The 52,014-nt window shown below is 44.6% G+C and overlaps 1 protein-coding gene across 1 annotated transcript; it reads left to right on the top strand.

Annotated features, from left to right (window-relative positions):
- Window positions 1-12,901: 12,901 nt before the first annotated feature.
- On the top strand, window positions 12,902-43,967 carry LOC103773379 (AP-2 complex subunit alpha-2; the record flags this gene model as incomplete). The annotated part of the gene is made up of 22 exons (XM_008940744.1): window positions 12,902-12,970; window positions 21,064-21,206; window positions 21,813-22,006; window positions 24,432-24,561; window positions 25,728-25,829; window positions 27,454-27,562; window positions 28,058-28,208; window positions 28,632-28,800; window positions 29,720-29,857; window positions 31,124-31,306; window positions 32,541-32,638; window positions 32,812-33,043; window positions 33,907-34,077; window positions 35,950-36,110; window positions 37,824-37,901; window positions 38,799-38,881; window positions 39,666-39,779; window positions 40,558-40,681; window positions 41,488-41,604; window positions 41,807-41,876; window positions 42,503-42,637; window positions 43,418-43,967. Coding segments are annotated over 22 exons (2,849 nt in total), but the record flags the coding sequence as incomplete, so codon positions are not given.
- Between the last annotated feature and the right edge of the window lie 8,047 nt (window positions 43,968-52,014).

Here is a 52,014-nt window from a genome sequence, read left to right as displayed (position 1 = left end):
CCCGGACGGCTTTCAATTCAAAACGTCACTGATGGAAAGCAGGCCTCTGTAAGGGTGTCTGCTTGCGAGCAGGGCCTTCCGCGGGCATGCCGGTTTCCATTGGCTTCAAAATCCTGCTTTGAGAGGATCTGTGCCTTAAAAAATGGGATGGAAGGGGTGAGAGGGGGGGTGTCCCCCGGAGGGGAGAGGGGGGAGCGTGTCTATGAGTGTGCAATGCAGAGAGGAGGAGCACGAATCTGCTGCCTGGGCCGGGGCGGGGGGGAAGATGTATGTCTAGGGACACACCTCAGGGCTCAGCTTTCCTTTTTGACCCAGAATTGCATGGGGTAGCAGTTTAATATTAATCTGACTGCGAGATCTGAGTGCATGATGTGGCAGGAGTTGCCTGGGGAAGGGCTAAGGTCACTGTGGTTGGTGTGATGAAACAGCTCTATTTTGTCCACCTGTCTGTGTCTGCAGATTACTTGAGGCTACGTGAAAAACAGTGGCAGTAAGGTTTCCTCTCTAACAGATGAAAGTGGATTTGGAGAATTTTTTAATGCCACTAATGATGATCTAACTGATTGTACTGGCATAACCACACGGGCTTGGAAAACGCCTCATGTTGCTGACATCCAACAGAAAAAGCTGAGGAGAAAATTACACTGCACTTAAACAGTCTCGTTTTATCAGTTTCCTTAAATTCAGGTGATTTGGACTTCTAGCCCTATAAACAGCACTTTGTGTTTAAAATGCAAGGTTCTTAATCTTCCTTGCAGCAGAAGCTGTATTAATGATTTTTTTCTGAGCAGAGTTATAGGTCCTTAGATTTCTTCATACTTCACTCTTGTATGTGTAGAGGAAGACTTAGAAAATGTGTTGTGTGTCAGCTCAAGGTTATGGTTGAGGGTTCAAGGTTGTGAATGTTCTTGTGCTTTGTCTGGCTGCTCCAGCTATTTGCTGAAAATGTTCCAGTGCCCTGCTGTCAAGGTTTAGAGGCTGGGCTGGCCACTAGCACAGCCACAGATGCTCTCTGCTAACCCCTCTCCTGTCCAAAGGGGAAGAGAAAAGGAATAAGGGAGAGAGACTTATTGGCTGAAACAGCTTTACCACGAATAATAACAATGAAACGAAATAGATACAAATATACACAAACCCACTGACAATTCCATCACAGTCACCACTGCTGCTGTGCAGCAGGCCTTGGGGGAGTCCCAGCCTGGACTCAGCAGCAGATGGGAACAGGATTCAGGAGCTGGGCTCTGGAACTGGGTTCAAGAACATGGATTGGGATCAAAGGCAGAACAAATTCCTCCTCAGACACTGGGCACTGAAGCAGAGGCCTGGCCCTGGTGCTCCCTCAGCTCTGCACTGAACACACCATCCATGGGGTGGGATCCCTGGCTGGGCAGTTTGGGGTCCCCTGTCCTGGCTGCTCCTCCCCACAGGTGCCACCTCTTCCTCCCTCACCCCAGGGTGGGCAGGAGCTGGAGCAGTGCCCTTGCTCTGCCCAGGAGCAGGTCCAGCAGGAGCCTTTCTGCGCAGCGCAGCCGGTGGTGGTGACTCTGAAGCTGCAGCGTGGTCACTGCCAGAAGCAGAGACTGGCTGTGAGAATCTGCTGCCAGCTGCAGCCAGGGCAGGGGCTGGGAACTGAAACCACAGAATTGGTTCTGTTCTGACTCAGACCAGGACTCCTGGGTTCTCTGCAAGCTGCATGTGCAGCATAGTTTCACCTGGTATCACAGCATTTAGGACTTGCTGCTGTACCTGCCTGCTGGTTTTTTAATGATTGTTTTCATCCATTTAGCTAAAGCAGTGCAGTTTTATTCTTCAATGTCTCGTGTGTTGCTTTGGTTAACACATTTGCCCACTCTTGCTTTGAAATACAAAAGAAACATTCAAGCTCTTAGGTTCTTAACCTGTGTTTAGAGGTGTGGGACAACAAAATTTAAGGTTGTAGGATAGAACAGATTAACTCCAGATTTCCCCCCACGCTCGTCAGTGCTTAGTCAGCACGGGAACTCTGATGGAACAAGCACCTCTCTGTCCAACAAACCCCTGGTGTTCTCAGCCTGTGCAAGAGTGACAAAGATGTAACTCTCTGGTGCAACACAAAATGGTAACACTTTCACTGTGTAAGCAAATTCTGCTATTTCCCAAATGTTTTGTTCCTGTCTAGACGGCTGTTTGGGAGCTGCCGTTACTTTTGTATCTTTCTCATCTTCATAATGAAGACAGTAACTATGTTCCAAATGGCTTGGGCAGAGCTGATAGTTCCCACTTTGCAGGTGATCCATGCAGCTCCTAAATAGCTCTCTAATGGCATTTGGATCTTTTTCCTTTAAGGGAGCTCAGTGTTGCCAGCTAACCATGGGCTGATGTATGCTGACTAAGACTCCCAAAAATACTTGAGAGCACTCTCTAGAGACTCTCTGCTTTGCAGGCACTGGTATTGGCTTGAGTTCCATCTTTCCTCTTCAGAGTGGGGAGCTAGATCTTTGTCAAGACGAAAAAGTAGCAGCTGTTTAGGTGGGCAGAGTCTTTTGGCTTGTAAATCTGAAGAGAATGTTCCTGTTCAGAGGTGGGAGGGGAGCTAGCCACCAAGTGCAGCCCTCAGCCTCTCTTCCTAGCCTTAAAGTGGGACCCAGTTTCTGACATTGCACTGATGTGTGAGATTCCTGCTGGACTTCTACATTTCAGTCTTAATTTTGCCTTTGGACTAATTTATCTTGTCAGAATACTACCATAAGGGCTCGATGTCTTTAGTTTGCCTACAGTCCTTCTAGATTATTTGTAGTGCTGGAACATGTTGTGTGGGCTTTTTATTTTCTGATAGATTTTTGCAGAGATGCATTGTAGATGGTGCTGAAAAATGAGAACACAGTTGTCCTGTGCTGAGCTCAGGTGGATGAACGTGTGATTTCAAGGTAATAAAGTGAACTTCAGGGGGCTAATATGTAAATGTAGACTGCCTACCTTTGGAAAGGCTTAATCTTCTTAAATCAAGTCTTCTTGCTTGGGCATTTGTACCCACACTGTCTGCAGCACTAAATAATGCAGCCTTCTCTTACAGGTTTATTATATTACTGATTTGGAGTGACTCTGGTCTTGCCTGGCTGCTTTTGCCAGTCTGTTAAGAGCCTAAAAAAAGCCCTTATTAATAGCAATGCTCAGTGTGTACAACTCTAGATGATTGTGGGTGGATGAACAGCTCACACTGGCAAAGACAAACTGCCTGTGGTGGTTAAAAGGTTGATTGTCACCTCTGTTGGTTAGGTGTATTTTTGGTACTTGGGTATCTATTAAACTTCTTGATCTGTGTGTCAAGTACTTCTGTGCCACATATGACTTTAAGAATTACTTTCTATGTGGCTTTAAAAATTCTGCTTAAAATATGCTGGTTTCTCAGAAGTCTATAAAGCTTCTAATTAAAAAAAAACCCATGCTACTTGTAGCAGCAATTAAAATACTTTAGGGAGAAAAGTGCCTCTTCACACTTTGCTCTAGTCTGTGTGAAACTAATATTGAGTTAATTTTTCAAAGTGAAATATTCTTTATTCTTAGAAATATCAAGTGAATTTTCAGAATCTGATGGTGTAAGAAAATGAATTATCCTGCACTTCCTGAGAGCTCTCCAGAATTCTGTTTCAGGGCAACTTCTTGTGGTAGGCTCTGTATTTTGCATATGGAAGTCCTAGTAGGGATAGCATGGGGGAAATAAAAAGGAATTTTAAATAAAATAACCTTTTGAGATGCATGACAACTTGCCAGTAGATGTATGGGCTTGTCTAGGAACCTGCTCAGTTGGATTGTTTTATAACATGTATGAAATAATCCAGCAAATGGCTTTTTAGCTTGGCTTTCATAGATGCCAGAGACAAGAAGACTGTAGACTGAAGGCTGCATTACTTGCACAAGGCAGCCCAGATAATTAGCAGCATTTATTGTGCCCCCCAGAGAACACAGGCAGGTGTGGAGGTGCTGTAACCTGGCTGGTGGTGGTGGTGAGCTGGAGAGCTCCAGCTCCCCTGCTCTGGGAAGTGCCACCCAGAGCTGGGAGCTCAGGTTGGAAGAGTCCCTGTCAGTGCCTGGATGAGGTGCTGGCTGGACTCAGACCCAACAGGATCTGTGTGTGGTATAAGCAGATGGACACCTGCAAGAAATACTTGGGTGGTACATTAAATCTCTTTGTGTGTGTACAGCAGCTCTTGCATGAGCCAAATCACTCCTGCTGTACACAGCTCTCTAGCTGTCTTAGCTGACAGATACATCATCAAGAGTCTGTTTTCATTTTTATTTTGAGAACAGCTTTATGCTTCTCTGGTACTGAAGTACTTGTAAATCATTTGACACTCAACCTGTTCCATTGCAACAACAGCATTTCTCCTGAAAATGAGGGAAGTTTGCTTCTCTTTCTCTTGGAGGTGGTGGGGTAGAAATAGTTTCTATTACAATATTAAGTGTACTACTGGTAGCCCCCTCCACTGTAAAATCAGGAAGTTATCTACTCCTGGGTTGCTGAAATGGGTCTAAACAGAGGCAAAAGCTTCTGTAGACAGTCAATGACTTCCCTTTATTTGTGTTCTTACATAATTTATATCTTTGAAGAAATTTGAAGACAGGGCACCTTGATTTGCTCTCCTGTTTGTCTGGCGAGGTCATGGCCACTCATCTAAGAGGGAGAGCTCCTGGCCTGGGAGAGCCCTGGGAGCCTGTGCTTAGGGCTATAATCAGCACTGATCTTGCATCACTTGCTGCTATTTGCAGGCCAGTGCTTTAAGGAAAACATAATTAGCATGAGATTAATTTGAGGAGGATGTGCAAAATGAAAGTAGTGTTCTGCCTGTGGTTTTTGTCCTGGCTTTCTGCTGGTCATTTCATGGAACTCTGAGGAGATGGGGGGGTTTTGTGGTTTAATTTTTTATTTGTTTGGGGTTTTTTTACACTTGTTGTGTGCTTGGCTGAGAGAAGAGGGGTCTAGGCAAAAGTGATCATTAATAGAGGAGATGTAGTGAAGAGCTAAAAGCCTCAGACTGTTCTATTATTTGCATGTGAGCTGAGGTAGAAGAGAGTCCACAGAGACTTGTACCAACCCAGTGCAAACAGTGCCTCACCCTGTGGAAGGGAGTGTAACTGTACCCTGGGATGATACTGCTCAAGGAAACAGCTCCTTCAATGCTGCTCTGTCAGGGAAGGAGGAAGAGCTGCTCCATGGAGCAGCCTAACCTTGCACTTCTGGTTTTGCAGATTTTCTTAGCTTAAAGCTTCTCTTCTGACAGGAGTTTTGTCAACCTAGCTGCCAAGCAGATGTTTTATTTCTCATAAAGTTGCTGCAGGATGAAATTCCAGTACACTGCCAGTTCAGGTGAGGAAAGATTTGGTCTTAAGATAGGCCCTATTACCTAGTTACTGCTCACTTTTTCAGATTTTGAGCTGGAGAGTTTGTTTTAATTCATGGTGCCTAGTTGGGAAAAAAAGAAAATCCATGGTAGGCATGTAAAATGATTAAACTTGTAGTACATTGCAGCAATGTAGCACATTTGAATTGTGACAGGATTTGAAAGCCACTGTGTGCTCTTTTGCATGTATTTTCCTTCCCTGAGGAGGAGTTAGTGGATTACTGGATTACTGTAAAGCCTGTGACTCCCTGCTGCTCCACGAGAGGTGGTGTTACAGGGGCAAACCTGTGGCAGCATACTGGAGGAAGGAGCCACTTCTCTGCCTGGGACTTGGTGCAGAATATAGAAAATGTGCTCTCTGGAGTTCTTCAGTGTGATCAGTAGGTCACTGATCTCTTTGTCTCTAGTAATGGATATCTAATCACAACAGGATGTCCCAGGGCTCAGCTGCCTTTGTGCCATTCCTGATCTCCAACAGGCCAGACAGGCCCCTCTTTCCTCTGATCAAACCTGCACTCCTGTTTGCCTTCCCAACAGGAAAAGCTTCTGGTTCTGCAGCCTTGAACTGGCCCATTTCTGAACAGCACTGAAGCCCCATCAACATCTTGTGGATGAGCTGCACAGCGAGTGCATCCACAGCAGCCCCAGCATCCTCCTGCTCAGGCTGGAGCTCACCTGGGGGGTTTTGCCACCCAAAGGAGTTTCTGCAGATGGACTCACACGGAGTGAGGGCAGACAGCCCACTCCCATGGGCTGCTGTGTCACTTGCCTCCTGCCTGGCTCTCTTCCCCCTGTGCTAGATAGCCAGCTGGGAGATTAGGGAGAGGTGGAGGGTGCAGTTGGGGTTTGACTTCATGAAGCTACTGAGCTGCATAGCACATGGCTGGTCTGTAGGCTCCAGCTGTAATGTGAGTACCTGTCCTGCTGGCAGGTAAAAGTAGTGGTTTGATTTTCTGGTAGGAGGTAGAAGGACTAGAAAAGCTCTTTGGCAATAGCAAGAATGGATGCACTGGTTAGTTTTATGTGACTGTTTTTCTAGGTGTATTTGCACCATTTTTACTGCAGAGATGCTAGTGTTTGTTTTGATTTGGGCCCTCTCTTTCAGGCAGTTTCTGTCCCCTGACGGCAGGGGGTAAGAACACAGTGTGGTCCTTACAGGCCTGTAAGCTGGTTTAGCAGTGGGAAAGGCAGGTGGGAAATTTGGTGTATGCCAACTAAAGCCTTTGGGTGGTGAGCTTGCTCCCTGCCTGATGGAGTACTCTGCCACCTTCTGCTGGCATTCTCACCTGTGGTACAGCTGGCATGACTTGCCCTTTGGCTGTGAAATAACCCAGGCGTGGCTCCCTGACTGACCTGCAGCAGTACAAGACAGCAGCAAGAATGTGCATGCCAGGGAGAGAGCAGTGCTCAGGCACAGCCTGGAGTTGTTGTTTAGGGAGTATAGCCTTGAATCAAACTGATTGTGGAACTGCATCAGCTTATTTTGCTGCAGGGCAGCTAGCAGTAGTTTCACTGTGGTTCATCTCCCACCTCTTTCACCAATCAGAGGCTAATGAAAACAGAACAGAAAAATTCTGATGTTTGGGAAACCATGACTCAACAACTAACAGTATCTTTGAAATGGAGAGTTTATCCTTTGTGTAGAAGCACGTTCTTCCCAAGCAGACATTCTACCCACTGCAGAGCTCAGAGACTGCTGCTCTTGGCCTTGGCAGTGTTGACAGTGCTGCTCTCCAAACAGGAGACCAGAGTTGTGTATCTTCAAGGCCTGTTTGGTAATTGGAGATGAAGAGAGAGGCATGTTCTCTGAGGCATGGATAGTAACTGATACTACTGCTCGCCTTGGAGGAGCATGACAGAATGCTGGCAGGCTTGTCCTCATGCTAACAGGGCCTCCTCTCCAACATGCTGCATAGCTCTTCACGCTGATAATGGCACCTCTATCACTGCAGGACTGTCAGATGGCCACGGGGCAAGTAGGGCCAAGGGACAGCACAATGGAACTGCTCTGGCCAGTGCAGAAATTCAAAATAAATGAATTACTGAGTGGGCTCAACTGCACTGGCTGCTGGCCAGAAGCAGATTGGAGCCAGATGGGTACTGGGAACATCTAAACTTTTGTGAAGCAATTTTTTATTTTTTTGCTTTAAATGTTGTCAAAACACCTGTCTGTCAAGGGCTTGCCTGCAGAAATCTTCTCTGCTGAGTGTTTGTGTAGGCACTGGGGGAGAAAAGTGCTTCTCTGTTGCTTTGGGAAAGAAATGTGATGAGAAGCATGCTGGACTCTAAATGGTTTGAAGGGAAGCTCAGCACCTGGAGCAGTCCTGGTCAGTCAGCACGGGTGCCCTTGGTGCCTCCAGCTTGGCTTAGGCTCTCCACAGCACCAAGTTAATCCTGGTGGAGCAGGTCACAGTCTGAGCGAGCCACAGGCAGCCCACTAATCCCAGCCCTGAAGCTCTAGTCTGGCAGCCCTGCTGCTGAGTGAGTGCTTAGGGTATGTCAAAGGAACAGGCTCAACAAATCCCTTTCCTGTAACTGGTTTCCTCATTCCTCTGTAGATTACAATGCAAAACTCCAGACTGGGAGCTGGAGGTGTTACAGAGTACTGACACTCCAGCTGTAGCCTGGATTACGAGGAGATTTAAGAATAGTAATTGGTTTTCTGAAGAGCTGGATGACTTTTGATGTTCTCTCATCTACCTTCGTTAAACAAGATAATAATTAGAGATAATAGTGTGCTGCAGACTGAGTTGACGTTTGCCTTGCCTAATGAAGGCTGCAGGCAGCACAGGGGAGTCTGAGGCCTGACAAACAGCCAGATGTGGAGTAACCCCTGGAAGTGCCTTGGCCAGTGTTGTGGCTGGGTGTCTGTTTGCTCAGGTTCTCCTCTTGGAGCCCTGCTGGGGCTGCAAGCTGTAAACTGTGATGCTCTTCCCTGCAGAGCAGCCAGCCCAAACTTCCTGCCCCACAATCACCTCTCCTAACGACTCGTGGTGGATGTTTAATTGCAGTCTTGCTAAACTGCAAAAAGCCTGAACAAGTGAAAGTGAGGAGGCTGTGGCCTGAACTCGTGTTCATGAACCTGGGCTCTGCCTCAGACACTGTCCTGCCCATCCGTCTGTGTGTGGGGCATGACCTTTATTCAGCCTCTCCAAGCTGAATGGCTCCATGGCCACAGCCTGTTCTCTTGGAACACAGCTGGGGTAACTTGTTGAAACTGGGAGGTGTGTGACAGCCTGGGAGTGAGGTGGAGCAGTTACCTCTGCAGGCTTTGAAGTGTCAGCCTGCAGCTCTGCACACAGTGCTCCTTCAGCTCTCAGCAGCAGTGGTGGGCTGCTCCTCTTTAGTCCTCCTTAAGGTTACTGAAGAGTTTCTGGTGATGGTAAAACTAAAAGATACATGGAGAAATTTGTCAGTGATACCACAGCTGAGTAATGAGAGGAAAACTTCTCAGTTAGTCAAACACATTTTCTTCAACAGCCCCTGCCCACCTCCCTGCTTAGTGGGACAGAAGATGTGGCTACAAATGGGCCCTTGGTTTTTGGTACTTTTCCCCTGTATACAGCACAAACTGATCTACCTGCCCCTGTGAGGTTTTGTTTTCCTTTGTCATCCTCTAATATAAACCATAAATTAGGATTTAATGAAGTTAACATACAGTATAGCTGCTGGAGTTCAGAAAAATTTGGTTTAGGTATTTCAGCCTGCTTTTAACTCCTGAATGATCCTCAGCATTGCTGTGGGAGTTCCTCAGGGACACTGAACACCCCGTGTGCTGTGCTGCTCTCTAATGCTGCCATTCCAGGCACTGACAGACTGTCCTCAGTAACAAAGAGACAACCAACCACTCAACCATTCAACTCGATTTCCAGTCTGTGGAGTTAAACTGCATCACTAGCTAGGTGCTGTGTTATTTCTGTTTGGTCAGGGTCTAGATGAGGTTATATACTGGATTCAAAACAAAACAGCCTCAAGGGTTTCTTGAAAACAGTTTTTAACTTGGAGAGAGCAAACCTTCAGATGTGAATTTGCTGTTTAATATGGGTGTTCTTGTCAACTCACTGCTCCAGCTCCATGCACACGGGGTGGGATTTTGACTTTTGCATTGCTGAGGCTGCAATCCATTTCTGCAAAAGGTGCTGACTTCACAAATTCCTCAAGTATTTTAGTCAGGCTTCCCTTAATGCTCTGCTGCTTGCTTGGGACACAAAGAACCCAGCTTCTAGCAGTGACTGGTAATCTGCAAGTATAAAGGGTAGATAATGCTGCTTGAAAGGTTTGCTGAGAGGTTTTGGTGAATTAAAAGATAAAAGGTGGCCTTGGTTTTGTCTTGGGTTAAGAGGAACTGGGTGACATGTACTTACTCTTGTCCTCCCTCTCTCCCCACATTTTTAATGTCAGTGATTACTGCCATGCTTGTTGAGGTTAGAGAAACAATTGCTAATAATTCAAAGTAAATACTGGAACATGTTTTCCTTACAAGCAGAGCCTAAAGACAGAGTGCAAGGCCCTAGCTGCCAAACTGAGGTAACCAGTAGCCACTCAGGTGAGCAGCATCCCAGACTGAGGGGAGAGTTCTGCCTTCTTAGTCTAAATGAAGTACAGTATCTCCAGCCTCAGTGGTAATGCTGTAAGGAGATGTGCTCTCACTTGTTAAAAGGAAGGAATAGTTTTAGAAATTAAAATTCTCATCTGAGAAACAATTGCTAATAATTCAAAGTAAATACTGGAACATGTTTTCCTTACAAGCAGAGCCTAAAGACAGAGTGCAAGGCCCTAGCTGCCAAACTGAGGTAACCAGTAGCCACTCAGGTGAGCAGCATCCCAGACTGAGGGGAGAGTTCTGCCTTCTTAGTCTAAATGAAGTACAGTATCTCCAGCCTCAGTGGTAATGTTGTAGGAGATGTGCTCTTCACTTGTTAAAAGGGAAAAGGAATGAATAGTTTTAGAAATTAAAGTTCTCATCTGGAGCAGATGAATTGCTGAAAATAAGGGAAATCATAGAAGCATGGAGTGGCTTGGCTTGGAAGGGACCCTTAAAGGTCACCTAGTCCCTCCCCTCCCCATCAGTCAGCAGGGACAGCCCCAGCTGGAGCAGGGTGCTCAGAGCCCCAGACAACCTGTTCTGGAGCATTTCCAGGGAGGGGGCAGTGACCACCTCTCTGGGCAGCCTGGGCCTGGGGCTCAGCACCCTCAAGAGCTGTGGGGGTTTTGCCACGTGGAGTGTGCCTGCCGAGCTAGCCTGTGCTCCAGTGCCTGGAGCAGTGCCCCTGGGAGCAGTGTTCTCCAGTGGAGCAGCTCCATTTTAAGCCAGTCTGTAGGAATTTGGTTAAAATGACAAGGCAAAGTGAAGCAGTTGCCTCTATTTTGGGCCTAACTCGTTCCAGTTGTACAGTGTGCTGGTGTTGCTCCACGTCCATACTCCTGTGGCTGCTGTTAGAGGCATGTTGATATAAGCCATCGTTCTGCATCTTACACAAGAGTTGGCTTTGGAAGTGCATAACTTCACTTTCTTCCTTTTTGACTCTAAATCAAGATATTACAAAGCCTGGATTAATTTGTATTTGGCGTGGGATTCCCTTATACTTGAAATGCTTTGCTATTAACCTATTGAGGCCCTTGTTGCCTTGAGTTACTTAGTCCCCTTTTGTCTAGCCTGCTCTCAGGTCCTCTTTGGAATGGTGAAGGGTTGATTCACAGTCACTGGGTGACACAGGAGGTTTGGACAGGCAAATGCAGTGGGATGTCATCCAGAGGGACCTGGGCAGGCTGGAGGAGTGGGCCCACATGAACCTCATGAGGTTCAACAAGGCCATGGGCAAGGTCCTGCAACTGTGTAGGGGCAGTCCTTGTTATCAGCACAGTGAAGGGCTGGAGAGCAGCCCTGTGGAGAAGGAGCTGGGGGTGCTGGGGGTGAGGAACTGGCCTGGAGCCAGCCCTGGCTGCTCCCAGCCCAGAAGCCCCCAGCAGCCTGGGCTGCATCAAAAGAAGCATGGCCAGCAGCTGGAGAGAGGTGATCCTGCCCCTCTGCTCTGCTGAGACCTCACCTGGAGTCCTCTGTCCAGCTCTGGGGTGCTCAACACAGGAGGGACATGGGCCCTTGAGCAGGGCCAAAGGAGGCCACTAAAATGCTCCAAGGGCTGGAGCACATCTCCTACAAGCCCAGGCTGAGAGCTGGGTTTGTTCAGCCTGGGGAAGAGAAGACTCCAGAGAGAACTTCTGGTGGCCTTCTAGTACCTGCAGGGCCCTGCAGGAGAGCTGGGGCAGGGCTGGTCACAAGGGTGTGCAGTGACAGGATGAGGGGTGATGGTTTTAAACTCAGCAGGGGAGATTTGTTACAGAGTAGGAGGAAGTTCTTCACTCTGAGGATGGTGAAACACTGTCCCAGGCTGCCCAGAGAGCTGGTGGAGGCTCCATCCCTAGAGACATTCAGGGTCAGGCTGGATGGTGCTCTGAGCAGCCTGATCTAGTTGGGAATGTCCCTGCTCCCTGCAGGGGGTTGGACCAGATGAGGTCCCTTCCCACCCAAAGCACTCTGTGATTGTCTGTTTAAAAGCTCTGAGTTGCTGCTTCGCTTCTCCTTGTGCTGAAGGTAATGCCCAAGGAGATGTTAGTTGGCTGTTTTACCCTACTGTGCTCACTCCTGGAGGAGAGAACAGACCCAGATCTCTCTGGAATCTCAGCCACCAAAACCAAAGTGGTACAAAGCAGTGAGCTGCTTGGGTGGACAGTGCACGTGTGTCTCCAGAACTTAACCTGGAGCTTATTCCTCTGAATATCTAACTAGAATGGGCATGAGAAATCCTGATACGTATTCTTGGAGTCAAAAATTGGTGTGAAATACAGACTGTGCAGAGAAGCTTAAGGTGGTAAAGTCACCTAATAAAATGTGGATTTTGAATATTTCTGTTTTTTCAAGTAACTTCCATGGGGCATATTTGAAGCCTGAACTTAAGCACGCATCCTGGATGTATGAGGTCTGAGTTTTTGGGCTACTGGAAGCCTTTTGCTGGTTTTCCTCTTTGTCTGTTAAGAATGTTTTAAAGCTGTAGAACTGAATCATCAGTCACTAGGGAAACAGTAAATTGGCTTGTCCTTGAGGTGAGGAATAACACCAGCTGCTTGTTGGTGTGTTGTGCTTAGGAGACTTTCCTTCAGAGCCCTGTCAGCACAGTCATCACCCTGGACGTGAAATTCACTTTTCTCTTGCCAGTTTAAGGAGCAGAGAACCTGAAGTGTTTGTGAAAGTCACTAATAAAGGCACCTCAGATTCATGGCATGTGATGTGTTGTCTGCAGTCTTCAAAGCTTCTTGAAACGGGGCTGTTCACCCTCTCATCACCCCTGGGAAGTGATGCTGAAGTTCCCTCTGTGGAGTTTGCCTTCATCCAGTTCTGATACTGGAAAGGGAGAGGAGTAATTCCTCCTGCTGTTTGTGTGGGGCATGGGTGGGTGGAGAGCAGCTCGGGGTGGCACAGGACCATCCAAAGCACCGTGTCCTGATGTGTGTCCTTTTGATTTCAGGCAAAAGTAAAGAAGCAGAGATAAAGAGGATAAATAAAGAACTAGCAAACATTCGCTCCAAATTTAAAGGTAAGTGACTGGATCTGTTAAACTAGACATATTTCCTCATTGCATTCTTCTCTGGGGTTTTGTTTTGGTTTTAAATGTTTAGGCTTTTTTGTCAGCTGCTGACACAAGCAAACTGCTAGAGCAGGCTCTTAGAATAACTATTGAAAATGTTCTTTTAACTACAGAGCTTCCTGACAGGCCTGTGATTCTTGGCCATAACAGAAGAAAACTCCCTCTCATATCAAAGAATTGAGCTACTGTTCACAACCTTTTTCTAATACTTTGCCTCCTAACCATGTGACTGCTCAGCCTGTTCTCTTCCAGAAGGCCATGAACTAGTTTGAAGCAACATGGGTGGATGTAATTATTTCCAGTAAAACAAAATCTGTTTAAACTTCTCCCTTCCCCCTCTCCCCAAGCCCTTAAGGAAGTGTGGGTTAGGCTGTCTGCTAGCAGAATGAAGATAAAACTGGGTAGTTGATGAAGCCATACATCTTGACCACTCCCATAAGTGACAGCAGTACAAATTACTCTCACAAACCAGAGGCTGTGCAGTGACTAATTCCATCCTCCTGCATTCCAAGAGGCAGCAATTCACTTTTAAACACCACAGGGTAAAACTAGGGCTGTAACTGTGCTCAGCTTGTGTGTGTGGCTTCAAGTTTTAAAGGTTCTGAGAGGTAGCTGAGATGCTTTTGAATGGAGTTCTACTGGTGGTGGCTGTGACAGACATTCTGTTTAAGTAGATATGGGGCTGTGTGTGCAGCTAGATAAAGCCCTGCAGTGTGGAGGTCCTTTATGTGCCTTCAGAGTTTGCTGTATTCAGACTAAACCTGTTTACCTTCATTATTTCTCCTGCCTTAGACTAGTGTATCTATTTGGAATACTGAATGCATTAAGAAAGCCTGAAATAGCTTTCCTGAACTTCACAGGTCTCTGGTGCTAATTTTGAAGTGATGTGTCTCTTAAAGGTGTTTGAAGACCTGCAAAAACTTGAGTGTCAACAACAGCTTAGAAGGGAACAGTTGACCACAGTGCAAGACACATGAGAAAAGTGAAGAAGTTGTTCTAAATCAGAAGCCATCACATGCCTCTGTGCTAACGTTTTTCTCTTAGAAATTTCAGCACTCTTCATCCAGATGGGTAGCTTTAGTCACAGAGTAACTGAGGAAATTTTAATGGCTCTTTTTCTAGGGTAAATAGTAAAAGGAACTTTCATTTAATCACCTTCCTGTGCTATCACATTGTTTTATCATTTCATTTTCATTGCAAAGCTTCCATTGAACACTGATATTGGTCAAAACACTGATTTTGCCAAAGTAGCAGGTTTTGCACAGCCTGTTCTACAGACTGTTCTCCATCACCCAATTCAAATCCAAAACTCATGTCCATTTTCCAGACAGTGCCCAGCAGATATTGTGTTCCTGGGCTAAGGGCACGTGCACCCTGGGCTACCAGCACAAGTTCAAGGGTCCATCAGAAACCTGCAAACGAGTAACAGCCATTTCTCTTGGTTCCTGCTCTGTGGTCAAACTGGATCATCCTACTGCCTAGTAAATTTAAGCATAAAACTGTAACTTTGTAAAGCAGCTTAACCTCCAGGAAAGATATACTCTAGCCAAATTAAATACCTCTTTCAGACAAAGAGACTGAGTTTAATTAAAAACTGTTTAAGAAGTTTTTGTATACATAAGAAGCTGAAGTTTCATGTTACTTGTTCTTTTGACTGAAATCATGAGGCTGGTTAATCTGGTGTTTGCAGCCACAAAGACTGCTTGTGTTCCCTTGCCTGTTTGTGGAACTACCTGCTGTCCCATAGCAGCATCACAGGTGATCAGCTGTTGCTGAAGTTCATTTCAGCACCCAAATTCTATACTTAATTGTTTAGCCAGGACAGGTTTTTCTAGAAAGCAGCATGTCTCTTTCCTTGTAGATGTATTAACAGTTACTCCACCTATGCCCTTCTGTCATCAACAACATCTAGAGGTTAATGCCTGGCTGGAAACCTTGCTGCAGTCACACTGACACAGAAATCTAGTTCTGTCAGCAACTTGACTTCAGGCTACCCCACCTTTTATTTTACCTTGATTTGGCTGATGGGCAAGCTTTAGGTTGTTTGCAAAACCTAATCAGTTTTTCACTAAGGGAACTGGAAGCTTTCATCAGACCAAATCTTCAGTGAAGGTCTGAAAACTCCAAAAGGCATAACAAAATGAAATGTTTTGAGTAACAGAAACTAAATTCCATTTGGGTCCATCTGCACCCACTAACCTGCACACTTCTGTGACCATAGGTAGTTGGGTGGCTGGGTTGTATCCCTGAGTAGCTGCAGGCTGAAGAGCTGCTGATGGCACAGTTCATAGAACCCATTTGTGCTCCTCAGTTCTGCAAGGTATCTCCTGGCTTAAGTGCAAAAATAGTTAAAGGTACATGCACAGTAAATTCTTCACTGGTTAATGATGATGTGGGGGAGAAATGTGGATGTGGTACTGAAGGGCAGTGTCGTGCTCATGGGTTGGGTTGATGGTTGGCCTTGATGGTCCTGGAGATCTTTTCCAACCTTAATGATTCTGTGATCCTGTACATGATGCCTGATGGATGGCTCTGCAAAGCCAATGATCAGGGGACAGAAGTGCTTCCAGCAAAGCAGTGAGATAACTTCAGCCTGTGCATGTTGTGTAGCATCCCTTAAGCACAGATTAAATAGTTTTGAATGAGTGTTCATGCTCATGCAGCAGCTTGAGTGAAAGACGACTAAACCTTCTCAGTAGCTAATCTTCATTATGGCTAATTTATTACTGAATTTGTAAGGATTTTAGGTGAAAATCTGACTTAACTGAAAACAATAGCTTGATGTAGCCTGAATGAAAACTAGATGTAAATGTCACAGTTTGGAAGACACTGAGTTTGGGCATCTTGTTGTGGAAGTGCTTGAGGAGACAGCTGCCTATCTTTGTGCCACACACGTGCTGCCTGGGCTCTGCTGCAGGGTTCCTCCTGCCAGGAGGGCTGCTTGGAAATAAACAGGCCTCCATAATATATTTTATTCTTGGTTTAAGTTTAACTCATTCAGTTTAACTCAGTTTCTTCTTATGTAGCTCAGAGTGTTAAAAAATGTGTTTAAACAGTTTGGATTAAGGTGTGTGTGACTGTGAACTTAAGCTGGAATCCCTTGCTCCAAAATGTGTTTAAACAGTTTGGATTAAGATGTGACTATGAACTTAAGCTGGAGTCCCTTGCTCAGTAGCTATGGGGACTGCTGATGCCCTGGGCTGGTCAGCTGGCTGGAGGAGCTGCTGCTGGACTGACTGGTTTGCTGTGAGCAGGAAAGGTCTCACAGCAAGAAGCAGGGCTGGCAGCAGTGCCTCCTGGCACAGATGTGTTCTGACTTGAGACCAGAATAAGAGACAGGTCTGCCACGAGTATCCTACCCTCTTCAGCATACTCTGTGGCATTATCTAGACCCCCACACCAAGTAACTTGCATGATAGTCTTACACTGTTGCAGACAGAGATATTTCTACTTTTGTTCTAGCATGCAAGTAGCTGGCAAGGCTGTTACCTGCCTCATGTTGGGGTAACCTGCTGTTTAAAATACTCTGTACTTAGCAGACCAGGATGAGGCTGCACGTCCCTGGAAAATAACATTTTTATTGCACTGATGCCATGGCTCTGGGTGCTCATCTGGCTTCTGTGACTTCTGTGCTACAAGCCCAGAAGGAATGTAGGATCTCTGTACTTAAGGTGACTTTGCCTCTTGTTTCAGCATGAGGAATCCCTCTTGCTGAGGTCACTGTGTCCTTGACAGTTGCTTTAAATGCTTCTGCATTAACTGAGATAAGATGCATGTAGTAGAGAGAAACTACAGAAGGTGTAATAAAGCAGAAGTTGCAAGAGCTGTGTGAAGTGGAGAAATACTATTCCTTCTGTTTGTGTTCAGACTGTAACCTGATTTTGCTCCCGTGCTTGAGCCAAACTGGAAGTCTGGCTGTCAGAGCAGTAATTGCTTTTAAATGAGTGGAAAAAAATGTCTGGTTTATTAATTTGTTGCATCGTTTTGATCATTTGCGTGCTAATGAAACTCCCCACAATCTATAACTGTTTCTGCAGGCAAAGGGACTTTGTCCTCTGTTGATTCAGGCTTGTTCTTTTTTCCTGGTCTGGCACTGGATTGAGTTTTGTTGTGGTTACTTAACAGGGTTTGTGTTACAAGAGTGGCTGCTGGATCCCAGACATGCTGGTGGATCTTAGTTTGGGCTTGTGCAGAAGTGCCCCAATGTCAGTTGATAACCCCTGGGTTTTGGTGGGGTTTGTTTGTTCTTTTATTTAACTCGGCTCACTTGTTTTCCCAAATCCAAGCAAGTCTTCTCTGTTGTCCCAGAGTACACAGTACTCTTCATATTTAAGAAGGGTCTGGTTAGCCACAGTGCCTTCTGATCCTCTAGGAGATGCACGAAGGCAGTCCTTGGGTAAAACAACCCAGTGCTGTCAGGCTTCCCTACCCTCCACCCCCAGCTAACATCCCACCAGCCTAAACTGTCACCTTGTCCCCTCTGGCTGGTGGCAGGCTCTAACTGCAGCAGCCTGGGGTGTGGGTATGCTGAGCTAAAAACCAGCACCTGCTTTGGACCAACTCCTGGTCTGGCTGGTGGCAGGCTCTAACTGCAGCAGCCTGGGGGGTCGGTATGCTGAGCTAAAAACCAGCACCTGCTTTTGAGTCTAACTCCTGGTCCAAATGAGAGACAGAAGGTGCTGCCTAGGAACCAGCAGGTCTCCTAATGCTTCTGTGCCTTATTTCTTACTTTTGGAAAGCTGTATGGGAGAGATCTGTGAGCAATGGAACCCAAAACTTCTCTCTTGAAATGGCAGAGAGGCAGTGTACAGAGCTGTGTGCCTTATTTCTTACTTTTGGAAAGCTGTATGGGAGAGATCTGTGAGCAATGGAACCCAAAACTCTTGAAATGGTAGAGAGGCAGTGCACAGAGCTGTGAAAGTAGTAATTCTTTCCTAATACTAGTACTATTTGCTGATCAGCTGTTAATAATTTCTTTCACAGAAAAATGACTAAAAGTCTTTCCAGGGAAAGCAAGTAGCCTTTGAAATGCCCACTGTGCTCAAAACCTGCTGACGTGTGTTCTGAATCCTTCCTGTTTCTGCTGACTTGAATTGCAGTACTAGCAAATGTTCCCAAAAGCATTTAAAAATGAGCTGAGTTAAAGAAATGATTGTGTATTGCAACGAAGATAACCCCACATGTGAAACTTCCCCCTGCTCTGGCTCGGATGTTTGCCTGAGCCTGGGGGAAGCTGGACTATTTTAGCACATACTTAGGCAATGAGCCTTGTTAGTAATGTTTAAAATAGCACCTTTATTACTCTTCCTGGATGCTGCAGGGGAAGGAGAGGAATGGAATGGTTAAAGTTGGAATTTCAGTAAGAATATGAATCAAAGACTTCTTCAAGACACAGCTGGCCTTAGACAACTGCAGTGACACCTTTGACTGCAATGTTTCTTTTTATTCAAATTGCTAAATCATTTTTTTTAAAAAGACAATGATGTTCTATTATTGCTGGGGCTAATAAGGCTTTAAAGATTTCTAGTAACTCTTCCTTGGCTTAGTTTATAAGCTTGCTTGTTATTGAGAACTTTCACATTGCCTTCAGTTCTGCCCACAAGGGACAGAAGCTTTTGCAAGCAGTCAGTTTAGTTTTCCTGTCTTAAGAAAAAGTTCCAGGTACTGATTTTACAATATTTACAATATTTATCATACAGTGTTTGATATTTACAATAATCAAATACCTAAGCACTTGGAGAAACTTTTTTTTAAGCAGTTGAAAAATGTTTAAAAACTAAAGCCATCCCTCTGACTTCTGTAGGTTTTTTTGCCTTGCCTCTCTCTCCTAAGGAAGGAGGGTACCTTTGATCCTCATCTCCTTACCTCGATGGGATGGGAGGAAGCTTTGGGTCTTGAGTACCATTTTCCTGGGAAAACAGTATAACAGGAGGCTTTTATTTCCTCTGTTCATAAATATAGAAGACTTTATTCCTTTGCTGTTCAAGCCATAGTTTGAAGGCCACAGCAGATAGACATGACTGAAAGTCAGCTTTTCCCCTTGGCCTTATTCCTCCCAAAGAAGGGGAGAAAAAACCCAAGAACTTTCTCTCTTCAATTCCAGTCTGAAAGTTTTCTGGTTCTTCTAATGTGAATTCAGATGTCTAGTAAAGCAAACTGGGCTGGATATTTTGCTGACTCAGCAGGGAAATAGCCTTATGGCAGCAAACTGTAAATGTGACTTGAAGAAAACATGGTTTGGGGCAGCTTTCTGCAGAGCTGGCTGTTGACAGGATAGTGGAGTGTCACTGTTGTGAGTGTCTTCAGGCACACTGCTTCATGTCCCAGAGTAAAAGGTGAGGTACCTGCCAGCAACTTTTTACTTGTGCAGCAGAAAATTAGCTTTGAGGTGAAGCTTCTTTTTGTTGGCAACTGATGTGCTGTCAGTGCCAGTTAAAAATTAAAGTCAATGGGTGTCTAAAGACTCAGGTTTGAACCCCCCAAAATGCACAGTTGCAGCCCACAGACAGAACCCTGCAGCACTGTCTCCTTGGGGTGCCCCTGAACGTTCTCTGGGGTCACCAGCACTCCACAGCTCCACACAGCAGCCCCCAGTGCACGAGAAGGAAGAAGGAGGAACTTCTACACTATTAAGATTCTTTATTATATGTTTAGCTGCCTATTGCATAAACCTGAAAGGTAGGTTTGGTTTTATTAAAAAAAAAGTGCAGCTTGAAGCCTTCTTGGCCAGGGCAGTGAGTTAGGGGTGGGTTATTTAGGGCTTCCTTCATGCAGGGCTACTCTGGCTGAACACAGGAATACACACTGTTGTTGTTCTGACTGAACTCTCCAGCATTCAGGGTGCCCTGATTTAATGGCTACTCTTTTAGTTGTTGATTTGGTATAGAAGGGGAGTGTTCTGGAAAAAATATAGGTGTATCTGTAGCCCTTTTCTTTGGGAAAAGAAGCTGTCTGCCTGGTGAGCTGTAAGCTGCTGTCCTCTTCCCTGTAGCTTTTAAGACCTTCTAAAATGCAGCAATACTGCAACATAAGGCCAAACCTTTTAGGGTCCCATTTTAATTCTAAAACTGAAGCACTTGTGAATGATTTCATTTTACACACACTTTAAAGCTCTCATGGTAATCTCCTTTCACATGTTTTTTCAAGGCTTTGGAATACACTTCTATGTTTCTGTCTAGCTGAAAAGACTTGCTGATTTTATTTTGTTACTACCAAGCTCTTTCCTGTGGTGCTCTTTGGGAAGCATGTGAAGCAGTTATTTTACTGTGGTAAAGGTCTGATGATTGGTTTAACATGAGAGGACATATAGCTGCTCTCAAGAGAAACAGGAAGATCAAAAGTATGGACATGCTGCCTCTTAGCAAGAAAATACTTAGAGGTATTAGCAGGATTTTTTATTAAGTTATCAGGATAATTCAGGGACAAGTTGATGGCATTATTTCATGAGTGTCCTTTAGGATATGGATAATGGTACATGGGGTTAACAACAAAATCTTCAGGGTTTGGGGGTTATTTTTACCTATAAATTTCAGTTTCAGGTAAGTATTTAAAAGTAGTGCCATGTGCATGTCTTGTTGATTCAGTGAGAGCTCAGTGTTTTCAGAGGGATGCAGATGATGAGAGAGGTTCTGTCTTGAACCATTAGAAAGAACTACAAGCTACCTGTGTTCTGGACTGGGAATAACTCTAAAATCCCAAAAGCTGTGTGTTTGACTTGTGTTTGATGATGACTTGTGATAACTTCTGTATGTTTAGCACAAAATAATGTAAATACTTATCCATTTATCTCTGACTTTTTGCTCATTATACAGTGAATAAAACAAAACATTTCAGATCTGTGAAGTTCAGGTACTGCAGTAGCTGAACCCTCAGTTTGTCCCTCTTCTGTAGGGTGATATATAGTGAACCAACTGTCAGTCTTTGGTGGTAGGTACAGCTGCAAGTCTTGTTACTGATATGAGGTACCTCAGTGGGGCTGGGCAGGGGCACACAGATAAAGGAACAGTGTGGGCTTAACTGTTCTTTGTTTCCTTGCTTTCCAGGTGATAAGGCTCTGGATGGTTACAGTAAGAAAAAGTATGTCTGCAAACTGCTTTTCATCTTTCTCCTGGGGCATGACATTGACTTTGGTCACATGGAGGCTGTAAACCTGCTCAGTTCCAATAGATACACAGAGAAACAAATTGTGAGTAACTCTGTCTCTGTAGAAGATAAGCTGTTCTGTCTGATGTCCTGCCTCAGCTGTGTGGTCAGTAAAGGACTTGGCTTCATTTCCTCTTCCATGTCTTAAAACTATTTTGGATCTAGTAGCGATTCTGAACTGTAAACACCTTTGTGCACAGAGCATCTTGTACTGAGTGTGAGCCCTAAAATGTGCACTCTGCATCACTTTATTCCTTGAGTTAAGAAACTGCCTCGAGTTTTGCATTAAAAGGCTAATAACCTTTTAATTTTCAGAATATCTCTTTAAATCTTCTTAGTTATGGGTGCATTTACCAGGTGCATGTGACTTACCAGTGTCTGGATAATAAGCCAAACTCCTTGCTTCCATCCATACATGCTGAAGTAGATTGACAAAATACTTAAAAAGTAATAAATTGGGGTAACACTAAACTTACTCCAATTTACTTCACTTAATCTTTCTAGCCTTCACTCTGCTCTCTAAATATTTGTTTCTGCCCATGTTTGGCATTGGAGGAGAACTGCCTGTCCCAAAGACCCCCTTGTGCCATCAACAGCAGAGAGAACCGGAGTGAGCTGAACTAAATTCTCCCTCTCCTTTGGGCCCCAGGGCTATCTCTTCATCTCCGTGCTGGTGAACTCCAACAGCGAGCTGATCCGCCTCATCAACAACGCCATCAAGAACGACCTGGCCAGCAGGAACCCCACCTTCATGGGGCTGGCCCTGCACTGCATCGCCAACGTGGGCAGCCGGGAGATGGCCGAGGCCTTCGCGGGGGAGATCCCCAAAATCCTCGTGGCTGGGTAGGTAGGGCAGCCCCCCTGCACACACAGCCCCCCTGCACACACAGCCCCAGGCTGGCAGTGTGAGTGGTGTCAGTTCCCAGGAGCTGTGGGTGCTCTGATACACCCCAGTGTGGAGTTGTTGAAGTGTGCAAGTACAGCGTGGGAATTAGGACTGTGTCAGTGCCCTGAGTGGGCTCTCACAGCTCTGCTCTGGTCCAGTTTTGGTTCTGTATAAATGTGTGGCAGTGAACGCCCCTAAAGGGTCTATTTTCTCCTGTTAAAAACAAGGAAAAAATGAACCTGGATAGATATTTCCACTACAAATTCTGTTAGGAAATAAAGGTTTGATTTAAGTGGTCCTGACTTCCTAAGGAATATGACAAGCTTCTGTTGTGTGAGCTTTCTTGCTTCCTTTACTAGCCACGTAAACAGCAGTTCCTCTAAGTGGCAAATAGTCACCACCAGCTTTCTGACTTTCCCTTTGGATATCTGGAAGTCTCTAAACAGCTGGCAAATATTTGAAACTGTACTTGAGTAAATTTATAATGAAACTTGTGATTGCAGGGCTAATTTATTTTGAAATGTGCAAGTGCAAACAGTTCTTTTAAACTCTCTTATGGATACAAAATGCTTTGGAATATGCATGGATCTTGGTTTATAAGAGACTGATGTCTTTCATTAATATAAGAAGGTACCATGTTGCACAAGAACTGTATTAACACTCTAAATGTCAGATGCCAGCACTTGCAAATGTTGCTTATGCAACACTAATTCTGACTGTCTATTATGTGCCCTGAGTTGGCAGCAAGAGGAAGGATATAACATGTGATATGTAGTTGTGGCAAAAGTCTTAGGAAATCCTCCTGAGCTCCTGAAGTGATGTCTCTATCCTGCCACACTTGAACACTGTTACTGTCCTGTGGAGCCAAAATATCCCCTTGGGTCATCGATTGCAGAGGGGGATGCAGATGGTTGCACCTTCAGTTCAGGCTTGTTTGGACCTTGAGCTGTGTGTATGTTCTGAGATCAGTCTTCAGGGCCTCGTTCCTTCTAAGAGAACACAAATAAAATGTGTCTGTGCACATATTCTGTCTGCATGACTGCTGCAGAGGAGAACATTCCAACTTCAGTGTAGCTCCCTTGGCTTGAATATAAATTGGAGGAAGGGAGTGGTCAGGGAGGGGACAAATAGGCTTGGTGATTTTTTTTTTTATTTATTTTTTAAACCAAGGTACAATTTGATCTCATGGAAAATAAATAAATTCATACAGAATAGGTGGACTGAACTTCTACAGGGGATATGGAGGTTTCTGAACATTTAACCAAGATGGCATGGTATAAACTGCCTCTTAGCACTCTGTGCAATTTTTAGCTGCTTTGTGCAACACACAAAATGCTTAATTGCCTCCTTTGGGAATGGGAGTTCACTGAACTAGAATAGGAGCATGCTGCTCTTAATAGAGCCTGTTTCTGTGCCAGCAGCAGGGGTGGCAAGGGGAATGGGTTTGTGGGTTGCATGCTTGGTGATAAGCAGCCAAGCTGTGTGCTCCCTGTGGGTCCTGAAGCTGTTGAGTAGTTAATGAGTTGTCTGTCTCATGATGAGCTTTCAGTTCTGGTAAAAAGAATGGTCTGTATCAAAACCAGTGTGGCCAGCAGGAGCAGGGAAGGGATCCTGCCCCTGGACTGGGCACTGGGGAGGCCACAGCTTGAGCACTGGGGTCAGTTTTGGGCACCACAGGGTAAGAAAGACCTTGAGGGGCTGGAGAGGGTCCAGAGAAGGGCAACGAAGCTGGGGAGGGCTCTGGGGAACATGGCTTGTGAGGAGCAGCTGAGGGACCTGGGGGGGTTCAGTCTGGAGAAGAGGAGGCTGAGGGGAGAACTTCTGGCTCTCTACAGCTCCCTGAAAAGAGGTTGGAGTGAGGTGGGGGTTGGTCTCTTCTCTAAGGGAACTAGCAATAGATAGGAAATGGGCTGAAGTTGCCTCAGGGGAAGTTTGGATTGGATATGAGGAAGAATTTATTTTCTGCAAGAGTGGTGAGACTGGAGGGGCCATCCCTGAGGGGGGCTCAAAAAATGTTTAGATGTGGTACTGCAGGATATGTTTTAGTGGTCATGGTAGTGTTGGGTTGACAGTTGGACTTGATGATCTTAGAGGTCTTTTCCAACTGTAATGGTTCTATGAAATGTCACTTCAATTTGCAAAGAATCATTACAGAGGCTACTAGACCTAAGCAGCAGCTGACAACTTGACTAGTGAAATTTGCTGGACAAAAGCAAGAAGAACAAATATGGTGGAATTTAGTGAAGGAACACAGGAAGAATTCAGTGAGCTTGTGTTTCAGCTTCTTTAGAGAAGCTGCTGCCTGGCTGGGGTGGTGCAAGGGCTGGCATCATGCTGGCCTGCCCATGTGGCTGTGACCTACCCCTGTTCTGTGCCTGGCAGGGATACCATGGACAGTGTGAAGCAGAGTGCTGCCCTGTGCCTGCTGCGTTTGTACCGGACCTCTCCGGACCTGGTCCCCATGGGAGACTGGACATCCAGGGTGGTGCATCTCCTCAACGACCAGCACTTGGTAAATCAGCCTCATTTTGCTTCTTGGGTCTGTTCTGTGTGGAGAATGATGTCACTTCTGCTGTTAAATACACTCCTAATTTATTTGTTTTAGGTTCTTTCAAGAAATTGGGTTGCTGTTTTGATCAGGCTTGGGGAAGAAATGGGAGGAGTTGTTGTCCTTTTTTTAGTTGCTGTGTATATTAATATTCCATAAAGTTTTGTCTCCTTTTTTTTTTTCTGAGTTATAAGAATGACAAGCACAAGTTCTATTTGTTTTAGGTTCTTTCAAGAAATTGGGTTGCTGTTTTGATCAGGCTTGGGGAAGAAATGGGAGGAGTTGTTGTCCTTTTTTTAGTTGCTGTGTATATTAATATTGCATAAAGTTTTGTCTCCTTTTTTTTCTGAGTTATAAGAATGATAAACACAAGTTCCTCTTTTGCTCTGGCTGTAAATAAATTTATCTTGTGCCTTGTGACCCTAAGCCATGTTGCATGTGTGTAATGCTAATTTTCCTAGACCCTTTAAGATTAAACCTGCACTAAAAATGCAAGGCATGAGTTGTCAGTGCTTGAACTTCCTTGTCCTGTCGTGTCTGTGTTGTCATTCTTCCCTTGCTGGTTCAAAAAAAAAAGGAATTTTCTAGATGGAAGACTGGTTTTTCTTTTCCTCCTCCCTGTCTAGTCACTTTATGAGAGTAGTGCTGCTGAGACCTGTACTGCAGCAGTAACAGGAGTGCTTTAGTCTGCAGTAATAGGAGGTGCTTGTGGTACACAGAGCCCTCTCTTCACACTGGCTTGTCAGAATTCTTTCCTGGATCATCTGCTGCATCCTGTTTCTGTGACTCGTGTTCCTCCTGTGCAAGAAGACTTTGCATCCCAGCTTTATTTTGATGTAATTTATTTCAGATGTAGTCTCCAATCGTGAGACAAGGCTAACACAAAAATAGCACAAAATGCTCTGCAAGCATGACAGTGACATGTTGTTGAAAGTCCTGTTGGGTTTTGAAGACATGTAATCAATCAGCTGCCAGCCAAGTGAAGGTCTTTCTAATGTGGTTTTTTTTTTCATGCTGCTAAACTTAGTTTTGTTGTATGTTAAAAAATACTTGAAGTAAAAGTCATTAATGAGCAGCACCTTAAACTGTTACAGAACTGAATGTATTGCTGTTGTGTTTGTTTTTCCTAGGGTGTGGTTACTGCAGCTACAAGTCTGATTACCACTTTGGCACAGAAGAACCCAGAAGAGTTTAAAACTTCAGTCTCCTTGGCAGTGTCTAGATTAAGCAGAGTGAGTCCAATGTTGACCCTGATAATACTTCACTGTAGCTCAATTTACTCAGCTTTCTAGGTCAAGTTAGCTTACTGTTGCATATTTATTCAGCTTTCCAGGTCAGATTAGTTTGGTGTACCATGAAAAGTGAAGATGATTCAGTTTCACTTTACAGAGCTGGTTGGACTTCTAACACTTGTTGCTTACCAGGGCAGAAAACTTATTAGCTTGCCCCAGCTCTCTTGGTGTAATCCTTGCTATGCTCCAAGTCTGTGTAGCAAAAAGGTCTTTCAGCTGCTTGTGTGTGAAAGGATCCTCATGGTGCAGTTGAGTTTTTAATCTTCATTTCATGTTCCTGTAATACTAAAGAGTAGTTGGATCAAAGAGTGATTCTACAGACTGCTGCACAGAACCCTCAAAACCACCACCTGTACCTTCAGCTTTGCCTAAGCTTCTTACAAGATGAGTCTCCTTCCTGTTCCCTCTTTTGAGCTGCTGCTAGGTTAATAATCACCAGTATTTGCTATTCTATGACAGGGGTAAGGGGTTAAGCTGGGGCAGGGTGTGCAGGGAGGCCTGGAGAGATGTTTCTGTAAGGTAACATCTTCATGCTGGAAAACTTACTGTTTCATTTGAGGTGGTTTTTTTCCCTTTTGGAAGGTGTGGAAGACATGGGAGAATGCTACTCCACAGATATATTTTACACCCAGATTTACGTGGTGTTATATCTAAAATTGCTTCTACTTCTGAGAAATTTAATTTCTTCTCAGATGTAAAGATTTATCTAATACTTGGAAGCAAGGGAGCTCTGAGGGAAGCACATAGCTGTTCTGTAATGGAGCAGCAAGAGTGAGATCAGAATTTCTTGGAGCAAAGCTAGTACCAAACTCATGCTAACACTAGAATCAAAGGGTGAAAAGAAGTCCATGAAAAGAAGTCCATGAAGAGGGTTACTCTCATGCTAACACTAGAATCAAAGGGTGAACAGAAGTCCATGAAGAGGGTTACTCCCTCTGAAACCTCATCTAATCCTTATCACATTTCATTGTGTGTATAAACCTGTCCTGGGAGAGCTCTCTGTTCTTCACTCTGGAGCATGGATGTTACTGAAGGTGTTAGTTGGTCCTCCTGCTTTTTCCAACCTCACCCATCAGCAGTCAATTGTAACACTAAATATAGGTTTCTGTTGGCTGGATCTAGGAATTGCTGAACCAAAGTCAGTCAAGCTTCTAGTCAAATGTTTTGGTGTCACAAGATGGTCATGTTCATTCTTAAGGAAAGCAATACTTTCAGGAGGAGCCTTCCTGTTGGCTGGATCTATGAATTGCTGAATCAAAGTCAGTCAAGCTTCTAGTCAAATGTTTTGGTGTTACAAGATGCTTTCCTTAAGAATGAACATGACCAAGTATGCTTTCAGGGGGAGCCTTCCTAGACTGTAAAACTGCATTCCTGTTGCTTGGGGACCTGCTGGTGCGCTCATAGTATGACAGCTCACACCTAATTAATCTACTGAATTAAGCATTGCTAGTGACATAGTTTTGCAAGTCTCTGTCAGAGGTGCCCTGCAGTGTTCTTTGGGTCCTTCTCATGGTTGCACATCACTTAGCTTCAGGAGCTGATGTGCTGTCTGCTTCTTTTACAGATTGTCACTTCTGCGTCGACAGACCTTCAGGACTATACGTACTACTTTGTTCCTGCTCCTTGGCTATCTGTGAAACTTCTGAGGCTGTTACAGTGCTATCCCCCTCCAGGTAATGCACAAATCACTACAGCAGGCTTCTCTTTTGATGCAGTACCTTCCAGCTCTTTGGGGGTAGTGTTACCCTAACTGGAAGCGCAAGCACCTTGTCTTGAGACCAGGTTAGTGAATTCTGTCCTCCTGAGTGTTTCAGATTGAATTGTTTTGTGTTTAATTTTAACAAAAGGACAAGTAGCTTAGAACAAAGTGTCACACCAGCATGCATCTCACAGACCAGTTTCAACTGCCATTTTCAACATTCTTGAATGTTATCTGCTATATGAAAGCCTTGAAATAGATGACAGTGAAGATCCTGTTTGGTTTTGTTCACACCCAGATAGAACCGCAGCTTAGAATTCTTTTGTCAGCTGTGTATTTAGGGAGGGTGAAGTGGTTTTAGTGTCTAGGAATACTACTGTTTATTCAGATGGAGCAAGCTGGAAGGCCCAAGGGTAGGGGTTAGGGTGTTGAGCAAAGTGAAGTTGTCCAACGGCTTGTTCTTCTCCAGAAGACCCTGCGGTACGTGGGCGCCTGACAGAATGCCTGGAAACCATTCTCAACAAGGCTCAGGAGCCACCAAAGTCAAAAAAAGTCCAGCACTCCAATGCAAAGAACGCTGTGCTCTTTGAGGCAATCAGCTTAATTATACACCACGACAGGTGAGCTGGGACAACACTTCTGCTATGAGGGGGATTTTTGAGTGAGAAGCCCTGGCTTTGTGTTGGACACTGGATGGAATTTACTCGGGTGGGTCTGGGGAGGAGAATAGTCTGGAGTTGCTTGCTAGATTGGAGCACAAGCACAGCAGTGGAACTGAACAGTATTAATGGCCTATGTTGCTGTCAGCATATTTTTTATTGCTTTGTTACTTGCTGCCTTTTGGTTTTTTTAATGTTTTGTATTGACCTCACCACTCTAATCCAACAGAGATTATTTGCTGAATTTTCATTTCACCAGCAGGGCATTCTAGCAGACACTTGGAAGCATTTTAAGAAATTTCCACTGCAGAAATAATATCCTGTACTGGGTGTTCTCAAACCTGTTGCTTTTAACCCTTTCACTTTCTCTCCTGTTCTGTGCAGTGAGCCCAATCTCCTAGTCCGTGCCTGTAACCAGCTAGGTCAGTTCTTGCAGCACCGGGAGACTAATTTGCGTTACCTAGCGCTGGAAAGCATGTGCACGCTTGCCAGCTCTGAATTCTCACACGAGGCTGTGAAAACACACATAGAAACAGTTATCAATGCCTTGAAGGTAAATATTTTAAGTGTGCAGTCTTGTTTTGAGTGTTGTCTTCTGCCTTGCCTCCATGCCCTCTCCCCTGCTGCCCCAAGCCCCCCATCCCCAATTAAGGTAGTACTACTTGGGGACCAAATGAGTTCTTCTCAAAAGTCTCCTTTAGGTTTTTTCCTTTAATCCCACAAAATCTTGCTGTGCTGGCAATGACAGAGGTCAGCTTCAGAGAATACAAGGCAAGCCCAACGCTAAACCTGGAGGTAGCTCCTTGCCCATTGCCCTGGTGATAATGTGACAATTTCAGCCAGTTTATTAGAGCATTTGTGGCCTGTGGTACCAGTTACCCAGTGGACCACAAGCCTTTAGGTTTTTTCCTTTAATCCCACAAAATCTTGCTGTGCTGGCAATGACAGAGGTCAGCTTCAGAGAATACAAGGCAAGCCCAACGCTAAACCTGGAGGTAGCTCCTTGCCCATTGCCCTGGTGATAATGTGACAATTTCAGCCAGTTTCTTAGAGCATTTGTGGCCTGTGGTACCGGTTACCCAGTGGACCACAAGCTCATTTCCCCCTCTACTTGGTGTAATAATGGAGTATTCTGTACAAACCCCCCCATCCTTTCAGCACTTGCACAGACTTGAATATGTAAACTCCACAAACAAAGCCTGATGATTAGGACTATTGTAATATTATCTACCAGCAGGAAGCTGAGTGTCCAGTCACCTCTTTCTAGGTGACTGGAAGTGAGAATAATAGAAGAAACTCATAGCTTATGGGAAGGTTGTATCTATGTTCATTTTGCATCTGAAAGATGATGAATATGCATTTGTTTTAAATTTTGGCTAAGCATTATAGTAAATTTCATCTCTTCAGTGAGTTGTTTGTGCTTTCTAAAGCAAGGTGAAATCATCCTGACCCTGTGCTGTGTCCTCCTGCAGACTGAAAGAGACGTTAGTGTACGACAGAGAGCTGTAGATCTCCTCTATGCCATGTGTGACAGAAGCAATGCCCAGCAGATCGTGGCTGAAATGCTGAATTACTTGGAGACTGCTGATTATTCCATTCGAGAGGAAATTGTGAGATATTTGTGTTTCCTTAACTTTTTCACAGCTGGCTTGGGCACCATAAGTATCGTTTATTGATTGAGATGCTGGGTAGTCTGTGATTGAGATTCTTTTTCATGGTAGTGTAAAACCAAAACAAAACCCCCAAAACAACTTAAGTTTGTAGTCTAATAGCAAATAATGTTCTTCGTTTAGGTTACACTAATGGGTGGGGGAACACACCCAAATCCCTGGAAACTGAAGTTTTAAAAATGAATCTTGATCTTGGAGCATTCCATATAGAAAGCACAGAGAATTTTATCTGTGCTTGAGCAAACAAACTCTAGGTCTGAGGATTATCTCCTACTCTAGTCAGCTAGTTAAGAACTTCCAAAATTCATGTGATAAATGCTTGTATGTAGAGAGAACTTTGTACTGTATATGCTGGAGGAACATTATCTCAGTGTAAGGATTCCCCCCCCCCCAAAATGTCTTATAATCAGCTAAAAGAGGCATGATATTTCTCTCCTTCCTCCCAGGAGGAAAGAAGTGCAAAAGCTGAAATACTCACTTAACCTTCCTAGAATGGTAGAAAAAAACCTGCACTTCTGGTAACTGTTTAGCTTAGTTAAGTGCTAAAGTTTCTTGATCAGAGAAGTTAACATAGAATACAGTGTTAGTTACTTTTCCTCTTGTACTGTCTTGTTCCTTTTGGGAAGCTACCCTGACTTGAAAGGTAACGTGGATTTCATTCTGATAATTCACCTCTCTTAAAATAATAGATCAGTATAAACGCAACTATCAATAACAAGTGATGTGGAGTTCTTTCCCTTTACTGATATTTTTGCTTCAGAACATAGGAATCTTGGTATGACCTGTAAAAGTCAGCTAGGGTTGGGTGACTCTGGTCTGTCTCTGCTAGCCTGAGTTTCTACTTTTTTATTTTTATGATTTCCTGGGTGGTCCTCTCTCAGTGATGATTTAGATAGTGTTTGTGTAGCAAGCAAGGTTCAATAAATTCACTCGACTGCTTAGGTACACAGTTGAAAAGCCACAGATCCAACATATTTGAATGGGTTATGGGGAAAGAATTGTGTACCTGGGAGCTGGGGTGTTCTGGCATGGGGCTTCAGTATTCATCTTTCACCTTAGCTGTGGAGCAAGTGGACATGCTGAGGCACCTGGGGCTGGGGCTGCGGGTCTGTCACGGGGCATCCCTGCCTGATGTGCAAGTGAACCTGGATGCACAGCTTACAGCAGAAGCTGGTCAACCTTCTGTGTTCTCTTTGGTGTGCTCAGGTTCTGAAAGTTGCAATCCTAGCTGAGAAGTATGCAGTGGATTACACCTGGTATGTGGACACAATCCTGAACCTGATCCGCATCGCCGGGGACTATGTCAGTGAGGAGGTGTGGTACCGAGTCATCCAGATCGTCATCAACAGGGATGATGTGCAGGGCTATGCAGCAAAGACTGTGTTTGAGGTGAGGATCACTCTTTTCCACTCACTTTCCAAATGAGGTAGGCATTAAGCAAACACCAGGTGATCCAGGAGGTGTGTGTGCTCCCCCAGGTTAGGGGTGGGAGTATGATCCTCAGTATTTCAACACAAGGCTGCTGCACTGTTCTGTAAAACCAGCATTGGAGATTTCCAGAGCCAGAGGCTGTATTAAGTTGGTAAGATGCTTCTCTGACTTAACTGACTACACCTTGTACTGTTCTGGTTCTGGTGAGGGAGTGCAGAGTTGGGTTGTGCTGGTGTTCTGTTATTTTGGTGGATGATGTTGAATGGATGGCTTAGGAGGAAAATTATATTACCTGGAAAATTACTGAAAAGCAGTAAAAATAGAAGCCTTTTACAGGGCCACTGGCTTTTTTTCTTTCTTTTTTTTTTCTGCATGCAGGAATCCAAAACACTAAAATTGATAACTTGATGATCCTTCTAGAAGCATATACTCATTCCTTCTGTTCAGGATCTGATAAAACTGGAATTTGAACTATTAAAGGAGAGCACTTTCCAATATCTGGTGTTGTTGCTCTGATTTTGCCTTGGGTTCTTCATATGGCATTTCCAATTTTTATTTTTTTTTTATTTCCTTTCATGAATGTTTAAGGTGACTTTCAGAACTCCTCCCTGCTGTGTTTCTTCACACTCAACAGAGACAGTGTTTTTATTTTGAACAACCTCAGCACATTCTCACAAGGTTTAAATTAAGTATATCAACACCATTGTGACACTCCTAAAGGTCTAAGAGGAAACCCAAGGGCCTGTATCTCTCCTCAGAAGCCCACACTGATGCTAGATGTGCCTACAAGTGCTCTTAAGCAAGTAATACTTGTGTTAGAGATTCTTCCATGAAATCATACCACCTATCATGCTTCACTCAGAAGTGCTCTTTAGTGCCTAGACCTATGGTCTGCTCTTACAGGAAAGTAGACTAAGAAAAAGGACATGGAATCATAGAGTCATTATGGTTGGAGAGGACCTCTAGGATCATCAAGTCCAGCCTTCATCCCAACATCTACCTAACCACTAGATCAGAGCCTCAAGTGCTACATACACTTGTTTTTTCAACCCCTCCAGGGATGGTGACTCCACCACCTCCCTGGGCAGCCCGTTCCAGTGCCTGACCACTCTCCTAGTGAAGAAATTCTTCCTGATATCCAAGAGATCTCTTGATACCCTACAGGTCAGTGACTGTTTGTGTGTTCTTACAGGCCCTTCAAGCTCCAGCATGCCATGAGAATCTTGTGAAAGTGGGTGGCTACATCTTGGGAGAATTTGGAAATCTGATAGCAGGTGATCCAAGATCAAGGTAAAACATCTTCTAAAACACTGAAGTCATAACACTTTCTGTAAAGAATCTAACATCTGATTAATATTCCTAAAGGCCAGTAAACAAGTGAATCAGTTCTTGCTAGTAATGCATTAAGAATTATCATCTCTCTACCAAAACCGAACAAATAATTTTTCTTCCCATCTTTTAAGTCCTCTCATCCAGTTCAACTTGCTACATTCCAAGTTTCACCTGTGTAGTGTCCCTACCCGAGCTCTGCTCCTGTCTACCTACATCAAGTTTGTGAACCTGTTTCCAGAGATCAAAACCACAATTCAGGATGTGCTGCGCAGCGACAGTCAGCTGAAGAACGCTGACGTTGAGCTGCAGCAGCGAGCTGTTGAGTATCTGAGGCTCAGCACCATTGCCAGCACTGATATATTGGTAGGTATAGAGATTTCTTAATTATTATTATGCAGAACTCTCTAGCTGGGTCTTCTCTCAGCAAGTAAACCCCACTAAACCTTACCTATTTGCTCAGAAATCTTAGTGCAGGATTAAGGACCCGCAACGTGGGCGCTGATTCTCTTGAATACTTAATTCAGCTGCAGTCAGATTTGATTTAGAGCTAAATTCAAAGTTGTTGTTGCTCTAGTAGGATAAATGACTGTTAAAATATGCTAATGGGCTGGGGAGCCAGTGGAAGGTGGTGTAGGACAGGGTCCTACAGCATTCAGGTACCAAAAAAGCTAGTGCTTTTTGGGGATTTACTTGATGGTGAGCAGAAAACTTGTAACTGTGATAAATTTTTCTTTTTTTGTCTCTAGAACCTTTTAGCTTTTTAACTTCATGCCCCCTGGTCTGGCCAGAGCATGGCACAATTAGTCTGTGCACCTAATGAATGCCTAGGTCTGACTAGATCCTTGAATAATCTTCTGTGGTTTTAGCCTAGGTCTGCTTGACTTAAGGACTGTGAGTTCTGCTGTAATCTAATTTATTTTGGGGGTGGTTTGTTTAGTAGCAGTGTACTAGAGAAGTAGTCTGCTCCTGCTCTCCTAAACAACTGCTTTGGGAGGACTTCAGAAAGTTTTAAATAATTTCTGTTGTTGCCTTTAATAAAAGCAAGTCTGCTCACTGTAAAATAAACTGCAGATTCATTTGCTGTGGGGGTGATTACTTCTGCTTTTGCCTTGTGCAATCACAGAATCTGTAAGGGTGTGTCCCTTCAACAGCTCAGAACCTGGTTTGGCTTTTCCTGTAAGTTTAACTAATACACTCTTCTTTTTTTTTAATTATTCTGTGATAAGGCTACAGTGCTGGAAGAAATGCCTCCCTTTCCAGAGAGGGAATCTTCTATTTTGGCAAAACTCAAGAAGAAGAAAGGCCCAGGCACAGTTACTGACCTGGAAGAGATCAAAAAGGAGAGGAGCTCTGATATGAATGGAAGTGCTGAACCTGCTGCTGTCAATGCCAGTGCTGTTGTGAGTTGAAAAGCTCTTATTTCACTAATTCTGACAAGTGAGAAAAGAATGGTTTCCTTAAAGAAGCTTTTTAAGGGCTTAAAACCTCTCATCTTAAACTTAAGACTGTTTGCTATAAAGTAGCAGGGGAACATACAGCTGCTTTCCCCCCACTGCACACTTGGATGCAATTTTCCTTTGGAAATCTTGTTTCAATGGGGACAAACTGTCTGCAGCCTAAAAAAGAAATCCCTGTGTCTTTGAAAAATATTGGTGTCAATTTAGAAATAGGAATTTCCTTGGCAGTGAAGTTGCAACAGAGGTGAGGTGGTGAAATTAACTTATTTAAAAGGAGTAACTTGAATTTTGAAGTGTCAGCTGGTGTTCCCACATGGCAGATATTTCACCTCTTGTTTCAGGTTGTTACTGTTTTTACTAGAAGTGGACACCACTTAACACAGATGTCTTTAGTATAGTCTTATTGCTGTTTGTTTGTGAGTACTGGTTGAGTTCAGTTAGAGCAAACAAGACCACAGCCTTGTTTCTTCTGAAATTCTCAGAAACTGAAACTTCTCATTTTATTGTCAATTAAAGCTGGTAGGATGACTTGTTCCCACAATGTAATCCTTGGTTCTGATGTTAATGACTTGTCATGACATTTGAGATGTAGTAGTAGATTACCTAAGAGGAGGAAATGTTGTAGCACACTCCCTGCCCAGTTTGTCAAAGCATAATCCTTTCACTCTTAGTCACTGCAGTCTGTAAGAGTAGATGTTCCCAGTGCAACATCTTTGAAATGGACAGAAACACCTTTCCAGCAGAAAAGTGGCCAGATTTTCTTTGCATGCATGGCTGAGGTGACTGGCAGTTAAAACTGTGCTGTGCTTTATGAGCCTCACTTCATGGGTTGCAGCCCTGGAAGAACCTCTGCTACGTTACCTTCACCAGTGGCTTCGGTGTGACCCCAGCTTAGGTGCCAAGAATTATGTTCCAAATTAGAGTTCCAACTGTTTGGATTGGCTTCTGGAAGCTTTTGCCAGGGAATTTTTTTGTTACGCTGCATCAAACTCAGCCTTTGGAGTGGATGATAATTTTGAGTTGACTTACAAAAACAAAATTTCAGACACAATCCAAATTTATCTCATGATTCATCTTCAGCATGTCTGGCATATTGTAGGCTGCTCGTGTCTAATAGATGAACATTTTGTTTAAGGGTCTGTGCTCTGTTCTTGCACGTGGCTTGGGCACACAGATCTGGCCTCTCCTGCATAATTTTATGTCCTGGCTACTTGATTTTTCTATTTGAGGGGGGGGAAGGAACCCCTAAAGGTCTTGCCTCTACCTTTAGTGCTTACAGCTGGAACTAGCTCCAGGCTCTGCTTTTTTGCTGGCTGGGTTTTCCAGTGTTTCTAGGGTTTGCCAAGCTTCAAAAACCCAGCACTAAACTAATAATGGGTTTTAAAGATGCTGTGGTGTTTTAGTTTAGGTTTGTGTAAAAGTCACTGCCTTTCCTGCTGGGTTTTTCGTGAAAGAGAAGCACATTTGAATTTTATTCCCTGGGGTGCTTAATTTCCCCTGAAACTAAGAGGGGAGGAGAGAGAGGGAAAACATTGTTGTCTTCCTTCTGCAGAATCGGATTCTAGACAGGTGACTATTTTTACTGAACTGTTAGATGGACGTAAATCTCTTCAGAGGAAGCAAAGGAAACCACATCTGTAAATGACCTCGAGTCCAAACCCAGGGTGCCAGCTGCATTCCTGAGGCCTCCCACTGCCATTCAGAGCCTGGTTTGGGGTGGGGAGAGGCGCTTCGGCCTAGCTCGCTCGTCGATGCGAGAGACCGCTGTCGGCTTTGCCGCGCCCTAACACCCAAGTGTCTTGTCTTCCCTAGTCCACTCCCTCCCCATCGGCGGACCTGCTGGGCCTGGGTGCTGCCCCCCTGGCCAACTCGGCCCCGGCGCCCTCCTCCAGCGGCAGCCTGCTGGTGGACGTGTTCTCGGACGCCGCCGCCGTCGCGCCCCTGGCTCCCGGCTCCGACGACAACTTCGCGAGGTAACTACGGCACCGGGAGGGAGCCCGCCCACAGCCTGGGCTCTGAGAGCAGGGGCAGAGGGAAGAGACATATAACACCTCCTGGTTTTGTTGCAGCTTATTGAGTGCCTTCCTAGGTGGTAGTTGTGCAGCAGGAGAGGTGTTCTTCAGCCCTGCTGGATGTGCTCTCCTTGCTGAATGCCTCTGCTCGTGGAAAAACTGAGTCTGTGGTTACCAGCCACACAGCATTGCCCAGTTTTCATGCTGGCTTTGCTTCTCTCTTAAACCAAGCCACCTGTGCATCTCAATAGATCTTGAATTTGGGGGTTCTGGCCTGATGTGAATATGTTTATCCTGATTTTTGTAAAGTATTCTTGTCTCTCTCCACTTACGGCAAGCTGATACTGGAACAGTGAGGTGGATTATATCCAGAGATAATGGCTCTCAGAATTTCAAGCTACACTTAAATTTTTCTGCTCCTGTCTGACAAACAGGTGTGAAAGGGGGGGGGAAACCCTTACAAGTGCTTTTCTGTTGTTTTCAGGCTATTTAGTAGTAGTATCTTCCTAATCACATGACCAAGGGTAGTGTAGGTGCAATGTGTTACTGATCCTGTTAACATTAGAAGCCACTGAGCTACACTCAAATGTTATTTGGCTAAAAATTTGGGAAGAGATAGTATAGGATCATAGAATGTCCTTAACAATCTGTCATCTAATGGCCAAAGAATGTATTACTACTATCAAGGACCAAATTTTGAAGAAGAATAGCATTACAAATTTGCAATGAGTCTTGATATCAAGGAGACAATTAGTGGAAGTGATCTGCCTGGATCATGGAGGCTTTCATCAAAATTTTATACTGGGTGACCCATCGTTGCAGGCTTGCAGCAACTAAGACTTGATCCTGCATCTCTCTGGGAAGGCAATAACTGGTGTTTAATCATGCAGTACCAGGACTTTAAGAAGTTATAAAAGCTTTTTTTTATGAAAAGGGGATGAAAAAGAAACCAATACTAGTAACTCCATAAGCAAAAGTTACTTAAAAAGAGTTTTCTCTTTCTGCAGAAGAAAGTGTAGCATTGCCCAACCCCTTGGTCTGTCTGTAGATGATGAAATGCTTCTCTAATGATACTGAGAAGTTGCCTTTTACAGTTTCCTGCCTCTCTTTAGTGCTGTTGTCACTTTTGTTTCTAATCTGTTACTTGGGTAAGTTATTCTCTGCGTGCCTGTGTATTCTTGCCTACACTTAATACTTGTGTGTGTGCTTAAGAACTGATGGTGCAGCTGTAGTCAGACGTGCCACTAAGGTCAGTGAGGCCTCTGCTTCAAAGTGCACATTTCTGGTAGTTAGTGTAGATCTACAAATATGGTTTTGAACTGAAACCTTTGTGTCGTCACATTTAAACACCTAAAAGGACTTGGTTCTTTAAGAGGTATAAATTTAAGCTACTGAACACCTTCTGCTGTCTCCTGTCTTGGGGAAAAGTTGCTGGTTCCTAATAATCAGGGAGGGGTGGGGTGGGGGAGAGAAATGGGGGAGAACTTTGCCTAATGCCTGAAACCTTTTGAGGTGTGCTCAGCTAGGGCAGCTAATAAACTTCTCATGCATTAAACTCAGCAGTGCCATTTTTGAGGAAGGAGGTAAAAGAAAGAACTAAGCACTAAGCTGTCTTTACTAACTCCTGCTGTCTCTGTCACTACTGCCTTTCTTCCTTTGTGCTGCCTGAACTAGCCCTGACCTGGCTTCATCTGAGGTAGTTTCTGAGGAACCAGCTGATACTGTGCATGATGCTGATGAGCTTTTTCACAAGTAAGCAATACTAAAACCTTGCAAGGCTGGGCAACTTCCAGAATATAGTTATAAACCAAAACTATATTGTGCTTTAACTTAGTACCAGCAAAACTAGAGAAACGTGTACTGTCAGACTTGTGACTAGAAGACCTCTGTAGATGCTGTGGAGTTTGAGGAGCTCATGAACACAGAGGCTGGAGTTGCTTTTACGAGTCAGTGCTATCACACACTGCTCTCCAATGAGGCAATGCCAGTTGCTTATTAAGTTTTGCAAGTATTCACAAATAAAGGAAAAACATAAAAGCCTAAATTGTCAAAAGCAGTGCTACTTGGGAGTTTAAGTGCCTTGTATGCAAAAGGCTGATGTTCACTGACCACCTCTCCTGCTTTTAAGTGAGGGGTGACAGAAGGGACTGAAATCACGGCAGAATGGGCTTCATCTCAAAATGGAAAACAAAATACAGCTCTCAGTTGAACTTACATGATACAGAACTGAAAAAAACAAAGGATTCTTCTTTTCTTTCAGGTTTAAACACTCAAAGCTTCAAACTTTTCAATTCTACACCAACCCTAATGAGTTTCAGAAGTTGTCAAGAATATGAATAAGAAAAATCCTAGTCTGTTGCCTGGTCCTTATAGACAGTGTGTGTGTGTATAGCAAATTGTGGCTTCCTTTGTAGTTTCTCAGACATCCTATCAAAGAAAAATTTCAGTTCTTTTACTGTCCTACAAGTGGTGGTTTTGGTTGTAAAACTGTCTTTTCTAACTGCAGTGTTCTGCAAAGGCCTCTCTCACAGACTGATGCACTCTAGGCTAACCACAATCTTCATCCTCTGTGTAAACCCTGAATTTTATGGTTCTAAATACTGTTTAATATGGCCTAATTTAAAACACATTTTCCCTCTCTTCCCCTAGGTTTGTGTGTAAAAATAACGGGGTCTTATTTGAAAATCAGTTGCTACAAATTGGATTGAAATCGGAGTTTCGACAGAACCTGGGTAAGATCTTTGAGACCAAGTGGTTTGCTGTCTGCAGTACTGACCCCAATGCCAGCATGGTACTGCAGATGGGACTTGAGTTTTGAGCCACTGAAGAGGGAAATATGATTTCAGGCTTAACCTCTTTTAGGATCTTTGCTGTTTATGTGACCCTGGCTTCTGTGTGGATTCTTGTTTCCTTTAACTTCTTGTTTTAGTAGCTGAGATGAAGTGGGAGTGTTAAATAGTGCTGTAGGCTCCAGCTCTTGCTGCCTAGCTGTGAGGCTGGTGCAGCCAGAGTGGTAAAGGACCATTCTCATCAATTTTTCTATCTTACAGTCTAGCTTGTTGTAATAATGTGATCCACAATACATTTCAGATGTCTATTCTAATACATAATGCACAAGATACTGAAAAGATCTAGGAAAGAGCCACTAGGATTGCTTGTTTCTCCCTCTCTGCATCACTTTTGGGGCCATAACAGCTTCTTTACACAAAAAGTAACATTCTCTGGCAACTGAAAGACTTCCACTGATAGTTTACCTGTCTGACAGCTGCAGTGGGAGAGCTCTGATAGTTTGTTTTAACCTGTTATTTCATTTTGAACTGGAAATGTCTTGGTAAGATAAACGATGCAAATTATGCTTTGCTTTTAAAAGTTGTTGTGTAGTTGTTAAATTGTTTAAGTTTCCTAGTGGTTTAAAATTTGTTGACGTTATATTAGATATTTGAAGCACAAATAGTTAAATATAATTACATGTGATGTAGCTAAAAATTCTGATGTCTCTTATTCTTTTCTTTCTAGGACGTATGTTCATATTCTATGGTAATAAGACATCAACACAGTTCCTGAATTTTACTCCAACAGTAATCTGCTCAGATGACCTACAGTCAAATATCCTTAAGAGCAGCAGCATCTGTCTGTTCTCATGTGGGTTTCCTGTTTTATGCCACACAAAACTGTAACAAAGCTGCTGGATCAGGGCATGGTGTCCTTGAACACGATGGAATGAGAAACTCGTGCGTAACTTTGTAAAGTTCTTGTGGAAAGAACAAGTCTTGAGCAGAGATGGAAGATTCTCTCCTTAAGGCTCTGGTTACAAACACATTTTTTTCTGTTGAAATAAGGAGAAATTAGGCTGAATAAGTGTGTAATGTAACTTGAGCTTTCTCCACTGTCATGAAGTAGCAAGGGCGTAGGTGTGATGTCCTTCAAGTCCTGCTTTAGCAGATGACCTCAAACTTGAGACCAAGGTAGAAGAAAACATATACACAAAGATGATGATAATTTAAAATAAGCTCTTCATTTCCAGTTTGTGCTTAATGCCTGGTATTTTAGTTTAGGGTTTCTGGGAGACACTGTAATCAAACGTGTTTGCCTCAAAGCATCACTGTAATGTTCACATCAGAATGAGATGGTGCAGTGGTGTTTACTGTGAAGTCTGTCTGTGCCTTCATACCTTCTTGGGGGCATCTTCCTTTAAAAATATCCAAATAACTGAGAATTGGGGTGTTATTGCTTCTAGGTGTGTCAGTAAAAAAAAAAACCAACAACTTCCTTGCTGTACAAGACTTTGAATATTCAGTAGCATACAGGGAATGAGTGGAGGTGATGCTAATTCCTCATGTAAGTTATTGGAGGGCTTACTTTTTTTAAGTTAACCTTTCTTTGGTCAGTGTCCTTAACCACTTCTTAGGCCTGAACCTTCAGACAAAGCCTGTTGACCCCACAGTGGATGGAGGGGCACAGGGTCAGCAGGTTGTGAACATCGAGTGCGTGTCAGACTTCATGGAAGCTCCAATCCTGAACATTCAGTTCAGGTAAGACACAGGAGTCAAGTGCTAGTGAATTAATTAGATGAAAGATGTTACATTTGTTTTCTGGTTCTCTGCTGGAAGTGTAGAATCATATTCCACACAAAGCTGTCTTGGGTAAGCAACTTACTTGAAAACTTGTATCTAAGGAAGCTTTACACTACTAACAGGCAGAGAATCCACTTGGAACAATGTAATTTTTGTAAAGAAGAAAAAAGTAATCAAGAAGCAGCTACTGATAAAATGTTTGCATGGCTTCTCTTTCTGCTGTCCATGTATATGAAAGGGCACTCTTCCTGTTGGCTTAAGAAATCTTGACTGGAATATGTGCAGCAACTTCTCCCTTCTGAAAACCAAGAATATTTCTGCAAAGAGCATGGACTGGCAATGCATGCAGCCCAAAATAGAATCTTGTTATGCCCACTCAACATCAGCCTTTGGGAAATCCTGCTTTCTGGGCTACATTCTGTTTTTCCAGACAGAGCTGGTTCTGACTGGTATGTTTTCACAGAGAGATGTTTCCACTCCTTTGGTGGGTGCTATCCAGAAGGATAACAAGCTATGTTGAAACAGAGAGATCCTTACTAGAATTTTTGCTGATTCACTTTCATTTGCCATCTAAGCACAGCAAATAAATTTATTTAAGAGTGGATTAAAACTCTGTCTTAGAAACAACATTATCTGCAGTTCCTGGACTTCAATGCTAACCAGTTGCACCGTAGTGTTCATCCTCAGTTGCTTGGTTGGTCTGGGCTGAGATGCTGCTGTGACGCTGGGCTGAACACCCTGTGCTCTTTCTATTCCACCTGCAGGTATGGGGGAACATTTCAAAACCTTTCAGTAAAATTACCCATCACACTGAATAAGTTTTTCCAGCCCACAGAGATGTCTTCTCAAGACTTTTTTCAGCGTTGGAAGCAACTGAGCAAGTAAGACTTTGTCTATACTTTGGGGCTCTTCTGGTGGGCCAAGGGGAGAGAAAAAGGGTGTGTTGTGAACGTGGCTGGTGCAGTGCCCCATCCCACACTTCAGCCTGTGGGAGAGAAACTCTCCCAATATAATTAGTTGCTATTGAACAATGCTGTATGTAAAACACATTACACCACGTGTCCATCTTGCCTTTTCTTGCAGTCCAAAACAAGAAGTACAGAATATCTTTAAAGCAAAACACCCGATGGATGCAGAGATCACAAAGGCAAAGGTGGGTGCTGGTGTGGTATTTTTGATTCGTGGTGTAAGGGCAGTGGTATAAGCAAGCTTTGTCTTGGTTTATGTGGCAGTCAGATCACCCTGTTCCATGTGAGCCCCTGTGTGTGACAGTCCTTTGGCACTGCTAAGCTGAATTGAAACTGTTCCTCAGTGTGGCTTGAATGAGGTACAGTCTTCAATAGCAGCTGGAATCTTGAAGCTATTTAAAAAACCCCACCAATTTCATGCTTAAAACTGAATTGGAAGATACTTCAAGGCTTAATTGATGCTAGAGCTACTAGTTGGAGAAGAAAACCAAGTTTTTGTAAAGTGGCTGCCTTAGGCAAGTGCCTGCTGTAAGACAGGAATGGCTGTGTCAAAACAGGAGAGACATGTTGAATTCAACTTATTTCTCTGTTGGTTTTGAGAAGAACCTTTTTTCAGGAACAGCTCATTACCCAGCTCACTTGTCACTTCAAAAATTAGTTGTAATAAAGTTGGTATTGGATAATTCTTTAATGTCTTGAACACTTCCAATAAAAATTGGTCTCCTGCTTTTTTGCTTGTGGGTGGTGGCTGTGCTTGGGTAGGCCTGGTACTGGTGTCCTTACATCTAAATCTTCTGGGTTTCTTTTATAGATAATTGGCTTTGGATCAGCCCTGCTTGAGGAGGTAGATCCCAATCCTGCTAACTTTGTTGGTGCTGGTATCATACACACAAAAACTACTCAGATTGGATGCTTGCTGCGCCTCGAACCCAATCTCCAGGCACAGGTACCTATTTAAGTGTCTACAGCTTAATGCAAGTTCTTGTTTGGACTAAATGTGTGTGTCTATCTGCAGCTCTTTAAGGTGTTTATTTAAAATCACTATTGCAATTGCTAATTGCAACTGCAGGCTCCAACAAGAAATGAAATTGTAGCTGCTGGTCCTGTCCCAGTTGGGGAAGCTGCTGCTTTGTAGCAATTCTTTCTTGCTGGAAGAGATCACTGAATTATTTCAAACTGTCTGTAGAGTCTCCTCTTGAAGGCTGGAAACATTTAGTCTTTCTGGTCTGTGCCCCTTGGACAAGATTAAATATAATTCCTTTTGGCTTTTTAAATCAAGAAAAGAATGATTGGCTAACAGAGAAAACAAAAGCAAACAGAACCACAGTGTTGAGAATATTTTCCCTCGGGCATTTTGATGGAGGTTTTATCAAAGTTAACTGAGGACTAGAAATAAGTTTGGGTGGTAAGTCTCTTATTTTCTGAAGAAGTGATAGCAGGGAGTCTTTTCACTTCCCCACAGCATTGACTTTGCTGTTAAAACCTGCCAATTTTAGAACAATGGTGACTCTCAACAAGGGTGTGAAGACCTAGGCCAGCCCAAGGTTTGAAACAGCTGTATTGCTCTGTGGTTGGCTGCCTCAGAATGGCTCAACTCGAGGGCTTTTTCCTACCAAATCTAAAAAACCAGGAGGTAGCAGGTACCTTTCAGTAGTCGACTGTGCCAGACTGTGTTTGATGCTATGTTGTGTTTAAAAAGTAAATAATATTTCATGTTCTTTTTCAGATGTATAGGCTCACACTACGAACAAGTAAAGAAGCTGTATCTCAGAGGTTATGTGAATTGCTGTCAGAACAGTTTTAATATTAACCATGTCAGTTTTGGTTTTTTTTTCCATTTATATCACTGTCATCATACTGCAAATAAATGTCTTGTACATCACTGTCTGAGTACTGCAATGTTAACCAATACCAGCTCCCTGCCTTATTAGGACTTGACCCTTGTTTGAAATTAAGACTATAAAATGTACAGTACAGGGAAGTGACTTTTTACATTAAAAATGGCTTTTAGTGTGTTACACAAAGAGCAGGAGGGCTGTCTTGTGCTCCCTTTTGTTTTTTGCAGAGGTCAGGCTTTCAAACTTGTAAAAGGGAGATCGGTTCAGATGTGTTGACCAAGGGTTTCAACTGGCAATGGCTGGTGACATTCTGCCTCAGTGCCTCTGACAGGTACTCCTCTGCTCTGAGCTGTAAGAAACCCGTGTAGTGCTGCTCAGCAAGGTGAACTCAGCTGTTAATGTAGAGTCAAACCTCTGTGAAGTTGGTCATTGCCACAAGTCTTGTCCTGGATGGAAAGACAGATTCCAAGACGTCTGTGGATCTGGTTCAGGTGAACGTTTATGTTGAGTGTCACCAATCCTTGTATTTGAGAGATGCCACAAGACCAGAGTCTTGACATATTTATCTTGTAATCCCCCACCTCTGGATGTTTCCTGATCTTTGGAAAGTGGATTGAATCCAAAAGCTATTCTTAACCTTTCTGCTTACCTCAAATGATGAGGTGAGCTTCTCTGGCAGGTGGTGAATGAGTACTGTGCTTGTTCATTGTTAGTCAAACTGAAGTTAAATATCCTCTTCTGTGTGTTTTCTGTTTCCCATCAGACTTAGCAAGTATTAGTCCTAATGATGTGATAAAACTAACTGCGGAGTCTGGTATTGTACAGGAGGAGAGGTGGGAAGGAAGGGGCCCTGGGAGGACTGTGAGGCATGCACTCTTCTAGAGAAAGTGTGACCCTGAACAATAGCTTTTTTTTTTTTCCCCCAGTGTACAGTAAAGTTGAAACTTGAGAGGTTGAATAACTGATATCTGAAGAGTTCCTGTCTGTGGTGGTAAAATTAGCCAGCATGGTGTAGGAGACTTGTGTTGAGACTTAGAGTAGAAGGCCCCCAAATGTTCAGCTTCTATAGTGGTTTTTACAACCAAAGCCTTTGTAACTTGTTCCACATCAGCAATCTCTTGGCAGCCTCCTTGCAGAAGTGGACACAACTTTGGCTCATGCTCTCCAAGCCTTGAGGTGCAACAAAGGCTGCAGGAGCAAGGCAGGTGAGGTGGTGCAGTTAGACACTGGCTGGAGGTCACAGGAAACAAAGTCAGCTACTGCTGATGACAGAAGTGAGCTTCAGGTCGAGTTTTCCTCCAGGTTATTTAAAGGAAGCCTGGGACTGGTGTCCCCCAACTCGTACAGCCAAGTATGGCCATGAAGTAAAGGTTTGGAGTGATAGTGAGGACCTGGAAGATACATTCCAGTGAGGCTGCTGTCACGCTGCCCAGTGCACAGCAGAGGACAGGATTCTGCAGGAGTGAGCATGCTCTGCTGTTCTCTGCAGTGCTCTGAGTGAAAGGGTGGAGCTAGGTGATTGCCCCTTGGTTTGGCTGAGGGCTAGCCATCAAACTGGAGTGCCAGTGCAGAATGAAGATCAGAGGTTTGGCTGTGGGGTCTGGATTTGGGGAGATAGTGGTTTTGGTCTGTCTTTCCAGAAGTGGCTGTTACCTATGGACATTGTGACTGAAAACTTGGCTATAGACCTGGTCTCTCTGCACAGGTCCTCTGGAACAATCTGGAACAGTGGCCTGGCAAGTAGCTAAGAAAGACTCTTTGATCACAGACATTGTCTCTGAAAAATCCTCAGGAGCAGTTCCTGCAGCTGGGTTGGGCAGTGGGCAAAGTCCTAATGGGCTGCTCTGTGTTTGTCCTCGGGGTGCCCTGTGTCTCTGTTGGTCCTGTCACCCTGCTGTGGCTGCTGCACTAAAATCTGACGTGCTGCACCGAAGGGAGTCTTGGCGAAGACAAGGGAGGAGCTTCTGTTCCATGTTTTTTTCCCAAATCCTGTTGTATATCTGTCCCCCTGAAAATGTTCTTCACCCTCATTAAAGGACATCTTGAGACACTGCACGACTTTAGTTCACTTTGCTTTGGTTCAAGCTGTGCTAAAATGTGCATTCAAAATGTGGGAAGGAGGGGGGTAAGGGGAAGTGTCTTTTCAGTGGTGACTGTGTTAAGCTTATGACTGTTCACACTTTGCATTAAATGTCAGCTCAATGAAGCCATGAGCAGAAAAGTGAACAAATCAAGGACAAATACTTGATTATTTCTTGTGAATTATGGTTAACTTACCAAAGTGATGTATCCTGTCAAGCAGACAAAGTACTTTCTGCAGTAAACAGTGTTATTGTTTTTAAGTACAGTATTTCCAGGCATTGACATGTGAGAATAACTGAATAGCAAAGCAGGTAGCTTATGTTCATTCTTGACCTACACTCCAGTATGTAACATTTATGGTGATTGTCTTATTTGTACAAAACAAAGTTCTGTCAAATTAAGTGGAGAATTTTCATATAGAAGACTATATATTAGACTATATTCATCAGAAGAACGTATTAAGATTAAATAAATGATTAGAACAGTAATCAAACTGTCCTTTTTTGTCTGGGGGCATGGCAGGGTGAAGAACACTTGCATGGAAAGGTTGTTATAGAGCCACAGCTGCTGTGTAATGGTAAATTCTGCTCTGCAGACTGCTGGTGGGTTGTGTTCAGCTGAGGGCTCCCTGGCCTGCAGGTCTCTGCTCCCCCAGTGACTTTGTTCATGGCATTTTCGGTGGTGTGTTTGGTCACATGTTACAAATACTCTGCTGTAAAAAAAAAAGTAGAAAAATCTTGATGTAAACTCTTTCTTCCTATAGTGTTTAACAACAGTGAGTGTATTAACAGTCCATGCTGCAGTGAACTGCTGTAACAGTGGGGTATGGCTGAGGCCCAGTGTGACACACGGGCAGGACCTGTCAAAAGACTTGGTGTTGCTGTTAAAGAAGAGGATCTAAACTGCTGGATAACCTCACTCGAGCTCTCCGTGTATGCTTCAGACTCTTAGTCCTTCTTTAAAACTTGCTAAAATTAAAAAAAAAAATACCTGGGCACTGTTGAGCTTTTGTGCATTCATACAGCTTCTGAAACCACTTGTGAGCGAGCTGCCCGTGTCCCCTTCCCATGCAGAGACACCCCCTGCTCTGTGTGTCACCCAGGAGCTGCCACACCTCTGGTAGTGCTGCCTCTGGAGATGTCCCACCACGTGGAGGGGGTGTGGGAACCTCCCAGGGAGCTGCTGGGCCCTGGAGCCCCTGCTCCCTGCTGGTGCTGCCCGAGTGCTGTGTCCACTCCCAGGGGGAAGGCAGGGGCTGAACCCCTCCTCCTAGTTCAGCTGCAGTGAACTTCACTGTTTTCAGTTAGAATAATGGGTCCAGTCATGAGAAATAAGCAAATTCTATTCCTTCTATTTTATTTGAAAGGCAAATTTCTGTTATTGCACAGTGGCATTGGTCCTTAGCCTCTGGTCCAGTACCCCCCTGAGCAGGGCTGGGTGCTCTGCCCTCACCTTCCCCCCAGCCCACACCCTCTCACCACCTCCCTGCAGACCCTCCTGATCAGCAATAATTTATCAGTTACCTCCACTGCCACTCCAGCCCAGGAAGCCTCACCACAAGGCTCTCCTGTGCCACCAGCACGAGGGAGCTCCCAGCAGTGAGCAGCTGCTGGGGAAATGTCGGTGTGTGATCAGTGTTTAATTAAAAATGGCTCTCCAAGGCTGGCTGGAGGTCTGGCTAGTGTGTGCAAGTGTCAAAGCTACAGACACAGCCACTAAGTACAATGATTTCTGTGATGAGCCTTTCTCCAGGGCTGTCTGGGTCTTGGCAGGGCAGCTGGAGTTCCTTCTTCAGCAGCTGGCGTGGCCCACAGCAGCCACAGGCTGTGGTGACCATCATCTTCCCAACGTTGAGCCTGTGGGGAAGAGAGGGAGGGTCCGTTTGCATCTGAATCCAGAACTTCAGGCTTACAGCTTTTCAAGTATTTAAATGTGTTTTTCTTACAGTGGATCATTTAGGGCACAACCCTCAGGAGTTTAACAGATCTGTCAGCTAAAAAACTCCCGAGTGCAGCAGCTGAGTTGGTGTTTTAAGCTCTGCTGGTGACTGCTGCAGAGTTCAGGTGTCCTGAGCTGCTGCTGACCTTTCCAGGACTGCATCTTCGTGGGGCTGAGAGCTGGTTCACCTCAGACCTCACTGGAAAACTGGCAGGGTTTGATTTCCACGTTCTCCTTCTGCACTGCTGAAAATCATGAACTGTGTATTGAAATTTTAAGCTGTGCCCTGGGCTGTGGATGGTTTGCAGAAGGTCTCTGGTGTGTTCTGGTAACAAAGGTGCTAAACTGGGCATAGAGAAAGGAAAATCTGAGCTGTTGGCACCAGGGTCTGACCCGATGGTTGTGTAGCATCAGTTCTGGACTGGGAGGGCAGTTTAGAAAGTGGCTGTAGCAAACCTGCACCTGTCTTGCTGAAATAAGGGGAATGAATGACAGGTGACTGTACAGTAGCCCTGAATTACACCCTTGGGAGAACTCTAGATGAGACAACTGAAGTGATGTTATGTATTTAGGTGAGAAATTTCTTATTTTGCTGGCTTGGCTATTTGAAAACCAGGTATTTGTAGTCTTAACTCACCCTTTCCATCTGAAAAGAGAAAATAAACCCCAAAACTCTCACAAAACAACAGGAAAAGCCTCATAGAGTCACAGGATGATTGGTTTGGAAGGGACATTTCAAGGTCATCAAGTCCAACCCCCTGCAGGGACAGGGACATCTGCAGCCAGAGCAGGGTGCTCAGAGCCCCGGCCAACCTCCCCTGGGATGGTTCCAGGGATGGGGCAGCGACCACCTCTCTGGGCAGCCTGGGCCAGGGGCTCACCACCCTATGTGTAAAACATTTCTTCCTTCTTTCTAGTCTAAATCTCCTTTTTTTAGTTTAAAACCATCACCCCTCGTTCTGTCCCAACAGACCCTGCTCAGAAGTCCCCCCCCAGCTTTCTGACAGGCCCCTGGCAGCCCCCAGCAGGTCTCCCCAGCTGGAGCCTTCTCCTCTCAGCTGCCCCAGCCCAACTCTCTCCTGCTGGGCTCCCAGCAGAGGGGTTCCCCCCTCGGGGCATTGCTGGGGCTCCTCTGGCCCCGCTCCAGCAGCTCCCTGGCTCTGCTGTGCTGAGGACTCCAGAGCTGCCCCAGCACTGCAGGGGGGTCTCACAGAGCGGGCAGAGGGGCAGGATCCCCTCCCTGCCCTGTGCCCACAGCTTTGATGCCTGTTTTCTCTTTTAACAACCTTGAGGAAGTGGGACCACACTTGTCCCCGTGTGAATCCCTGTGTGCCCAGTGACTTTATTGGTGTCATTTCCAGTCCGTTGGCTTATCCCACAACATCCTACTGCTGGGTAGATGCCAACCACATTTTGGCCCCAGGATTACCAAGGAGGGGTAGTTAACAAATGTCACTGCTTACAGATGGCCAGATAAGAAAAAGAAACACCTTGAGAGCCACACAATCCCAGCTGCCCTTACTGTGCTGAAGACGGACACGATCCTTCGCAGCGGCTTAGGGTCACGTTTGTAGCACAGCCCTTGTAGGTTATTTCCTCTTCATACTGGACTTCTCTGCAACGCTCTGCCAAAAAAAAGAAAACAAATATTCCAGAAACCGTAGGAGAAATGTAGCTTGGTGTTCTTGAATGAGCTTTGCTGGGTGCCAGGAGCCTCCACGCTCAGCTTCACGGAAAACGCTTCCTGTTGCATGAGACAATCAACAAGTCACACGAGAGGAACCAGCAAGAGGTTTTAAATTAGGCACTGGAGATACTGAGAGTTACCCTGGAGAAAACTTAAAAAGTGCAGGTCACGGAATCACAAAGGAGCAGAAAAATTCCTGGTGAGTATATCATGAATTTGGTCAGCTGGGGGACAGAACTCTAACCCACTGACGAGAGCACAGAGATGTGAATAAAACCACCAGCCGGCTGATGCTGGTGGAGTTATTTCTGCTTCACCAGCTCTGTAACAGATTTTGCTAATCTGACAAAAATCTACTCATTTTAAGGATTTGTTTATTCATAGGCAGGCAGAAGTTCACAGCTTAAACACCTGCCTGAAGTCTGTCCTTCCTCACTAGACAGAATGTCTCATGGTATGTAGCAGGTAAGGTATTGATCTTCCACTTCTGACTTCAAGCAAGGCACCAAGCACTTTATGAACCAAAAAGCTGCCCAAATCCCCGGGTTTTCCAAAGAGTTTGGAGCCTGAAGTTTATATTAAGGAGAAAGAAGATGTTGAATACTATGAAGGCATTATAATTATCTTAATTTATGCAAGAGGAATTTGGAAATTTTATTGGCAAATAAAGCAACTAATAACTGGACTCCAGACTAAGGTACAACACCTGTATCTCAAAAATCAGGAGCTAGATGTTGAAATTCTCTAAGACTGTAAAGTACCAGAATGGGTCAGTTTAGGCCTTAAAGAACATGTGAAAGGAGAACTTGTTCACAACTTTCTGAACTCATGAAGTGAGCACTGGAAGGTGCTGCCTGTTAGCTGTGGGGCAGGGCTGGGAAGGTGCTGTTCTGAAATGCTTCTCTTAGCAAAAGAATTTGAGCAAGATCTAAAGCAGGCACTAAAACCATACTGGGGAAAATCCTTCTGCTTATGAGAGTGTCTACTTGGATTCCTGTTCTGTGAGGTGAAAAGAATGAGGATACTGGGAAAGCAGGATCAAAAGGGGGAGGCTGGCAGGATCCCAGTCAGTCGATTTGAGCCTCCTTCCTGCTAAAAGCCCTGAAACCACCTCTGCTGCCTCTACAGAGTGCAGCTGAAAATGTGGAGATGCCTCCTGTGCCTCCACACCCCTGTCCCTGACTCCTGCACTGCAGATCCTAAAGCAGGACGGTTCCATTCAAAACCAGTAGAGAGGATGTTGCTTTGGGGGCCTTTCTTTACCCAAAACTGCAGAAACTAGAATGTGACATTTATTCAGTCCAAATATACGAGGTCTTAATTATGCACAGGAGCCAAAAAACATCACTGAACCTTGCAAGCTGAGAAAACAGCATCATGGAATCACTTTGGTTGGAAAAGACCTTTAAGATCATCAAGTCCAACCAATAACCACACCCTACCCAATCCTCCTCTAAGCCATATCCAGTGTCCTGCAGGAGAGAGGCCAAAAACTGCTCAAGTGTGCAGACAAAGCTCAAGAGAACCTGCCCAAATAAAAGCTACCCTTCTTACATGGCTTAGCTGGGATTTTGAGATTCAAAAGCAAGTGATTCTGTGACTCTCCTGACAGGCATCCTTAACTCATCCTTAGGTAACAGGGAACCTGTTGCTGGGAAATCAAAGACTTCAGACAGAAGCTCCACCAAAAAAACAACCTACAGAAAGAAAAGATGGAGCCAAAGCTTATCAAAAGTATCACAGCCAAAGAGTAGTTAACGTGAGAGTTCAAAAAGTGGTGAAAGAAAAGGTGTGCTAAAAATAGCAGCAATCTATAGGATATACATCACCTTGGGGCACTGTGGATGCTGCAGCAGGAGACAGAGATGTTGAAAGTGCAGAGGAGAAAGGAGGCGACGTGGTACGGGCTGTGGTCAAGGTGGTTGTTCTCAAAGAGGTCCTCTCCTCTGAGGCAGTGGAAGCAGTAGTAACAACACCAGGAGCAAGAGTAATTGTTGTAGATAGGACAGTCGGGATCAAAGGTGGATTGGAGGTGGTGGGGACACTGGTAGAAACCAGCACTGGAGGTGTTTTCACACGTGGAGTGAATGTGGTGATCTGAGAAGAAGAGTACGTCGTGCTCTCAGTAGACACAAAGGTAGAGGTCACAAGGGGCATGGGAAAATGTGTGCGGGTGGTGGTCGTGGTCATGGTGGAGGAGAGAGTGGAAGAGGGGGCAGATGGCAGCCGGGTGCTGAGCGGGCTGGTGGGGGCAGGTGGAGAGCTGGGACTTGGAGACATGGTTGTGGGTGGGACTGCTGTGCTGCTGGCAGAGGTTGTCTCTCTGGGGACAGTGGTCCTGGAGGTGGTGGCAGTGGAGGTGGTGGCGGTGGTCTTGTGCGTGGTCCGAGGTGGCACAATGTGTGGCAATGTTGTCTCTCTGAGGGTGGTGGCTGTTGGGAGGAGAGCACAGGTTGAGTGAGGGGGTGGCAGGCTGAGGGAGGAAGGCAAAAGAGCTGGAGAGCAGCCCTGGGTGAAGGCCTTGTCCAATAGAAGAGCCTTACCAGGCGGTGAGGAGCTCGGCCATGTTGAGGACACAGTTGAGGAGGGAGAAGAAGCTGTTGATGGCAGCAGGGTGGTTCTGGCTGTGGAGGGTGCAGAGGACTCGGGTGCAGGAGACTCTTTTGGAGCAGGTGTCGTTGTTGTAGAATGGAGCTTGTGGGTCAGGGTGGTGGGTGTGGGCTGGGGGCTGGTGGCTGTGGTCATGGTGGAGGAGAGAGTGGAAGAGGGGGCAGATGG

This window comes from Merops nubicus, unplaced genomic scaffold (genome assembly GCF_000691845.1).
Source record: "Merops nubicus isolate BGI_N331 unplaced genomic scaffold, ASM69184v1 scaffold1545, whole genome shotgun sequence".
NCBI classification, from domain to species: domain Eukaryota; kingdom Metazoa; phylum Chordata; class Aves; order Coraciiformes; family Meropidae; genus Merops; species Merops nubicus.
The sequence above is the reverse complement of the archived record's forward strand: the minus strand, read 5'-3'. Positions and strand labels throughout refer to the sequence as shown.